The sequence below is a fragment of the Myotis nattereri genome (assembly GCF_964212035.1).
Source record: "Myotis nattereri genome assembly, chromosome: 18".
Classification (NCBI taxonomy): Eukaryota; Metazoa; Chordata; class Mammalia; order Chiroptera; family Vespertilionidae; genus Myotis; species Myotis nattereri.
The window spans coordinates 9368514-9439100 of NC_138093.1; the positions used below are offsets into that span (position 1 = coordinate 9368514).

General features: G+C 52.1%; 1 protein-coding gene across 1 annotated transcript; it reads left to right on the plus strand.

Annotated features, from left to right (window-relative positions):
• The first annotated feature begins 24200 nt into the window (after nucleotides 1–24200).
• ATP1A1 (ATPase Na+/K+ transporting subunit alpha 1) lies at nucleotides 24201–52123 on the plus strand. The gene is made up of 23 exons (XM_081112044.1): nucleotides 24201–24507; nucleotides 33789–33893; nucleotides 34958–35017; nucleotides 36811–37014; nucleotides 38476–38589; nucleotides 38987–39121; nucleotides 39220–39337; nucleotides 39920–40188; nucleotides 40928–41126; nucleotides 41357–41466; nucleotides 42923–43057; nucleotides 43499–43691; nucleotides 44825–45000; nucleotides 45861–45997; nucleotides 46692–46842; nucleotides 47304–47472; nucleotides 47613–47767; nucleotides 48059–48182; nucleotides 49025–49170; nucleotides 49251–49381; nucleotides 49598–49699; nucleotides 51444–51535; nucleotides 51777–52123. The coding sequence occupies exons 1-23, from the start codon at nucleotides 24496–24498 to the stop codon at nucleotides 51803–51805; spliced, it is 3066 nt and encodes a 1021-aa protein (XP_080968170.1). The 5' UTR covers nucleotides 24201–24495; the 3' UTR covers nucleotides 51806–52123.
• Nucleotides 52124–70587: the final 18464 nt, after the last annotated feature.

The following is a 70587-nucleotide window of genomic DNA, read 5'->3' on the forward strand; positions in this document are numbered from 1 at the left end:
TATTTCCCCCACCCTCCACTCCTGCCTCTGGCAACCACCAAGCTATTATCTGTATCTGTGAGCTTGGTTTGGGATTGGTTTGTTTTCCTTTGCACATTCTGCAGACAAGTGAGATCATCCAGCATTTGTCTTTGTCTGTCTGACTTACTGCTCTTAGCATAATGCCCTCAATCTGCATCCATGTTGTCACAGATGGCAAGATTTCCTTCTATTTATGGTTGAATGATATTCCACTGTGTGTGTGTGTGTGTGTGTGTGTGTGTACATACATACGTGCGTGTGTGTGACATTTTCTTTATCCATTCATCTATCGATGGACACTTAGATTGCATCCATATCTTGGTTATTATAAATAATGTTGCAATAAACATAGGAGTGCATATATCTTTTCGAATTCATGTTTTTGTTTTCCTTGGATAAATACCCAGAAGTGGGATTGCTGAATCAAAGGGTAGATCTATTTTTTTTAATATATTTTTATTGGTTTCAGAGAGGAAGGGAGATGGAGAGAGAGATAGAAATGTCAGTGATGAGAGAGAATCACTGATCGGCTGCCTCCTGCACGCCCACTACTGAGATTCAAGCCCCCAAACCGGGCATGTGCCCTGACAGGGATCTAACTGTGACCTCCTACTTCATAAGTTGAAGCTCAACCACTGAGCCACTATTTTTTGATCTGTGGGCTATTTTTTAATCTTTTGAAGAAGCTCTATATGGTTTTTCATAGTGGCTGCACCAATTTATAATCGCACCAACAGTGTACAAGGATTCCCTTTTCTCTACATCCTCGGCAACACTTGTTGTTTCTAGTCTTTTTGATAATAGTCATTCTAGCAGGTGTAAGTTGATACCTCACAGTGGTTTTCATTTGCATTTCCCTGATGATTAGTGATGTTGAGCATCTTTTCATTATCTGTTGGCCATATGTATGTCTTTGGAAAAACATCTATGCAGATCTTCTGTCCATTTTTTTAATCAAATTGTTTGTTTGCTATTGAGTTGTATGCGTTCTCTATATATTTTGTATATTAACCCCTTATCAGATATATGATTAGCAAATATTTTCTCCCATTCAGTAGATTGCTTTTTCATTTTGTCGGTTGTTTCCGTTGCTGTGATGAAGTTTTTTAGTTGGATGTAGTCCCACTTGTTTATTTTTGCTTTTGGTACTAGATCACATCACATATTTGATCCTAACACCACCCCCGGAAGAATATACTATTATCTTCAACTTATATCACAAGAAAGTCAATGGCTTATTCATTGTTACAAGGCAATGATGAGTCCAGACTCAAACGCAGATCTTCTCCTGCCAGATATACCTTTCCCCATATTCCTTTAAACCCCGACTTCTTTCTCGTCATCCTCCTGCTCAAAAAGATTCAACCCATTCCACTGTCTCTAGGAAAAAGCTCAAACTAAGGAGCTAAGGAGTCAGTGTGTTCCATAAACTTGCCTCTACGGCTCACTCCACAATGTGTGGGTCCCCTCCAGGTGGGCCTTCCCTTGGGCTCCCCCCTCTGTAGAAATAGATGATTGTTTCTTCTCCACTCGTTTCAGTCCATTACTTCATAAAGTCCAAGTTTATTCCTGAAATTGTGCAAAATAGCCCTAGTTGTCAACGAGGTCTCTGCCTCTTACCTCTTAGAGCATTTCCTAAGCTCAGGTCACCCGATGTCCTCAGGCTGCAGCCCATGGGGTCCTAATAGGAGCGCCCTAAAAGCACTCACCAGTCTAGTCCCCACCTGCTTATGGAGACCCCATCACCATGTACCTTCTCCTTCCCGTTCATCCTCACTGAGGCCTTCCTCTTGGGGAGCTTCACCCCATTTCTGCGCGCCCCTCACTGTGAGAACTCCAGCGTCTGCCTTCTGATGCCCTGCCTCTCAGCCCTCCCAGTCCCAGAGGGGCCGGGCGTGGTGACCCACACCCAAAAAGGAAGGTCACTCCTGGTCACCTGAAGGCCAAAGCAGCTTTGCTGGTGCCTCCGCTCAACCATCTCACACCCCAAGGACAGAGTCCCAGAAAAACAAAAACAAACCAACGTCTTCGGCCTCCTCCTGCCGCCCTTTCCCTGGTGGGACTCCGTTGGGATGAACACAGACCGCATGGCGCCCCCTCTCTTCTTTGTGTTTCTCGAAATGACATTAGCCCTTAGGTTGTGGCTGCTTACTCTGGGCCAGGCAGCGTGCTAAGCACCTGACAACTTACCTCGTTTAATGAGCACTTGGTAGGGTAGGCATCCTTACGTATTCATTTTTCAAGGTAGCCTCTCATAGCTCCAGGAGCTTAAGAAACTCGCCCAGAGTCACACAGTTCCTCAGAGTCCGGCCTCTCCTCAAGTCCTTGCTTAACCAACAGTATGCTGCCCGAGCTACCCACGGCACAGCCTTCCCTGCCCCCGCCAGGCAAAATCAAAAGCCCTTTCAAATGAACTCATGCAAAGCTGCTCCTCAGGCACCTGCTCGCAGACACGCTCGGACGTGCTGCATCCGCTGTTCTAAATCATTGCTGACACGTCCTGCGTGCTGACTATGTGCCCGGCACTGTTCTAAACACTTTGCAGTATTAATGCATTGAAGCCTCGTGACCACCCTGTAGGGTAAGTATTATTATGATCCCCCATTTCACGGATGAAAGCAAAACAGCAGCACTTGGAAGGACACGGCTCCTAAGCGGCGGAGCTGGGACGAGGACGCAGGCCACCTAGTGCCTGTGCCAGCCTCTCACCACCCTGCCACTGCTCACTGAGCACCTACTGTGCCCCAGGCACTGGACCGGGTCCTCTCTTACATTTTCTCGAATCTTCCCCACATTCCTGCAAAAGGGTTATGTCCTTAGTTTTATAACCAAGGAGCCTGAAAGCCGGAGAGATTACATAAACCTGCCGAAGATCTTGGTTAGTAACGGTAAACATCCAGATATCACCAGCTCGAGAGGCCGGCTTGTCAAATCATTTGCCTTTTCAGACACATGATTTTTCTAGGGCCCCAACCCGATTCTCCCCTCCCTCCTCCCAGGGTCTCTCTGAGCGCTCTCGCTGGGTCTGTGTTCTGGGCACAGATAGGAGGAGGAGAAAGATAAAAGAAGGTGGTGGCTGCCAGCTGCAGCTTCAAACAAAATAGAGCCACATTTACAAAGGCGCCAGGGCTGGTTGCCTAGCAACAACTGTCTGCCTCCCCAACCTGCTCCTTTCCATCCTTACCCACCACGCATGACACACACCCCTTGGCCTGCGGTGCCCTCTGCGACATCTCCCTTCGAGGCCGCCTTTGTTCATTTTAACCTGATTTTTTGAGCAAATGCTTGCAGCTGGCAACTTGCAGGGAGTCCAGGAAATAAATGTGTCGCGCAGATGGCCCTGGGGCAGGCAGAACAGAGCTGTCCGCCCCGCGCGGCCCATACCTTGGCACTCACAGGTTAGCCAATGCTGTGGGAAGGGGAAGGCCTCATTTCAGGCTCTTTGTCATCTCCCTAAAGGTTTTTCGTCTTTTTCTTTTTCAATTTAAAGAGTTTTGTGTTTCACATATGTCAGGTCCTTTAAATAGTTCCTTGAAATAAAAGTTTAACTGGAATAGAACTAAAGTAGACTGTCTGGACTTCTTTTTTCATCTTATCGCCCATGTTTGCAGTTAAGAGGCTCTTAAATTTAAACTTATCTTCAATTCAGCCAGCCCAGAAGGCCTCGGGGCTATTTTTGTCCTAGAATCTTCAAGGGAGGTCGGAGGAGGCAGAATAGACATTCTCTGAGCTCTTCTTTCAAGCCCCAAGGCCAAGGGGGCAGTGGCCGTGCAGCCGTGGCCAAGCCCAGACGTTGTCTCTGACTTCGCAGCCAGCAGATGATGCTGACCGGGAGCCAGGGCTGCACCGTCCCTCCCCAGGGCCCCGTTGTCCATAGCAGGAAAGAAAACACATCAACAGTTACATTTGACAACTAAGCTGGTATGAAGACAAATACAGTCCAGGCTGGGTTCACTAGCAGATGCCTTTATTATTTGTAGTGTTCTGTGTTTATTCTTTTCTGATGTTAAACGGCATTGAAAGGATTGCGGGTCCAGGCCACTGGGCCGAGCGTGCCTAACGGATAAGATGGCCCTGCTGCCAGAGGTCCAGCCCTGTGCTCAGGGCCCTGAGGCTGGGGAAATGGGAGGAGTGGCCTGTATTCAGGCAGCTCCCAGCCCGGCTGGGGAGGAAAATAAAGGCGATGACCGAAGTCACAGGCGCTCAGCTTGGCAGCCACCAAAAAGTCATCTAAGCCCCTTTAATAATGCACTTTGGAAACACAGAAGATTGATAAGAGTCCGGAGAGGTGGGAGGTGGCTCTGGCAAGCACGGGGGTGGATTGGATGTTGGGTTTAGAGAATGTCAAGGGGGATTTCTGGGTTGGGGGCTTAGGTGACCATCTACATAAATAGCACATAGAGAAAGGAGAGGCTTGGAGGAGAGGGCAGTGAGTCTGGTGTCGGGCAGGTTAAGTTTGAGATGCCTTTGGAGGGTGACAGGCAGAGACCAGGGCTGCCTGACTCCCCACCAGTCCCATTTCCCCACAAGTGGATACGGATGGAGAAATCCAAGTGTCTCGTTGCCTTCATGGGCGCGATGCCCAATTGGACACAGGGACGATAGGTAGAGTCTGGGGTGCGGTAGCAGATCCTGGCCTCAGACATCCACTCTCCCCCTGAAGGCAGCTTCCATGAGCACATGCAACTCCCTGCCTTGTTCTGGCCTCAGGAATAGTTTTGAGAAAGTTAATGCCCTAGAAGCAGCCCTGACCAGTCGGGGACAGGAAGTTGGTAGATCCATAACCCAGCTTCTTCGTCCTTCAGTTGGGATAACTCTGAGGCACGTATTACAATTACACAGTCTCCCAGAATTCCCCAGTGAGACTGGGGTCCTAGAGTCCTGGGTGAGGCTGGAACCATCCTGGCCCCACCTTTCTCAGATGAGATGGTTCTTTGGGTCAAGGGCTGTGTGGCCAGAATGAGGACCAGGTGCATCTGCAAAGGAAGGGTTGGCATTCTTTTTCGTTTTATTTTTTTAATATATTTTTATTGGTTTCAGAGAGGAAGTGAGAAGGAGAGAGAGAGAGAGAGAGAGAGAGAGAGAGAGAGAGAGAGAGATCAATGATGAGAGAGAATCATTGATTGGCTGCCCTCTGCACATCCCCCTACTGGGGATCGAGCCCACAACCCAGGCATGTGCCCTTGACCAGAATCGAACCTGGGACCCTTCAGTCCTCGGGCCGATGCTCTATCCACTGTACCAAACCAGCTAGGGCGACGTTCTTGTTTTTTGGGTTTGTTTTTTTTTTTTTTTTTTTTACATTCTTAAGTTCACTCATTTCAAGTGTGTATTTCAGTGCATTTTTGTGTATTGATAGAACTGTACAACCATCAAATTCCCATCACCCTAAAGAGGAAACCAGAGCCCATTAATCGTCACTCCCACTTCCACCTCCGTCCCTAGGCAAACGCTAATCTACTTTCTGTCTTTATATTTTCCTATTTTGGACTTTTTGTGTGAATGGAATTATATAATATGTGGTATTTTGTGTCTGGCTTCTTTCACTGAACATGTTTTGAGGTTCATCTATGTTGTAGCATATACTGGTACTTCGGTCTTTCTTATTCCAAATAGTATTTAATTGTATGGATAATGCTATACTATTTATTCATTCATAAGTTTTTTAAAATTAATTTTCAGCTTTACTGAGGTATAATTGACAAAAAACATAGTACATGTATAAAGTGCACACGACGGATTGACATATGCATACTTTGTGAAATGATGACCACAATCAGGTTAATTAACACATCCACCACCTCACATAGTTATCTTTTTAAAAAAAGAATCCATCAATTGACAGAGAATGTGAAGTTTCTGTTTTTTTGAGTATTGCAAATAATATTGCTACTATGTGTATCTGTAAACACGTTTTTTTGTGCTAAATATATTTTTATTTCTCTTGGATAGATACGTAGGAATGAAATTACTGAGTTGTGTTAGACTTTTTTTTCCTGTTGATTTTTAGATATAGAGGGAGGGAGAGGGAGAGAGGGAGAAACATCGATGTGAGAAACATCAATCAGCTGCCTCCTGCACACCCCCCATCAGGGATCAAGCCCAGAAGCTGAGTATGTGCCCTGACCGGGAATCAAACTAGCAACCTTTCAGTACATGGGACAACACCCAACCAACTGAACCACACTGGCCAGGGCTATTTGACTTTTTAAGAAACTGTCAAAATGTTTTTCCAATGTAGCTTCACCATTTTACATTTTTACCAACAATTTATGAAGGCTTCAATTTCTTTACATTCTCAATAACAGGTATTGTCATCCATCTTTTTTATTATAGCTATTCTAGTAGGTGTGAAGTAGTATTTCACTATGGCTTTGATTTGCATTTTCTAATGACTAATAGTATTAAGTCTTTTCTCATATGCTTTTATTGGTCATTTGTATATATTTTTTCAACATGTGTCATCTTTACAACAGACAAAACTATTTTAAAAAAATAATTTGACAGTTAGCATTGGACATGATCATCTAGATCACATCTGATCAGCATGGTGTGTAAGAAATCTGGTTGCCTGTGACCCATAACCTGCACTTCTACAAATGCAGGCAAAAAGTTGGGCTGACTTTTTTTAGCAGCCACATTATACCATAGCCTCAAATTAAGCCTGTGGTCAACCAGATATCCCAGATCCTGTTCTCATCGATTACTGTGGACTGGGTTTCTCCCGTATTCTATTTGGGCAGTTGATTTTATTGAGCTTCATTGTGGGAGCTAACATTTATCCCTGTTGAATTTTATCTTGTCAGTGTAGACCCAATATTGTCACCTGTGAAAATAGTTTTTTTACTTAAATCTGTCATCTTCCTTTACCTACCTGGAAACACCATTTCTGATGCCAGGGTATTCAAGAAGTGAGGTTATTTTAGGCATTACGTTTTTTTGTCTTTTCAGAATCAAAATGAATTCTTACTTTTCCATAAGCAATTCAAAGACTCAGTTATAACACATGAAATTTTTTTTTAAGAAAAACACACCTCAAAAATAAAAGACCTACAAAACACTGTTTTTTATTGTTCACAATCAATACAGGAACATGTCTCTAGAAAGCTGCTAAACGCAAGCACTGCCATTACACTTGGCTGCATGGTAATGGCCAGTTGTAATGAATTTATGTTTTAAAAATGAGATTGATGCCCTGATTGGTTTGACTCAATGGATAGAGCGTTGGCCTGCGGACTGAAGGGTCCCAGGTTCAATTCTGGTCAAGGGCATGTACCTTGGTTACGGGCACATCCCCAGTAGGGGGTGTGCAGGAGGCAGCTGATTGATTTTTCTCTCCCATCGATGTTTCTAACTCTCTATCCCTCTCCCTTCTTCTCTGTAAAAAATCAATAAAATATATATTTTTTAAAAAATGAGATTGATGAGAAGAGAAAGCATATGCAATGTCATTGAAATGCAAACATTTCATATGTAGGGTATCCTGTTACATTTAGAGTCTTTCTAATTTCACTCTCAGTGGGAATTTTTCTGGAAATACTGGAAGTGACTTACTGTCCCTTTAAGCATGAATTATTTTACCCATAACCCACTCGCATCCCGCCTCTTCCTTGAAGAGTCTTCGGGTCTCCCCAAACCACTCTGACCTCTCCCAGTCCCAAAGCGGAATGGAACCATTCATTCTCCTCAGCTGACAGCGTGTCTTTCTTGGTTTGCATGGGGCCTGCCTTTGTCTTATTTTCTCCTGTTCACGCTCCATCCCCAAGCCCCCTTCCCTCCCTTCCGTTCAACTTGTTGTTTAGATAAATGTGCATTTATATGAACGTGTTTCTATGTCCATGTTTTCGAGTTACATAAATACCGTTGTACTATGCATCTTATCTTGTTTCTTACTTTCGTCTTCCGACATGATGCTTCTGGGAGGTGGCACGTGCTCCCTCGGGCTGCATGCTGCTCCAGCAAATGCCCAGGCCAAGTGTACCTTCCCCTTCCGTGCTCTTCCGCATGGACCCTCGGGCTGCCTCCCAAACACTCCCTGGACATCCATGGAAATTTCCCAGACCCACACCGTTCTTTATGCTGCTCAGAGAAGCCGCCCATAGAGAGAAGTGTCCTTTCTCCTTACGGACAGTGTCTCTGAGGTCTGTCCCAGGAGGCAGCCTGCTGAGTCATAGGACCATGCATACACAACTGCACTAAAAACTGCCAGGCTGTTCCCTGGAAGAGCTGCCGGCGTGAGCCTGTCCACGCCAGGAATGCAAATGTTCTGTGTGAACTCATTCTCGCCAGCCATTGGTATCGTCCGATTTAGGCTGCTGCCAGTGTGAGGAGGTGAAGTACGTTCTCGGTGGTGCCTCACTGGGCTCGTCTCTGGTTGCTGGTCAGATTGAAATCCCATCTCCTCATATGATTAGCCACTGAGGATTCCTGTTCTGTGAAATGCCTGTGCACATCCATTGTTTGTTTGTTTTGTTTTTTCATTGATTTCAGAGAGGAAGGGAGAGGGAGAGACAGAGATAGAAACATCAGTGATGGAGAGAGAATCATTGATCGGCTGCCTCCTGCACGCCCCTCGCCCCCCTGGGGTTTGAGCCTGCAACCTGGGCATGTGCCCTGACCAGGAATCGAACCGTGACCTCCTGGTTCCTAGGTCAACACTCAGCCACTGAGCCATGCTGGCGGGGCTCCATTGTCCTTTATTTCCATCATTTATTTCCATCTTTTTATTGGGGTCTCCAGATAACCAACTGTTTTCATCAGGGTTGTTGTGGTTTTTTTGTGTTGTGAGAGTAGAGACGCCCATGAAGACCACCCCTAGCCCTGGACATCCTAACGGAGCCCAGGAAACACGTGCTCTGAGAATCTGAACTTTGCTGGCACAGGAGGAAGCTGCTGTGGCTGGTGAGATATTCTTCTTGTGCAAAGAGATAATTTGACAAGAATCCCGAATAGTGCCTAGAGCTATCCGTAGTCAAATGCAAACCTTGCACATTTAGAAGTCTAATTGAAACAAATTGGAATCTTCTTGCTTTGTTATTGTTCATCTTTCCCACTAAGCTATAAGTCGCATAGGAACAGGGACCTGGTCTGTCTCTCTTGCTCACGTGCCTACGTGGGTCCCATGCACAGGGTGGATCCTCAATGCGTGTCCTTTGAATGGATGAAGGGAGCACACCTATCAGAAAAGAAGCAAGAGCTCCTTGTTTCTTCATATCGCACATGGGCATCAGCTGACCTTTGTGGCCAGTGATGGAGCTACTGGATGGAAGATGCTATAAAACGCTTTGATGGGGCAAACACTGCTCAGTTAAGTGGCTTCTCAATGAGCACTTTGAATTGATTTGCCCGGAATTAAGCAATAAACAGAATAAACACACATTGTTCCGGACCTGACTTCACCCCTGGTCTCAGTGAATCCACACATGCCTGAGTTTATCTTTCTGATAAATAGTAATCTGAGAGATAGAGCCCGTGGAAATGGTCGCGAAATGAATGAGTAATGCAACCGGTTACAAAGTTCTCAAAGAAAGCTTGAGGATATCTCCTCATTCTCTTGGGCTTTTCCGGCCTCTGTTCACCAGTTGGTAGGATTGGAGGGCAGGATTTATATAAAGTAATAACCGGTTGTTCTGTTTTTTTCTTTGCTTCTACCCCTCTCACTTTATTTTTTTTTGAGGGAGAGAATGAAGAAGATAGGACTGGAAAGGTTACAGATGTCTAATGAAAGCATAATTCTTTTTTTCTCTCTCTCATAATAACACTAAAACTATGAGGCAAACCAGTAGGGGGTGTTAAAGATAAAATTACCACTCAGGAATCAATGGAAATGTAGTTATAAGCAATTATTGCATGTTCTCTGTGTCCCCGGTAAACGGATTGACCTTTAAAGATAAAATTGCTCTTGATTGTTTTTTAAACCTCACTTTCTGTGCTTCTGAGATTGTTTCCAACTGTTATCTGTATATTTTTTTAAAGCTCCAAATGGACCCAAATAATAGTAACCCAAACTTCTTGGATTATAACCTTTCCCTTATGTTTTAAAAATATTCATACCTTACCATGAATAAACAAATCGTGGTATTGCTATACAATGGAATAGTTTGCAGCCATTAAATCGTATTTTAAAGGATATTTTGAGATATGGATATGCTCATTAACCTTATATTAAAAAGCCAGGACACAAAACCACATATAGAGAACATTCTTTGTTTGTGTTTGGTGATGCTTAAAATGATGATTGCAGGATTATGAGTGTGATTATAGATGAGTTTTATTTTCTTCCTTATACTATGTACCTATTTCTCTGTAATTTCCAAATTCTCTTCAATAAATGTCACTCTTATAATCAGAAAAATATTATTAAAATGCTCAGATATCTTTTCAATAGAATTTAATTTGTCTTTAAGGATCTCTTGAGGTAGGTAGGAAACAGACACTTTTTTTTCTCATTTTAAAGTGGATATATACCGAGGCATCATAAAGTGTCCTGCCTCAAGTCACATCATTTATAACATAGAATTGGAGTCTGAAAGAGGAACCCACCTCCCTTACATAAACCCGGGGAGACATGCCCAGGGCTGGTCCCTTCTCAGAGCTTCTTGGTGGCTGGCTCTCAGGACTGCCTCCGTGTCTGCACTGATTGCCCCTGGAGGAGACCCAGAGAGTGAGCCGTGGCTCCCCTCCCCTGGCTCAGCTCTCTCCAGCCTTTTGTCAGAAAGGAAGAATCCTGAAATGTATCTTTGGATTATCATGATTGCTAAATAACCTGCTCGATCTGTGAGGTCATTTCAGATTACCAATGCTGTTGTTTGCTAGATTCCTGGAAGCCTAACTTCAGAATCATAGGACTCTGCTCTCCTTGAACATTTCTTAAGAATAGGAACTATATCTATTCTTTTCCAAAGAGTCCCTGCCAAATTCCCAATACAGAGTTATTCCACTTGTCATGGAGTCGTTCTAAATACTCATTAACTCACTATAACCATCAGCCTTAGGACCTTGTACCTTGAGAGCACCATGCAACATCTTATTACCACGTGAGCTGACTCATTCATCAATGTGGGATCTCTAACTTTCCATTTGGAGAATGAATAAATCTTGTGATTTACTTTTTTTTTACTTTAAATAATTTTTTGTTTTTCAGTTACAGTTAACATATAATGTTATATTAGTTTCAGGTGTATACCCCAGTGATTAGACATTATATAACTTACTAAGTGATCATCCTGGTGATTCTAGTACCCATCAGACACCACACATAGTTATCACAATATTAGCGACTGTATTTCCTGTGCTGTACTATACATCCCCATGACTATTCTGTAACTACCAATTTGTACTTCTTAATCTCTTCACCTGTTTTACCCATCCCCTTAACCCCCCTCTCATCTGTCAGCCATGAAAATGTTCTCTGTATCTATAAATCTGTTTTTGTTCTGCTTGTTCATTTATTTTGTTTTTTAGATTCAATTGTTCATAGATATGTATTTATTGCCATTTTATCATTCATATTTTTTTAAATCTTTTTTCTTCTTAAAGAATGCCTTTTAACACTTCATGTAATACTGGTTTGGTGGTGATGATCTCCTTTATCTTTTTCTTGTCTGGGAAGTTCTTTATATGCCCTTCAATTCTAAAGGATAGCTTTGTTGGGTAGAGTAACCTTGGTTGTAAGTGCTTGCTTTTTATCACTTGAATATTTCTTGTCAATGTCTGCTAGCCTGCAAAGTTATTGTTGCGAAATCAGCTGACAGCCTTATGGGAGCTCCGTTGTAGATAACCAACTGCTTTTCTCTTGCTGCTTTTAAGATTCTTTGCCTTTAACCTTTGGCATTTTAATTATGATGTGTTTTGGTGTGGGCCTCTTTGAGTTTATCTTGTTGGAACTCTCTGTGCTTCCTTCACTAGGTTAGGGAAGTTTTTCATCATATTTCAGGTGGTTCTGAATGATGGTTGTTCTGTAATTTAGTTGTAATTTTTATGTGGTTGTGGGAGGATGTGGTTGTGAAAGCACTGCATTTACCTACCCCATCTTGACCGAAAGCCTCTGTGATTTACTTTCAAGAGGCTCTTTTAATGTTTGGATGTGTCAAATGACAACGCTTTCTTTTTTTTAGTCATGGCTCTTGATAAACAAACAAACCAACAAACAACAACAACAAAAAAAAACTACCTGGGCTCATCTGTAGAGATTTGACTTTAACTGGCCCCCAGGGGGGCCCAGGCATCGGTGTGAGTTTTTTAAATCTCCTTTGATAATTCTAATGCTCCACCAGGGTTGAGAACTACTAAGTTAAAGTTTGAATTTTTGCCCTCTGACATATTTAGTATCTGTGATTATTTGATACCTAGTTTTTGGTTAAGAATGCAGCATCCAATTATAACACAGATCCCATGGGGAAGATCAGGTTTAGGATTTTCCATGTGCGTTCCAGAAATGTACTGCAGTGACAATCAAGTATTGTTGGACATTTTATATTTATCCAATACCCTCAAAAGAAGCACTTAGAAGAGACCCGTTTCTGAAATCGATGCCGTAGTTCAGGAAGGATGACCCAATATTGAGGCTTCTAATCCATGACTGTTGTTTATTCCTGCATTTATTTAGGTCTTGTATCAGTCAGGATCCAGTGAAGAGACAGAAACCAGACCTGTGATTTCAACAGGGAGAATTTAATATAAAAACTTGTGGACTGATACAACTTAGTAAAAAGGTGGATACCTACTTAAAAGGGTAGATGATTCTAAGGTTACAGAAGGGGCGACTGCCCAAATCGGCTGCTACCTCTGGAGCAGAGGGATGGTGAACACGTGAAGACACTCGGGAACTTAGAAGGGCTCCTTCTCCACTGCCAAGGCTGAGATGCAGACCTCTTTGGAGAAGGTGTGGCTGCCATGGAATCATGGGGACCCACCAGTGATGGAAAACAGCAGGGTGTGGGTCTCCACCGACTACAGGAGTGGCCCACCACTGGGTAAAGGAGAATGTTGCTGGAGGACTTGGCTAACCAGCTGGTCCTAGGACCTCTGTTGTGGATAGAAAAGGTGATAAGGGGTATCAGTTGCTCATTCCCAACCTCAAAGAGAAAATTGTCGGTACTTCCCCAGACTTGTTTTCTTTATGTTTTTAGAGGCTATGGTCTGTTGGGGTCCAGCCACAGCAGGTCCAGGGGTTCCCAAAGGTGTGGACAGAGTTGGTGAAGAAGGAATGACACGGACACAGCGTTCAGTTGATCCGCAGCCTAGCCAGGTTCTCTAGCCAGGATCTCCAGCCAGGTTCTGTCTTTTATTGTCTTGTTACATCTGTATTTATACCAGTTGATTTTAATCCTGTCAATTTCTATTCCAAAGGTTAAGGCGTTTCTTATCTCCATTCCAGGGAGTAAAGATTATGTAGCTTAAGGGTGATTGTTCGTAGTTAAAGTGATCAACGACCTACCTGGCATTTAGTTAAGGGGTTTTATTCCCTCCCTAATTCCAGGGAAAAATCCCTACCTGGGGAAACAACCTTTCTCAGAGAGGTGACCTTGGTTAAAACACATAGCGCCAAGAAGGTGAGCAAACATATTAAGAACAATATGCCATATATGCCAGGTCCCTTGAAACATATGCTGTGCAGATGTTTCTTCCTTGCAGCGACTGTGTCAAGCAGCAAGGATGGACCGGCTTCCGGCAATGGACAACACTGGGGGGAAATCCCAGTACCATTCTACAAAACCCAACTTTGATTAGCAGTGGGAGGCGACTTATGGTAAGAAAGGCAGCCTTAAAAAGGAAAAGGAGGGCCCTAGCCAGGTTGGCTCAGTAGACAGAATGTCCGTCTGTGGACCAAAGGGTCCTGAGTTCGATTCCGGTCAAGGGCATGTATCTCGGTTGCAGGCTCCTCCCCAACCTGGGCCCTGGTCAGGGTATGTGCAGGAGGCAATCAATCAACGTGTTCCTCTCACATTGATAGTTTTCTCTCTCTTCCACTCTTTCTAAAAATCGATGAAGAAATATCCTGGGGTGAGGATTAAGTAAATAAATAAGGAAAAGGAGGTTACCTGTGTTGAAAGAGGGGCAGTTTCGCTGCTCAGCCAGCAGTCCTGGCCCCTAGGGCACTGGGGCTCACTGGTCCCTCCAGCCTTCCTCCTGCTGGAACTGGAATCAGTACCCCGACCCCCTCCCCATCACTCTGTTCCAAAGCATGGGGTCTGGTTTCCTGCACAGTAAGCGTGGACCCAGATGTTTGAGAGCAGAGTCTGTTCTGATTGGCGATTTCAGAGGAGCCAAGAGGAGAGGCTGTTCTCTGCAAAGGCAGCGATGCGCGAGCTGTGACAGCAGAGAGGGAAACAAGAGTGGGCGAGGGAACACGGAATGGGAGGCACTGTCCATTTGGCAAGGAAGAGGAGAGTCGGCGGCAATAACGCTTCAGAGGCTGTAAGAGATGAGTGACTTGAGATCAATATCAAAAGGATCCTATTAGGCAGCAGCTAGCTTTGAAGCGGAATTGGTGGGTGAAGTTAACTGCTTCTGGACAGGAGACTGTACATTAAATAATCTTGTGGCACCTTTTCAAATGTAGGCGAGTGCCTTTTGTTGGCTAAGAAAGAGCTCTAAGTGAACCAGCTGGGTTTGGAACAGGCTCCGGAGGTGCTTTGGCGACCTGGGACCCCCAGGCCCTGGCCCCCGAGCCTCTGGCCTCCACATCCTCTCCAGAATGCTCCTTCTCCATCAGCTGGCAGGGGGAGGAGAAATGTCTGAGGAGGGTGGAGCCAAGATGCCATGGTGAGGAGCTGAGCAGTGTCACTCTGGAGTCTGAGCAGACCCCACACAGTGATGGGGCCCAGGGGACCTGCACTGAAGAGGGAAGAGGCTCCTCAGGAAAGAAACGGGGGGTGGGACGCTCTCCCTGAGCCTGCAAGAGATTTTAATTTAATTTGACCTTGACACCATTTTGAGAAAGGAAAGCGTCCTTGAATTCTCTCAAATTCAGAACAGTAGAGAGTGTGTGTGTGTGTGTGTGTTCAAATACCGCTCCCTGGAGAAAAGTGTGAATAGAGGGACTTTAAAGATGAATCTATGTGAGTACCCAGGGCATCATGGAAAATTCTATTTTAAAAGAGCTGCCGCGCCTTTAAACGACATGTTTTGGATAACCCTCATGTTTTTTGTTTGGAAGCAAAACATTTCTGTTCTTAGCTTTGCTTCTTCTCTAGTGATCCCAAAGCGAAGGAAACCACACGATGCCCTAGAAAGAGAGAGGGCTTGGGGCTTCCTTGGCAATTAAGCAGGGGCTCCGTGACTCGGGAAGAGCTCGGCACCTCCCAGCCTCGGTTCAGTCTGCAGAAGAGAAGGTCAGACCCGTGATTTGCGGTGCAGAGTCCTCATGCCATAAGCTCAGTCCTTGGGAAACCCACCCTGCCTGTGCTCCGCTCCCCTCCCAGCTGAGAATCAAATGCTGCTTGCCCCAGGCTCCTGATCCCATTCAGTTCCGTGGCAGGCGTGTCAGAGGCGTGGGAAATGGACTCAATGGAAAGTTCCAGGACTTGCCTACGACCACCCCAGTTCCCAGCAGTTCTGTTCCTTCCAGATCTCCACCTTGCCACCCCCCCCCCCCCCCCAGGTCGCCAGCTCTGTCTGTGCATGTAAATGGAAACGCACTGGTCAGCCAGCCCTGCCTGGCCATTGTGTGCGCAGCCCCTGGCTCGTCTAGGTTCCTTTGCTCTTGGTCTGGGGGGCCTCTGAGGTTGGGAACAAGGACCACAACGTGATGGTGTCTCCCTACGGGGAGCAGGAGTGGCTGGCCCCCCGAGGAAGCTGCAGAGAAGGGGGAGGCGTGACATCCAGCCCGGAGATGGATGGGCCTGTGCTCCTCCTCCCAGGCTGCCCACCCTCTCGCCTCTGTGTGAGGATCTAGAACAGTCCTGAATCCTGTCGGAGAGCAAGGTGACTTCAGTCACACATATTCCATGACATGGGTGTCCAAACAGGAAACCGAAGGGACCTGGCTTTTTACTTCTGGTTTTGTTAACATGCGGCTGAGAACGGACAAGACCGACGTGACTGCTGAAATCCTAAACGCTCTGCACCCCAAGAAATGGACCTGCATCGATCGAGCGTGATACGAGACAGCTTTCGCTACTTGGAAGTCAAGGCTTCTGCAGGCGCGGGAGCTGCGAGCCTGGGTTTAGAAGTCAAGGCCGACCTTAGCTGACATTTCCCTACCTGCCAGGAGCCAGCGACGCGAACCGGGTGGCCAGCTCCAAGCAGAATGCAATTACCCGGATGGCAACTGTTTCTGAATTCAGAACTTTAGCTTCACCCTTTTTTTTCTTTCCCTTATGAAAAATGAGACGGGGAGCGAATGCACCGAGTCCGAGCGCCGCTGGGCTATGAGATGAGCGGCCTGCAGCGCAGTGCCTGGCCTCCTGGGCTGCTCCCCGGAACAGGAGGTCCTGGCACCCCGCACCCCCCACCCCGGCTCTGTTCTTAGGAAGCCATAGAATGGCTCCTCTCTAATTAGCCGTTGCTTTAGCAGATGGTCTTTCTTTCTTTTTTTAAAAAAAAGCATGGATACTCAGACTTCTTATTCTGAAGGTGAAAATCTCTGGGCTGGGCTGGCACTGTCGTTTTTAGTGGCTTTATTTCCCTGGCCCTCAGCTGTGGTTTGGCCATAACCAGATCAGTGTAGACAGGTGGAGGTTTGACCAACGACCTCTGCCCACTCCACTCCTGCCCTCTGGTTACTGCTCACGCTCACGCTGGCTGTGATCCGGAGACACGTCCACGATGGGTGAGGAGGTGGGCTGGGGAAGGAGAGCCAGCCCGAGGCAGACTCTGTTCTGCCTCTTCTCTACACCTGTCTCCATGGCTGCCTTCAGCCTTCCCTGGGCCTGTTTCTTCCAGCTGAGCAGGTATTTGAAATCGAGACAAATCCTTGTACTTTGGGAACAGTAACTATGTGGCAGATAATTGTTAAGTTCTTCGGTGTATCATGTCTGTTGGTCCCCATAGCAGCCGAGGGGTATAGTTCCTGATAAAATAGATTCCAAAGCCCAGCCATGGTGGGTGACTCAGTGGTTGAGCGTCAACCCATGAACCAGGAGGTCACGGTTCAATTCCTGGTCAGGACACACGCCCGGGTTGCAGGCTCGATCCCCAGTGTGGGTGTGCAGGAGGCAGCCGATCAATGATCCTCTCTCATCGATGTTTCTGTCTCTCTCTCTCCCTTCCTCTCTGAAATCAATGAAAATATATATATATATATATATATATATATATATATATATATATATATAATTATCTTTAAAAAATTAGAACCAGCCAGAGAAACCTTTCCAGGTGTGCAGGCAGAGCTGACCACATCTTCTTTCATACCCTCATGATGTGCTTCATAGATGCAGCATCTCTTGCTGGGTTACTCTTTGCATGTCTCTCTCTCTCTCTCTCTCTCTCTCTCTCTCTCTCTCTTTCAAAATATATTTTTATTGATTTCAGAGAGGAAGGGAGAAGGAGAGAGAGATAGAAACATCAATAATGAGAGAGAATCATTGATTGGCTGCCTCCTGAACACCCTACACTGGGGATCGAGCCTGCAACTCGGGCACATGCCCTTGACCGAGTCGAACCTGGGAACCTTCAGTCCACAGGCCGCCGCTCTACTGAGCCAAACCAGCTAGGGCTGCATGTCTCTTTTAAGCCAGATGCTGAAGGATTTAAGGGAAAAGAGTATGTCTTGGTCATCTTTATATGCCAGCATCAAGCGTGGTGCTAGGCTCAGAGGAGATGCCCAATAGTGGCTGTTCTGGGTGTTTGCCTGAACTTGCTCTGACAGTGTGGGGTACCAGAAGTGGGGGGTAGTGGATTCTTGCTGAGAGGGGAAGAAGGAGAAGGAACCTTTCTTATGCGCTTATCTGGAAGGGTCCGCATGCGGAACCAAAACGGCAGCCTCCAGGGTAAAACCTAAGCTGTTAGAGGTGAGCTGTGCTGGGGACTGTTTCTGTGCCTGGCCTTCTTTCCGGTTCCAAAAACTCCCCAACTTTTATGAACCAAACCACTTTTTGATAGTTTCATATCCTCTTTTCTCTCTTTTTAAAAAACATATTTTTATTGATTTCAGAGAGAAAGAGAGAGATATGGAAACATCAATGATGAGAGAGAATCATTGATCCGCTGCCTCTTGCCTGCCCCACATGAGGGGATCGAGCCTGCAACCGGGCACGTGCCCTGACCCAGAATCAAACCATGACCTCCCGGACCTCAACCACTGAGCCACGGCGGCCAGGCTGGATCCTCCCCTCCTAACATGGCTTTTCACCTGCTGACAGGACAATGGGCACAGTCCCTGAAGCCCAGGGTCCCTGCAGAGGCAGCTGTGGACGAGGACTGTGCTCAATAGGACCAGCTTCCACAGCACTTGCTCAGTTGTTTTGCAAAGAAGATTTAAAAGCAAGAATAGCAAATCCATCCCCTCCAATGGTAGCACTCATTTCCTTAGTGCTCACGGCTGTGTCCCCTGGGACCAAGACCAACAGGTCTGATGAGGGACCTCCTGCCCCCTCCTCTGCGTCAGGCTCGTCGCTGGGTGGTGAGTCCACCTGACGCCACGTCTCTGCTGTTTAGATTTTCAGCCTAGATTCCGTCTCTGTTGCCATGTGAGTTTTGTTTGCAATGTCCCCGTGGTTGTTGACTTGAAGAAAACACACGGTGAGTTTTGACATGCCAGGATGCTGTGACATTTGCGTGTGTAGGATTGGGGTTGGGGGCTAGAGGAAGTGTATGAGGGGAGAGTGCGAGAAGACCCAATCCTGGCTCTTAATTTCAGCACCTGATGTCAAACACATGTGAAACAACTATCATTGTTGTATTGACTAAGGCTGCTAGCAATAAAGGCAAATGGTGGAGGTAGCTGTTGGGTTAAGGGAGGCGGAGGAGAAGGCTGAGGGCTTGGCTGTGTGGTGGGTAACAGCCCCCAGGACAGGCTCTAGGCCAGTGATGGCGAACCTATGACACGCGAACTCATTTTTTTGGTTGATTTTTCTTTGTTAAATGGCATTTAAATATATAAAATAAATATCAAAAATATAAATCTTTGTTTTACTATGGTTGCAAAGATCAAAAAATTTCTATATGTGACACGGCACCAGAGTTAAGTTAGGGTTTTTCAAAATGCCGACACGCCGAGCTCAAAAGGTTCACCATCACTGCTCTAGGTCAAGCATGTGAAACTCGCTCCTTTAGGTCAACGAGGCATGCGGCCTTGAGTTTGACATGCTCGCTCTAGGTCAGTGGTTCTCAACCTTGGCTGCACATTAGAATCACCTGAGGATCAAATCCTGATTTCTGGGCTTCATCCTCCAGGAATTCTGTTTCTTTGTTATGGGGTGAGGCCACAACATTAGTAACAAACAGAATTTCCGGAGGATGAGGCCCAGAAATCAGGATTTGATCCTCAGGTGATTCTAATGTGCAGCCAAGGTTGAGAAGCACCGCTCTAGGTGAAGGCTGACTTCTCTCACATTTCCGGAGGCAACACTTGAGGGCTGCAAGTCATTAACAGACAAAGTACAATCAGAAGAGAACTGGCGAGCCTTAAAGGGGGATTAAGAGGCGAGTAGCATACGGAGTCTGAGGGAAATGTTACAGGGGTCAGAATTACTCAGCTGGCAGGTGTCTGATGGTCGGCGCTGTGCCTGGACCTGTGCCCTTGTCTGCTGCTGGGCAGGAGGACAGAGAGGAGCAGTGATGGGATGGACATTGGCAGGGAGAACTCAGGTGAGCAGCACTGGCTTTAATTCAGCGAGAATGGCGGCTGGGTGGCTTTCTGAGGTAGCTAGGAATCGTAGGAGATAAAGATGCGTGCTGAAGTCCGGCCGGTGTGGCTCAGTGGTTGAGCATCAACTCATGAATCAAGAAGTCGCTGGTTCGATTCCTGGTCAGGGCACGTGCCCGGGTTTGGGGCTCGATCCCTAGTAGGGGCGGACAGGAAGCAGCTGATCGATGTTTCTCTCTCATAGGTATTTCTATCTCTATCCTTCTCTCTTCCTTTCTCTCTAAAAAATCAGATTGTTTCCATGCTAGCTCTGGGCCAGAGACTTCCATCCTTCCACATTCCTACCTCATGGATCTCCCAAAGTTTTGCCTCCCACAGAACATGCTACCTGGGTGTGTAGGTACCAACTCTTATTTTCAAGCCCTTAATTGCAATGGTGTGTTTATTCAATTCAGCAAGTACTTATTCAAAGTGCTAGCATTCTTGGCTCAAAACACTGACTTGCATCATATTTTTCATACAACTGCTGACTCTCTTCACAATGACTGGGCCAACCCGCCATGGTTGTGTCACACCCTCCTTGAAGCCATCCGCACTTGGCGGCCTTGGGGTCTCCAGGTGCTGCTAAAGGTCTCTAGGCCAGTCCCTTCATGGTGCCCCAAGCTCGGAGCTTCAGGAGAGCTGATAGGAGGCAGACAGAATAGAGAGGCCGGACTTGCCCCGCCCCCTCTCCTAGAAGCTCTGTTTGTCCCTGGCACTGCTTCTGGGAGGCTGAGAAGGTGCCCCAAAGCTCTGCCACTCTCCTGGTTTTCTCCCGTGCCTGTCACTCCCTGAACTGCAGTTTCTTCATTATAAAAAAGAGGGGCCTGTTTGATCTTGAAGGTTCCATCCAGAAGCCTCCCCCAAGAGGGGGGAAGAAATCCTTTCCAAGAAAAGGACTTCTGCCCCTTTGGTCTTTCGTATTTCATAGTAACTCTCTTGCCTCTGAGACCTCTGCACCTCAGTCCTGTATTGTCTTTTAAAACTATATTTGTTTTATTGATTTCAGAGAGGAAGGGAGAGGGAGCGAGAGAAATATCAATGATAAGAGAGAACCATTGATCGGATGCCCCCCACTGGGGAACCAAGCCCACAACCCCAGCATGTGTCCTGACTGGGAATTGAACCTCGACCTCCTGGTTCATAGGTCGACGCTCAACCACTGAGCCACTCCGGCTGGGCACCATCCCATGTGTCTTAATTCCATAGGCCTGTCCAAAGATCCTCATTATAACCAGGCGGAGTTTCTCTCCATCACTCATTTCCATAAAAAAGTTGGCAACTCCTGATTCTTTATTTTTTCCCTTCACCTCTTAAAATTAGACCTCAACTCCTACCAATAGCCCTCACTCCTGAAAACACCTCTGAAGACTGCCCAGAAGTACCTAGACCAGTGGTCGGCAAACTCCGGCTCGAGAGCCACATGCAGCTCTTTGGCCCCTTGAGTGTGGCTCTTCCACAGAATACCACGTGCAGGCGTGCATGTACAGTGCGATTGAAACTTCGTGGCCCATGTGCAGAAGTCGGTATTTTGTGGAAGAGCCACACTCAAGGGGCCAAAGAGCCGCATGTGGCTCGCGAGCCGCAGTTTGCCGACCACTGGCCTAGACCATAACACGTAGGGGTAGTGTTTAGAGAACACATCAGCTTCCAGGGGGCAATAGCGAGGCCCTGACTGATGTGCTGAAATGTCTTCGTTGAATATGTTTCTTTCCATAGAACTGCTGTGGGAAACGGAAAGTTTATCCAAGACCCCGACAGCGGACCGGGATGCTCCTCTGGAGGTAGGATCAGTTGTGGCGGGAGTGTCTGTTGACCTGCGAAGGGCATTTCGATGAAATGCTGAGTAGACAGATGGACGGAAGTGGGAAGAAAGGGCTCTAGCCGAGGTCGTCTTGGTCGGAGGAGAAAGGCGTGTGGGAAGCTTCTGCATGTGTGAGGACAGCCGTGTGGAAAGCAACCCCTCTCCCCCACACCCAAACTTCACTGGTGCTCCGCTCAGAGACCACTTTCAGAAGTAGGAAGCTGGCTTCCACTCTGCAATGGTGAGGCCAGGCTTCCCCCATCACTCGCTGAGAGGTCTTGTGAGAAGAAAGTCCTCGATCAGAAAAGAAATAGAGCTAAAGCCCTTTACCTTCCAGACGTACGAGAATCCAAGGGGACTTTACATGTAACAGTATCACGCGGCGGCAGAGGCAAAAACTCAGATTTCCGTGACCATTTCTTCACTTCTCCCCACTGTGAAACACAGCGGGTCCTGGGAGGACCTTCAGTGGTCGTCAGCTGCCAGGTAATCAGTTCTAGAGACAAGGGCAATTGATGCCTTGATCTACCAGGGTTGTATTGTCGAATGAAGAGGGATCATTTTACTTATGGAGAAAGCAGAGATCAGCTGGCCGGAGAAATCGACATTGTTCGCTTTTGCTTTCAACTTCTGGTGGTGGTTCTTGCTGCACTTTGTCCATTCAGACCAGGGCCCCAGGCTGACTCACCTTCAACAGGCCAAGAGAGCTTTAGCAAGCAGAAACCTCCAGGTCAGCAGTCGTGGGGGCTGTTCAGACGTGTAAAGAAAGCATTTTCTAATCTAGACCAGTGGTTCTCAACCTTGGCTGCACATTAGAATCACCTGGGGATCTTTTTAAAATCCTGATTTCTGGGCCTCATCCTCTGGAAATTCTGTTTCTTTGTTACTAATGTTGTGGCGCCACCCCATAACAAAGAAACAGAATTTCCGGAGGATGAGGCCCAGAAATCAGGATTTTAAAAAGATTCCCCAGGTGATTCTAATGTGCAGCCAAGGTTGAGAACCACTGTTCTAGATCCTTGGAGGTAGAGCCCTGCTAACACCCTGTCGATGCCTTCTGTGGACTCCGCAGTCCTGGGAACTCTCTGTTCTGGGTTGGGAGGCTCTTTGCCCTGAACTCATGCATTTGAGTTCAGGTTACAGTTCCTTTGCTCTTCGTATAACCAAGCCTGAGGATCTCTGGAGGAGGCACCAGCCCTGGACAGTGCATTCTTGGCCACTAGGAAGAAACAGCTTCTTCTGAAAAGGAATAAGAATTACCCCGTCGTTCTAACCGATCCCAGGATTGCTAGTTCTTCCTCCCCTTCCTCCCCCCTCCCTCCCTCTCCTCCTCCCTCATTTCTTTCAAGCTTCACATCTTTATTTGTTCATGTTACATGAATCCTTAGAGCTGATAAGGCCAGCTCTTACTTGCTTAGGAAGTTAATATTTTCCTTGTATCTTGTAGTATTTCCCAGAGAGGTGGAGCCACTTTCTCCCGGGAGCCGTGTGCTTTCCCAGAGTAGAGCTGACTTCCTGAAAGCATTGTTCACCATCATCACAATACGTTGCTTTCTAAATCTTGGAGACCTTCCGCGTGGCAGCCGCTGCTAAGAAGCAGAAGCTATAATGGGAGGAAGTCCCACCACGCAGCTGGACCAGGGCTCTAGGGGGCTGGGGGGAGGGGGGGGCTGGGGTTCATCATCACACTCCAGGCCCAGGGGCCCCTCAGAGCACCCAAGGCTGCTGGGAGAGGCCCTGCTGTGCCGGGAGGGAGGCATGGAGAGGCGCCAGACGGGTCTTCAAACCTGGAGTCGGCCCCTTTTGCTAAGGATACGCATTCCTGAAGGGTTCAGGTGTTCCTCCCCTGAAAGGAGAATCCCCAACAGGCAAGTGGGTTTCATTCACCCCGTAGCCTGAATGAACTCACTGGGTGCCCTTTGGGTTGTCATTAGGGGAGAGCGCTTGAGGCCTCTGGCTAGACCAGCTCAGACCCCTTCCTCCTGGCAGAGCGGGAGGTGGATAACGGGGACCCCAGACCAGAGGAGGCTTTGGGGAGGGCACCGAGAGGCTAGGGAGGCCATCTGCAGGTGGGCGCAGGGCAGGACTCCGCAGGGAGGCGGCGTCCTTCAGGCGGGCGCTGGATCAGCCACACCCGACCCCCGACCCCACCTCGGCGCACCCCTTAGTCCCAGAGGCGCTCCCGGATGCCCTGGAAAAGGCCTCTCCGCACGAGGTTTCTGTCCCGGTTCCCCGGAGACGCGGGGAGCCCGGTTCCGACCATCCACCCGCACCCACTGCGGATCTTCCGTGCCCTGCAAAGCAGGCCGGTCACGCAGGGCGGCGGGAGGAGGGGCGCGGAGCTCCACGGCCGCTGAGCCCCCGCTGGCCAGCCAGTCGGCGCGCCCCGCAGTGGCGCGGCCAGGCCTCCCGGGTTGTGGGCACGCGCGCCCCGGGCCCGGCGCCCTCCTGCCGGGAGCCCCGACTGGCTGCAGCCAGTGCGGCCCGGGCCTGGGGGCGGGGCCCGGGAGGGGCGGGGCCGGCCGGCGGCGGGTGTCGGGTTGCTCCGGTAACGGTGACGTGCCCGGCGTGGGCGGGGCCAGCACGCAGGTTGCATATTTTAGGAAGTGAGGAGGAGGCGCGGGCCGGAGCTGCGGCGGGGTCTGGGGCGCGGAGCAGTGGCGGGAGGAGCAGACACGTGGCAGCAGCAGCGGTAGCAGCCCCGGCGGCGGCGGCATTGGCCCGACCGCCGGCCGACCTCCCTCCGTCCCGCCCCGCGGCAGCCCGAGCTCCCTCCTCGCCTCTCCCCCGGTCGCGCCTGCTCGGCCGGGAGCTGCTCGCCTCTTCCCTCTGATTCTCCAGCGGCAGGACCCGGTGCCGGGCACCGACCACCGCCACCATGGGGAAGGGGGTGAGTACCGGGCGCGGGGCGCCGGGGGGCTGGGCGGGAGGAGCAGAGGGGAGTCGGGAGGGCGCCCGCAGGCGGCCGGCGGGGGGCGGCGAGGAGGAAGCGGCGCGGGCTGGCGAGCGGCGAGGCTGAAAAGACGACGCACTTGGGAAATGGAGGGAGCGCAGCAGTGGGACGCGGGCGGGGGCGGGGGCGGGAGCGCCGCGGGGCCGGCGGAGCGGGGCGCACGGGCGCGGGGCCGCCGGGAAGGAGCCGGCCGCCGGCGGCATCGCGCGCTGCTCCTCCCCGCGCCGCCCTCACCTCGCGTCTCTCGCCTTCCTCTTTCCCTCGGCCCGGCTCGCCCGGCGCCAGGCGCTCCTCCCCTTCCCCCCGGCGCTCCGCCCGCCCCTCCCGGCCGCCGTTCCCGCCGCGGTGGGCCGCCCGGGGCTTCCGACGCGGGGGCGGCCGGGGTCCGCGGCTCCCTCCCCGGGCGGCGCTGGGGCTGCGCCCGCTCCCCGCCGCGGCGGCCGGCCTCCCCCGGCGGCAGACGCTGCCTTCCTCTTGCTGCGGGGCCTGCCGTGCGGGCCGGTGCCAGCAAGAGCAAGGGTGTGTCTGCACCGCCCTAAGATGGCCTTTAAGGTACACTTTTGAGAGCTCGCCTGGAGACTTTCCACAAACACAGGATGCGCCCCACGCACCCACATCGGGGAGGGGTGTGTAGGGTTTTTTTATTTTTATTTTTTTGAGTATTGAACCTGGAAGGAAGACAGGCTGGCCCACCAGGGCCTCTGGGTGCAATAAACCCGAAAAAGGCTGGAGGCGGCGGGCGGCGTGCAGAGCCGCGGAAGAGCTGTTCCCAAAGGAAGGAGGGCGCACCGGGCGGGGCCGGGGGGGGGGGGCATGTCTGGTTCCTCCCTATCTGTCATTTGGGGCAATGATAAGGCCGGGTCCCCGACCCCCGACCCCAGCGGCGCCAAAGCCTAGTTGAGAGAGTTTACACAAAATAACCCCCCATAGTATCCATTCATGGGGTAAAATGACTAGGTCATGGCGATACCTCTGGGAGAGAACCTGCCCCCTTATCTCGGGCTTGCCCGGTATCTGCGTTTAGTAGGTCTGTGAAGGTCCTTCGGGCTCCTCCGTGTGCAGTGACGGGGGAGGAGGGAGGTGGCATCCTGTCTCCATGGGTTATGAAGGAGGTGATGGGAACAGCTTGGCTGACCTGGTAGGGAGATGTGGGAACGCACAACTTGTATCTTTTAAAAGCACAAAAGGTGGAGGGCTGGCCCAGGGCAAGCAGCTGAAGGCCAAGAGCCTGTTATTCCTCACGGTGGAAACTGGGTTAGTGGCCTGTGTTTGTACCGACCCTAAGTCGTTCTTGAAAGCTCATTCCGCTCTCTCTAAACCGCTCAAATTTAAAAAAAAAAAAAAAGGTTAATTTCCTGAGCCAGATATAACTGATTTGTGAGGGTTAGAGGTCATAGATATGTACCCGAGGCCTAGGAAGGTGAAATGACTTGCTCAAGGTCAAATGGTTCATTAGTGGCACAACAGATGTCCCTAATTCGAGAACAGCCTGCGGACTTCCCAGCCTGAACATACACTCGCTTCTTAACATTGCCTCATATGCAGAACCCTGCAGTCATTCTTCAAACAAAACCGGGGTGTTTGTGATATTGAATGGCCCAGAGAAGATGTGTGATATATCTGTGCCTCTTTCGTATCCACACGCATGCACAGTAGTGGTAGAGACGGCAATACACCTGGATTGTAGAGGGTTGACTGGGATGCCTTATGGATCCTAATAAAATGTCTAGTGGCTAGCAAACACAAAATTCAGTTACAACTGGTTAACACAAGATGACCTGCTTATTTTCTGGGCTGTATTTAGTATTTTAGATAGTCTCATCATTTGAACATTAAAGGGTGTGTGTGTTGGTTCGGATTTTCCTTGGATAAAATTACCCTTTGTTGTCCCCAGTGACTGACTGACTGATAGTCCAAATGTTCAGAAGGATATTTTATGCTGAAATGTTAGGATTTTTCCACATGAGGATTAAAATGTGGGTGGAGTGGTGACTAAAGCCCTGCTGATAATTGGTTAACCAGGAAGCCCGGTGCTGGCAGCTAATTTTTAAGGTCATTGTTAATGTCTTCCCCTCCTCTTCCCACCACCGGTGGGAACCTAGGTTTTGATGGCATTTCAGGTGCTTTTATTTCTCCTTAAAAATCAAATTCCTAAGCTTTTGATAGGAAAGCCAAAGAACAGCTGAATCATTCCTGGGTGAAATAGGATTGTGTCCTTTTTTTCATAGTGGGTGTTTTTGCCAGTGACTTGGCTTAAATCTGCAGCTCGGCCTGCCACCCACAACTGTTTAGCCAAAAGGTACACAGAAACTCTCTTCTCAAGTTTACGAAAGGTTGGTTGGGGGGGGGGGGGCGGGGGGTACGCCACCAGGCCCTTGGTGGCCCTTCACGGCAGCCCTCCGTTGTTTGAATATTAACTTGTTTACCTAGAAAAGGAATCCTAGCCTGGGAGCAGTGATTTAAAGGGGAAAAGGTTCAGGTGAAGGTTGCCCAGGGGATACCCATGTCAGCAGAAATCCTGGTCCTACGGTAGCATTATCAGCTGCCCTTTTGGAGCTCAACTGGCAAGTGTGACTAAATCTCCTCTGGCTGCTATCAAGCTAGTACTTTAGACCGAAAACCGACAGACAAAGCCCTCGACGCGCACAGGTGCCCAGGCCTGGCCAGCCACAAGTGCCGCCCTTGGACAGGAGGGACTAGCGCTGGGGGGCAGAGAAGGGGTCGGGTTGCATCACACCCTTTGCCTGTGAAGTGTTCGGGTGTGTGTGACAGCTCCCTGCTCTGTGCTCTTTCTGTACCCTGTTCTGAGGGTGTATCCTCTTTGGGCAACTTAATGTTTAATTTGTAGTGTTCTCTGCCAGTAAGTTTGTAACAGGCCAGTGACTCACCTTGGGGTGGGAGGGTAGAAAGGGGGAGGTCTGCCTCCTAAATCTGAGAATCTGATTGAGAGTAGGCTAAACCTGACAATCAAAAAAGGGGGAGTGGGGTAAAAAAAAAAATCCAGTAAGCTGTGTATCCAGATGAGGGCTAAAAATTAACATATGCAGACCCCTGGGAGTGTTATTCCTAAATTGCCTTTAAAAATAAAAAGGGGGTTCAGCACTGTAAAAAGCACAGTAGACTTGGTACGTATCCATGCTCCGTCCCAGAACCCCTTCCAAGCCCCTGTTTCTGATGATGGTTGGCAACACAGGGACAGGTAAGTGAGGTTCTGCTCCAGTCCGGCTGTGGTGTTCAGTATGTCCCAACTTAAGAAAGAAAAGAAAAGAAAAAGAGGCTTTGAAATTTTCGAAGGATTGTTGTATGGAAAAGCGAGTAAAATTAGTTTCATTCGTTTAAAAACAAACGGTTTAAGGAAGATGGAACCTGAGCCCCAAGAGAAGCCAGCTCTGCTCTGTTCAGCTGAGTGCAGGCGATTGGGGCTGGGGCTGCTGTTGGGGCTGACAGTGGGCACCGAGATCAGCTTGTTATAAACTGTGGGTTTTCGTGTTAGTCTTCAGCTCTTTCAAAACTATTGGGCTGCTTTGCTTTCACCCGAAAAACCTATGAACGACAAGAATGGGGAGCGCCATTCCTCCCCAAGGGAGAGCTCCGTGGAGGTGTCATTCGACATGGCTGGCCTCCTAGGCAATAGCATCTTAGCACTGTCTCCTACTTTCACTTTAAAGGATTTGACGTTTTTAAAAGTCTTTGTAAAAAGTCTTGCAAAATAAAATGGGCTTCTCAGCACCACCCCCTTCATCTGCTCCCCGCCCCGGCCCGTGATGAGGGAGCGGGAGCGAGAACACGGTGCTGCGGTGCCTCCATCTCGCTGCCCAGGGCTCTGTGCCAGCCAACAGGCCCAGGAGAAACGCGAGTGTCAGATCAGATGGGCGCACAGTAATCAGAGTGGCTGCGTCTGGGCAGCAAAGCACTGGGCAGAATGTGCCCTCGTCCCTGCCAGAGCTGTCCAGGCCTGGGTTATGCTGAGAAGGCACATAATGTGAAGCAAAGAGAATTTTAAAACCCACTGGCTGTTTTTTTTTTTTTTAACTGTCCTTCCTTTCTACATTTTTTGGAAAAGGAGAGTAACCAGGCCAGGTTTGAACTTTCTCACGTTGCCATGAATTGAGTGGATGAGAGGAAATGTGTTCTTTGGCTGGAGTCAGAGAGAGACTGTTCTTTGCATATGACTCACCTCATTAGTTGTGCTGAAATCTGTTGTGCGGAATCCACAAGACGTTCCTCACATTTATGTGGCTGGTGTTGGGAAGAGCAAATTCTGTCAGAGCAGAGCTGCCTGCGCCTGCCCCCCCGCACCCCCCCCCCCTCGTTTATCTCTGGTTTCATTCGGATCCTGAGCCAAGGGAACTCTGGCCAATAGACCTCATTGCTTAGTCCTTTGTGACTTGACAATGAATTATATCTGAACGTTCATTATCTCTGTCTGATTTTATTCAAACCCCGTTTAGTGACAGGTATTAGATGCTTTGTGTTGGGGATCTGAAACGTTGGCCCTTGGTCGCTGTGCTTGGTCTTTGGGACTTGTATTGGGGGCCCAGCTCATCAGAATGTCAGGTCTCGGGCCTGTGAGTCTTGGCATTGGATGTACCTGTCCAGCCTGTGATCTTGGTGAGGGCAGGGGCTTACACTGTGCTTTTCTTTTACCCCCTGATGCTTCCATGGCACCATACTTGTTTCGTTGTTTCAGCTCACATGACATGTCCCCAGGGCCTTGCTGCCTTTTCTCTTCTTGAGCCTGGCAGCTAATTCACTTCCTGCCCCGCCTGCAGGGCACCAGTGAGGAGTGGTCAGGGCTTCTTGGCAGTGGATTCGGGCCACTTGGCGCACTGGTGCCAGCTCTCTCTCAAACCCACACTCCCGTTGAGTAGCCCTGGCCCAGGAGTGGTCTGGCAGAGTGAAAAGGGGTGCGGAGGGAGGGGGAGCAGGCAGGAGGTTTGAACTGCAGCCCAGGTGCCTAAGGTAGAGGTAGAATGCCCCACGGAAAAGAAGGGGTTTGCTTTTTTAAATGGAAACAAAAAACAAACAGAAAGGGAGTAAATCTAAAGTATATTGATACTTCAGCAATTTTAGATTCTTTTTGATCCTGGATGACATGCTATGGCAGGCTGGTTTAGGAAATGTACATGCAGGCAGATTGGGGAGGCAGGCAAAGCCTCTTTGATTTGGGGCTGAGGGAACCCGCAGGCCAGGGCCAGGGCTGTTTCCTTTGTCTGCTGTTGGCTGGTGGGCTGCAGCCCAGGGTTGGAGGTCCTGGGCTGGGCTCACCAGGGACGCACGCACTGTGTGGCCCTGTGACCTGCTCCAGCGGTGAGAGAGGGGCTGTGGAGGCAGGGTGTCCCTCGGGTCTCTTCTGCAGAGAGCAGCATCCCTTCAGTGCAGTGTGTGGCAGTGCGGGTCCTCCCCCACCCGGGCAGTCCTCGGGTACCTGGCTAGAAAATTCCTTATACATAAGCTAACTGCGGATTTAGTCATTTGGTGGGAGCAATTGGAGGTCTAACGAACAGGGAGTGATCATTTCTCATCTGTTCTGTAAGTTCTTTTCTTCTCTTGAATTTATTGGGGTGACATTGGCTAATACAATTATAGGTTTAAGGTGTACAGTTCTATAATACGTCATCTCTATATTGTATTGTGTGTTCACCACCCCAAGTCATGTCTCTTTCTATCACCATGTATCCCCCCCTCCCCACCTTTTTCTGTAAGTTTTAATTGATGAGATGAAATAAGAAAATACTCAATGAGGTGGTTGGGTTATTTTTAAGATTTAAAAGGAATTTACATAGTAAGTGAGGAATAGCAGTAATTTGTTAATTAAAACCAAGTTATAATAATTTTTTGTAGCTCTTTGCAGAGTACGCGCACATAGACAGTTGTGTTTGATGATTAATTAATATCAGATCCCAGGACGATTGGAACCCCCAACCACCACCTGTTACATAAAAGAGGGATGTAGCCCACGCCACTGCCTCTAGGTGCCAGCAGGGCCAAACACCATCCCCCAGCTTCCCTGCTAAGGCGGAATTTGCCAAATTGGACTCAGAGGTGCTGATTCTGTGACCCTCCTGGTCAGCTTTGGAGGGGCTTCGCTTGGGGCCTTTACTCCTCCCGCCCTCTGGCTCATCGGGAATATTTGTGGGTTTTGGAAGCTGCACTTCCCAGGTGTTTTGTTTCAGATTTGATGGCAGCCCCTTGGTTAATCAGCCTTATCAGGATGCCTTCTCCAGATTCTTTAGTGGTTTCACCAAGTGCTGCTCCCATTTTAGGGATGAGGACACTGAGGCTGGCTGTTCAAGGCCCGGTAGCTGGCGTAGGCAGAGTTGGAATGACTTGGGGATGCCTTGTAAGCCATTATCAAAGGGCGTGGACAGCTCAGCTTCCAAGAACCCTTGAGGCTTTCTCAGCTGGTGTTTCGGAAGGCTGAACTCTGAGCTCCTTGCTGCCCCTGGGCACTGTGCTGGCAGGTGGGGGCGGAGGCCAGAGCCTCTGTGATGCACGCAGTTGAGAGCCCCAGAAGCCTTGCCCCGGCGGAGTGAGTGAGCCTTCTTACAACCTGTCTTAACCTTGGCTCCTCTGGCCAAGAATCTCCGCTTCCCATCTCCTGGGCACCCCTTCCCTCTGCCCCGATCAAACGGTAGCAACCTCAGGGTGGTGATGGAATCCCTGGGAAGGAAGCGCAGGACGAAGTAATGACACATTTTAAGCTGTGTCACAGTGGGCCAGCCCCTGCCCTTGTCATGACCTCCCACTTCCTAAATTAGAACGGGGGGGGGGGGGGGGGGGAGAACAGAACAGAACCAACTCCATTTTCACAAGTGGCCCTTTACAGAAGGGTGTGACATTGAGCTTCCACTGTGCCCTTCCGGGATGGCCGGGCCCAGGGGGGCCACATGGGGCCTGGCGGAGGTGCCGCGTTCCTAGTGGAAAAAAAAGTAGGAGCTCTGTGCCCAGAGGGGTGGGAAGGCCATTGCCATCATCGGGGAAGCCCTATTATCCATTCCCCTTGCCATGACCTTCGTTCTTCAAAACGCTTTGAAAGGAGATAATGTTATCTTACCCGTTTGTAAGCACTGTTCCCCAGACCCACCATGTACCCACCCTTCCACCCTGCCCCCCCCCCCCCCCCCCACACACACACACATACACAGAATTTTTTCTGCTTTGTAACTGTAATGATGGAGACTGATAGGGACTTAAGTCATGTGCTTCCCATCAAGATAAGCAATTAACCTATTTTACTTGTTGGGAAGAACCGAATTGTATAAATTGTATACACTGCCTGGTCTTCTGGACACACGTTTCCTAGCGGGGAAAATTAACATCTTCAAGGGGAGGGGGGAACCTCACATGTTAATACTTCCTGTGTCTCACCACTGTCCTGAGTTAAAAGGATGCCTGGAATAGCAGGACCGATGAGGGGGTGGGCTACTAGGGGATCTCCGTTCTCAGCTGACTTGGCATTGATACCTGAGGCTGCAGGCAGGATTTCTATTTTGTAAAAAAAATGGGGATAAAACTTTGGACCATGTCCAAGGCCCAGGTGCTCCAGCATTCTCTCCCCCCTCCTTTGGGGTGGAAAATATTGAAAGTCTGCAAAGAACCCAAGCCTCCCTCGTGAGGAGAGCGATTTTAACTCTCATTTTCATACATTTAAATTAAACGTATTTCAACGGCACCCCGCTTGCTTAAAGAGGCTCTAATGAGCCGTGTTTTAAAGATCGATACAAACTGGCCACACGAGTCCCTGGGCTCCCTGGTCAGTGGCTGTCAGATGCTTTTTCAGGCTTGTGCTTTCCCATTAGGTCCAGGGAGGAGATGCCGCTGTAGACGGGCGGGCCCTCCGATGGGGAGCCCTGTCCTTCGTGTCTGTCAGTCTGTCTGTCTGCTTTCAGCTGGCACCGGGGGCCGTGTGCACAGAGGACTAGCCTGTGTGGCTGCTCCGCAGGCGGGAATGTGCGGAATGCTGGCTATCTTTAGACCGGCTTCATGCTCAACAGATAAGGCGGAAGCTAAAGAGCTGTGCTCTGCTGGACGGAGCTGTGGGTCGAGGGGCACTGCGGTACATGTCCCCGCATGTGGGCACGTCCGGCTCCTTGGGGGCGGGGCTCCCCTGTAGCGAATGAAGGGGGTACTCCCTTCAGGTGAGGATTGTATTTACTTGTGACCATGTCAGCCATGACTGAAACGTACCTGTTCGCTGGCGTTCTTTTGTTTTTGTTCACGATAAAATTTTAATCTGGACTCGGGTTCCTCCTCCTTGTTTTGGTAGCTGGGCATGTGCCTCTGGACGTTCGAAATGATAGTACTGGCACCAGCGAGCGTCCACTTTAAGAACATCGCTGATGCCCCCTTTCTTTGCCCGTCTTAGGTGGGAGGTCGTGGGGGAGGGGGCCTGCCTAGAGCGAGGGGCTGTGGTCCAGGCTGGGTGGAGATCAGCGCAAGTGTTTCACATGGGGGTGGGGGGGGGAGGGAGTGGGAGTGTGCAACAAGCTAAATTTAAACTAGGGGAATCGGCATTTTCTCTAGAAATTGTTCCACTTTTCAAGAGGCGTGGGTGGACCCTGTGAGTTCCCTGATAAGGCACATGCTTTCCCCACATCCTGCTCACGTCAAAACATCTCCAGCAACGTTCGTCGGGGGGTTTCTCCCCAGGCTGCAGGTTGGGGTGGGGACCCCTTGATTTTGCGCTTTAGTTTGACGCGTTTTAACGACTCCGAGGCTGACTTTTTTCCCCCCCGTGAAGATGGGAAGGGCAGCATTCTTAGGGGGGGCCCCAAAATTATTTAAATTTGATACTTAATGACTTCGCAAAGCCAGTAGTTTAACTGAAAGTAACTAAGTGCCCAGATGTATTCTATCATTTAGTCCTCTCCAAAACACTAAATGAGGGAAGCCCTATTGTTATCTCCATGCTACAGAAGAAAAACACTGCGATGTAAGCGTTAGCGACCGGCCCAAGGATACCCAGCTGGCCAGTGGTAGCTCACGCCTCACCTGGAAGTGACTGCAGGGCCACCCTGAGGCCTGTGGCGACCTCCCCGGGGGTCCTCGCGCCCTGAGCTTGTGAGGCGTCGTTAGTAATAGATTGCCTTGCTGAGTGTGCGGCATAAGCGCACCGGTTTCCATGAGGATCAGCCCAGTGACTATTCAAAATGATGGCTCCCTAAAAACGGCTCCAATCTTCATAACTAACCACATCTTTCCGCCTTCTCCTGTAGGTTGGACGTGACAAATATGAGCCTGCGGCCGTTTCAGAGCATGGCAACAAGAAAAAGGCCAAGAAAGAGAGGGATATGGATGAGCTGAAGAAAGAAGTGTCTATGGTAAATGCCAGGAGGGACATGGCTTTGTTCTCCTAAAGCAGTGATGGCGAACCTTTTGAGCTCGGCGTGTCAGCATTTTGAAAAACCCTAACTTAACTCTGGTGCCGTGTCACATATAGAAATTTTTTGATATTTGCAACCATAGTAAAACAAAGACTTATATTTTTGATATTTATTTTATATATTTAAATGCCATTTAACAAAGAAAAATCAACCAAAAAAATGAGTTCGCGTGTCACCTCTGACACGTGTGTCATAGGTTCGCCATCACTGTCCTAAAGAGTCGTTGTATCTTTTGAGTGTATGATTCCCCCCACCTCCAACACACACACACACACACACACACACACACACATACTTGCTTTATTTTATTTTTTTAAATATATTTTTTATTGATTTCAGAGAAGGAGGGAGAGGGAGAGAGAGAGAGAAACATCGATGATGAGAGAGAATCACCGGCCAGCTGCCTCCTGCAGGCCCCACACTGGGGATCAAGCCCACAACCCCGGTATGTGCCCTGACCAGGAATCGAGCCGTGACCTCCTGGTTCGTAGGTCGACCGCTGAGCCACGCCAGCCAGGCGAGAGTTGCTTTATTTTAAAAGCAATGCGGTCATTGCACTTGTGCAGATTTTATCGAATTAGAGGGCAGTAAGAAGACTTTCCATTTTCAAAGCTGTTAGAGGGTCGGAGACGTTATCCCGTCCCTGGGGCAGAGCCAGAGGGGCTGTGCTTTTCTGCACTTTCATTACTGGGAACTCCCAGCCTCTGGGGGCTGTGGGGCTTCCATGATGCAGTCTGTCCAGAGCCTGCCTGTCCTCGGAAGGCAGGGCGGTTCTCCCCGCTCCGGGCGAAGGGGCTCCCCGGAGGTGTGTGGCGGCTGAGCTTCGGCCCTCCTGCAGTGGGGACTCCGTGGGAAGTGGGGGGCTGCGGGGCCGTGGGGACGCAGACCAGCGTCTGCCCTGAAGAGCGCCTTGCTTTCAGAGCCTAATGACGGTGATGCTCTTTGCAAGCCTTTCTGATGGCGCCGTGTTTAATGTGCTTTTCGTTTCTGCTTTTCCTTAGGATGACCATAAACTGAGCCTGGACGAGCTTCATCGCAAATACGGAACAGACTTGAGCCGCGTATGTTCTCGTTTGAAACTTTTTGTGCAAAAATCCTAATTTCCTGTCACGTTTCCCCCCAGGTCACAGGCCTGACCTTGGGGACTCTAGGGGGAACGTGACAGCCACCGTCTGAGTATCTACTTCGTGACATGCACAGAGCTTGGTTTCCTTCATGTGCTTTTTAAAAAGTCTTCTTCCCCCTGAAACTTTGAAAGTGCACGTTATCATTTTTCCCACTTTACAGTGGATGAGACCCAACAAAAGGGAGCACCAGGATTTGAAACTGAATAGCTCCAAAGCCGTGTCACTCCCGGCCTTTTGACTACAAATCTTCCCCTTACTCTTCTACATTTGTTAACTTGAGTCAACTCTTCCAACAATTCCGATTTTTGCACTTTACCCCCTAGCTCACTGCAGTATGCCAGAACCTTGGTCATTTATTTGAAACCTTTTTAAAAAAAAAACCAACAAAAAAAAAACACAATTTCAGAGAAACCTTTAAGTAAAGTAGGTGTTCGACTACTAGAAATTCTGGGCAGTAACTTGCATCCCAGCTGTTAACGTAGCCACTGTCTCAGTAAATTGCCCAGATGTTCTCAGCAGCGTGCTGGCCCCGGTGCCCTGGCCTTGGCCCCGAGGCCCTGGCCTTGGCCCCGAGGCCCAGCTGTCCGTCCCCGTCGGGCAAGCCCTGAGCTCATCACCTGGGTCATAAAACTAAACTTTATTAGGTCCCTAAGAAATCTGTTCTCTGTGACCCTAAGTCATTTTAGTCAAACACTGTGGATCTGTTTTTGTAAAACAGGATTAATAACACCAAACACAGTTATCGTGGGAACCACACGCGTTCATGCGTTTGGAGCGCCAGGCGCAGGGCGTGGCGTCACCGCGCTCAGAGGTCCGCTGGCGGGCTCTGTGCTGCCCGATCACCACGCCATGAACTCGAGGCCGAGGAGGGAGGGTCCTAAATAAAAGGGGACTTTCCATCCCCCTCACTGTTTGACTTTCCTTTCCCCGCACTCCCGGGTTAACTCAGATAGTAAAAGTAACATGAACCCAAACTGCGCATTCGCAGACACTTGGGGAACGTGATGTCTTTTCCCTGGCCTGCTATTTTGATAGTGAGGACGTCACCGAGTTCTCCCTGGAGTCGGAGCCTTGTCACTACTGTCTGCTGTCAGGGATCTTGGCTTGAAGGCCCACGTAGGGAATAGAGTGGCTCCTCCGTTGAATCCTTCCCAGCTCATAGGTGGGAAGGGTGGGAGTGTAGCTAAAACATGCCTGTGTGTGGGCCCTTCCCTGCCAGACGATGGTTTTAATATCCAGAGAATAGAGTTCTATACTTAAAACAGGACTATTGACCTAATAATAGGTGGGATTCCTACAGATTTTTTTTTCTCCTTCGATGTTTATAGAGGGGTTTTTTTTTTCCTCCCTGACAAATTCGATATACAGAAAATTCAAAGTTCTTAATTTGCAAAACTGAATCAGTTCCTTAAATATATTTTTGGTAAAAAAAAAAAACACAAAAAACAGGTTAGCATGAATCCCTTATCTACAACTTAGAAGAAAGCATACTGGACTTGGATTTGTCCATGGGTCAATTTTAAAAACAATTTCCGTCTGGATGTCGTGGGTTCCTCGGGAAACATGGGCTGTTGACGGGGATCCTCACCAGAACTTGCCGGGGTTTGCCTTGGCGTGGGGAATGTTTCCTTCCAGATCCTTCAGTGCAGCTTTCCAGCCCCCGGTGGGTGTAGAGCCTCGTCAGGGGCTGGAGCCGTGTGTCTCACTTCCGTTCCTCTTCTTCTCAGGGCTTAAGCACTGCTCGAGCTGCCGAGATCCTGGCCCGCGACGGTCCCAACGCCCTCACTCCCCCTCCCACCACCCCCGAGTGGGTCAAGTTCTGCCGGCAGCTGTTCGGGGGGTTCTCCATGCTGCTGTGGATTGGAGCCATTCTTTGTTTCTTGGCTTATGGCATCCAAGCTGCCACGGAAGAGGAGCCTCAGAATGACAATGTGAGTTCCGCACTCCTCCTGCGCGTGGGGTGCACATAAGGCAGCCTCTAGGTCAGGGGTGGGCAACCTTTCTGTGAGTGCGTGCCAAAACCAGTAAAATCGCTGACTCAAAATTCTTCTGCGTGCCAACCCTAATTTTTTGAGAACATGTTACGCCTACTTGGTATCTCTTAAGGTGTACGTATGTGAAGAACCTTGGAGAAATAATAAAATTCCTTCGAGCGACAAAAACACAGTATATGATGGTGGAAAATACATTTATTTATTTATTTATTTATTTTTAAATTGGTTGTCTATTATGATTGTTTATTATTTTTTTTATATATATTTTTTATTGATATTTTACAGAGAGGAAGGGAGAGAGATAGAAAGTCAGAAACATCGATGAGAGAGAAACATCGATCAGCCGCCTCCTGCACATCCCCCACTGGGGATGTGCCCGCAACCCAGGCACATGCCCTTGACCGGAATCAAACCTGGGACCTTTCAGTCCGCAGGCCGACGCTCTATCCACTGAGCCAAACCGGTTTTGGCAATACATTTATTTTTTAATGTATACATGTACACTGGTAGTCCGACAGAAAACTTTATGACTCCGTTTGATATTATCAGTGGGACTTTTGCTGCTGCATCACTGATGACAGAGATTTTACGTCAGGTTTATATTTCGTGACCCTCAGAGATATGCACGAGCTACTACTTTCATCCGTCAGGCTACTCCCTATTACGATACTTAACAAAATTCATCACTGAGAACAAAGATTCACAATTGTAAATGGAAGATTATAAGAGAGGGTTTCGCGTGCCAGCAAAAGTTACTGGCGTGCCATATTTGACACGCGTGCCAGGGGTTGCCCACCCCTGCTCTAGGTCTTCACTGACCATTCATGTTCAGCTGCCGCTAGGTTCTGGATGGCTTTTAACGCCCGGGAAAGGAGTGTCAGCTACGGCTGCCTTCAAGGCCCATCCATCGCTCCTGCGATTGAGACTTTTCTTTCCATCTCCTGTCCTGTGGAGGCTCTTGCTAGCTGCACGCTGCCCTGCGTGGTGCTGCTGCTATGACAGGCGGCCTGTGCGGGTCCCGGCCTGGGTCTGGCTGCCATTCACTAGATGACAGACCACACTCTGAACCTTGATTGGCACATTACACGTGTCCTGAAAGGTTGTTAGCTATTTTTCTAAAGTCACAAGTTCCAAGAATATCCTTAGTTTGATAAATCAGGAGAAACTGTATCAGAATATTATTTCCAAAAGTCTGTCCAGTTAGTGACCCAGTGTCTGTGTGACTCCATTTGGGACTCCCCTGGACATGGTCTTTAGAAATATAAACGTGAAGACCCGAGTTCTCGGTTTCTGAAGCCTCGATCCCTGTTAAAAATCGGGGATTTTAACAAAATTGGCTGAATGTTCCCAGTCCTTGACCCGGAGCCGTGCGGCGCTAACGTGCTTGTCCCTTCCCAGCTGTACCTGGGTGTGGTGCTGTCTGCTGTCGTCATCATCACCGGCTGTTTCTCCTACTACCAAGAAGCTAAGAGCTCAAAGATCATGGAATCCTTCAAAAACATGGTTCCGCAGGTACCGGCTGCCTCGTCCTGTCCCCTGGGGTGACTTAGCCCAGGAATGTGAGCTCATGTGAAGGTCAGGTTTTCCTAAGAATTCAGTGACTATGGGGGAGGGGGGTGCTTCACCTCCCACCCGGACAGGCCTGTCTTCCCTCTCAGTGGACAGAGGGGGAGCAGGTACCATGGGAAGGAGAGGACCAGCTCTTAGCTGTTGAGCGAGCTTTTGTCACTTGGACAAATAAAAAGGTTGATGTCTTTGTTAGTGCGAATAAAAATGATACCTGTTATGCATTTGGATGATTAGAATTATAGATCATTGGGTAGCTTGATTTCTTCTTTTTTTTTTGACGCTACCTTCCTGTTGGTGTCATGTTTGTCTGATTTAATGGTGTAAACTTCCCCTCCCAAAGCAAGCCCTGGTGATCCGCAACGGTGAGAAGATGAGCATCAACGCGGAGGAGGTGGTGGTTGGGGACCTGGTCGAAGTGAAAGGCGGGGATCGGATCCCTGCTGACCTCAGGATCATTTCTGCCAACGGCTGCAAGGTAGGCTGGCACAGGCCCCTGCTGTGTGGGCATCGGGAACAGGACAGCCCGCGGCCGGCCTGTGCCCTCACGGCACTGACTCCCGTCCTCGCCGACAGGTGGATAACTCCTCGCTGACCGGGGAGTCGGAGCCCCAGACCAGGTCTCCTGACTTCACACACGAAAACCCCCTGGAGACAAGAAACATCGCCTTCTTTTCCACCAACTGCGTTGAAGGTAGACCACGGGAGGCCCCGTTGGCACAGGGTGGCACTGGTCTCAGTCGTTAGCAACAAAAACCAAAAGAAAGAAAATCACAGACACGGTTTTCTGTTTTCACGTTTTTGGCTCTGTTTCTGGCCACTTCGGTCAAGCGCAGCCGAAGGGGCTCGCCCGCTGGTAGGGAGCCTGCGCCCTCCTCCCCTTCCCGCGCCTCCTGCTCGGCGTTCGGAGCCGCTCGCTGCCCAGGGACGGAGATCCCTTTGCCAAAGTCTCTGGTTTCAAACAAACAGCGTACAGCACCAAAGAGCTGGCCCTTAAAGATGTGTTTCTTCTTTTAAATTTTTTTTAAAAAGTGATTTCAGAGAGGAAAGGGGAGAGAGAAAGAGAGAGATAGAAACATGGGATCGAGCCCGCAACCCGGGCATGTGCCCTGACCAGGAATCGAACCCTGACCTCCTGGTTCATAGGTTGACGCTCAACCACTGAGCCACGCTGGCTGGGCAAAAGTGTGTGTTTCTGCCTTTAACCATGCCAGGTACCTGCAAATGCTGTGGCTTCTTTGATAACCTCTGGTGCAATCCCCTCCCCCCCTTCCAGGCACTGCCCGCGGCATCGTCGTGTACACCGGGGACCGCACCGTCATGGGAAGAATCGCCACGCTGGCCTCTGGGCTGGAAGGCGGCCAGACGCCCATCGCTGCAGAAATCGAACATTTCATCCAGCTCATCACAGGGGTGGCCGTGTTCCTGGGGGTGTCCTTCTTCATCCTCTCCCTGATCCTCGAATATACCTGGCTCGAGGCCGTCATCTTCCTCATCGGAATCATTGTCGCCAATGTGCCCGAAGGTCTGCTGGCCACCGTCACGGTACGAGGCTGTCGCGCAGGGTCGGGTCGGGTCGGCTCAGGTCAGCCCCCATGAGTGTGAGGCTCAGCCACCCCCCTCCTGGGGGCCACCCGCTTAGGTTTTACTGCACACGTTGGTATAGGGATTTTCTCCAGAGCCACATGGTGGGCTTAGGCATTGGGGGCCTCTGGGGTGTTTTCATGTGGATGATAGTAATTCAGAAGCATGAATTTTGTTCTCGTATTGTCACATGTTCCAGAACAGCCTAGCGGAGAAAGGAGAACCTGGGGTTGAGTGGGGGAACCAAATGTGCTAAGTCCTGGCTAGTTTCGCTTTTCTTAATATCTTGCTTATTTGGGGGGAGGGAAAGCCCCCTATACATGGCCCAATTATTATCATTATTATTTTAAATATACTTTTATAATTTCAGAGAGAAAGGGAGAGGGAGAGAGAGACAGAAACATCAGTGTGGAGAAAGAATCATTGATTGGCTGCCTCCTGCATGCCCCACACTGGGGATCAAGCCTGCAACTTGGGCATGTGCCCTTAACCGGAATCCAACCCGGGACCCTTCAGTCCACAGACTGACGCTCTATCCACTGAGCCAAACCGGCTAGGGCTGGAACAAGTATTATTGGTTCCTACTTCAGAGTAAGGTTGGAGAGCTAATCTTAGACTCAGTTCTATGTTAGGGTGCAGCCACCGTTTTAGAATTCAATGCAGTTGAGGCTGAAGTAATTGGGTTCCTAACGCCCTGCAGGTGTGTCTGACCCTGACTGCCAAGCGCATGGCCCGGAAAAACTGCTTAGTGAAGAACCTGGAAGCCGTGGAGACGCTGGGGTCCACGTCCACCATCTGCTCCGATAAGACCGGGACCCTGACGCAGAACCGCATGACAGTGGCCCACATGTGGTTTGACAATCAGATCCACGAAGCCGACACGACGGAGAATCAGAGCGGTAAGGCCCGCCCCATGCAGCAGCCTCAGTGGTCCACGCTGCTTTTTTAAAAAAAAAAAAAAATCATTTTGTAAGGAGTCAAGGGTGTAGATTTCTATTTTTTTTGCATATCAATAGAAAAACTGAATTTGTACGAATATGGTTGGAGAATTCCTAAAACCCGATTTATCCCACTCTTATGGGATTTAACACGACGTTAACGCATCGCTTGCTTGTCTCGGTCCCGTCAGGTGTCTCCTTCGACAAGTCCTCAGCCACCTGGCTCGCCCTGTCGAGAATCGCGGGCCTGTGTAACAGGGCCGTGTTTCAGGCCAACCAGGAAAACCTGCCCATCCTGAAGGTATGCCCCTGAGTGCCCTAGCCCTCAGGCTGGGGGTAGGGGGGCTGTTCTACACAAGGACCACCTGTGAGTGCTCTTCTCAGGTAGCACGTGGCCTCCGTGGCCCGTAAGCACCTGCTCTTGTGGACAGGGATGGTCCAGGCGATGCTTTGCCGTGTGGCACCTCTGCCACCTGTAGATCCTGAAGCACTTACCGTGCCCGAAGCCCATTGGGAAAAGCGGATCTGCACTAAAAACTGACGGGAGGAGGGTGGGCGAGGGGAGAGGCCGTCTTCCGTGCAAACCTCGGTGATAAAATCCAGTTGTGTTATCCTGGTTTCTTAGGCCGTCGCCTCACCTGGTGGGTGGTGGGGGCTGCTCGGGCGGCTCTGTAATCGCGTTTGCATGTTAGGGTGCAGGAGGTTCCAGTAAATCCCTTTAAGCCACTTATTTTCTTAAAATAGCCCTGCTGTGTCTCTTATCTTCTTTGTCCTTAGCTTGGTTACTAATCGTGAGGTGTTGCTGGGATGTCCAGTGAAGACAGTGTCAGGAAGGCAGGAGCTGCACAGGGTCCCCGGGGACATGGCGGCCGGGGCTGGCTCCTCCTGGCCACGCCGCCGCGGCAGCTCTGGGTAGAGACCCGGTGGTCAGAGGTGGCGGCCCAGATGGGACGGAGGTGGCTTCTGCTGGGCCGATAAGGCTCTTCCATTTCTTAAAGGAGGTTGTCTTCTCTGATGGGAGCAGGGATAAAACTTCACACATTGTCCCCTCCTGCTTCAAAGAAGAAATTCTCTAGGCTTCAAGCACAGGGACTCCCCAGCACCCAATCTTGCCTGGTTTAAAAGCCCCAGAAGGGCAGCTGGAGATGTATTTCCCAGCATTTCAGGGGTCAGGGCCACGCCAATGGTGGTATAAGCGTGTTACCTGAGGTGTGGGTTTCAGCTGGAACGCTGGCTGATGGTATTACTGTTGGGGCTGGTAGTGCCGCTCAGTTCGCGTCCATCAGGCCCGGATATCTGCCCGCAGCCGTTTGGAATACACAGTCCTCCGCTTCACCCTTGGCGCGGACCATGTGTTCCCACTGCCGGGACCCAAGGCGTGTGCTTGCAAACGGTTGGGCAGTGGGAGCGCTGAGTGTGTGCTTTCTCACTGGGTCTTTTCAGGCTCGTAACCAGAAATACGAGTCTGGGGCCGGTGGTGGCTTTGAGACTTCAGCAGGGGAAGATGAATAGGCTCAAGTAGGCCGGGAAGGGTGTGTTTTGCTTCTCCCGAGGGCAGGTGACACCTTCAGACAAAGATGTGGGTGTGGGTGTGGGCGTGTGACAGGCCTGGCGACCTGCGTCTGAGCTGCTGCTCCTTCCCCGCCCTCCCCTCCTCCCACCGAGATGGGGACACCTTCCTGGTCGTTTTCCCTCGTCCGAGGTGGCGCCTCGGTGCAGTTTTCGGGGGACCTGACAGGTGCCGTCTGTGTCCACAGCGGGCAGTGGCGGGCGACGCCTCCGAGTCGGCGCTCTTGAAGTGCATCGAGCTGTGCTGCGGGTCCGTGAAGGAGATGAGAGAGCGGTACCCCAAGCTCGTCGAGATACCCTTCAACTCCACCAACAAGTACCAGGTCTGCAGCTCGGGGGCGGGGGAGGATCGAGCGGTGGACGGGGGCAGAGAGGGGACCAAAGAGCCTGTGGAGGAACTCGTCTCCCTCTGGGCGTTTGACGAGCATCAGTGCCCCCTGAAGGAATCGTTCACACTGTTTCTGAAAGCCTTCGCTTTGTATCTTACCGTTGGCTACACATATAAAACCCTAATTTATTTGACTTTCGTAGGATGAGGGACACATTTCCTTCAGGGGAATGTTGTCTGTCGACACGTGTCATCGATGTGTGACTATGTCACCGTGCTGGCCTTTCCTGTAGAATTCAGAGCATGTTACAGGGTGTGAGGCAGGTTCAGACGTTAAGGGGTCTTGGTTTTTTGCCGTAACAAATACTAACTGGTAAGGGAGCTGCGTTCTCCAGGAGCGCCTCAACTTTTCACCTGAACAACCCTTCCTTTCCAGTTGTCCATTCACAAGAACCCCAACACGGCCGAGCCCCGGCACCTGCTGGTGATGAAGGGGGCCCCCGAGAGGATCCTGGACCGTTGCAGCTCCATCCTGCTCCAGGGCAAGGAGCAGCCGCTGGACGAGGAGATGAAGGACGCCTTCCAGAACGCCTACCTGGAGCTGGGCGGCCTGGGCGAGCGCGTGCTGGGTACGTGCGGCACCTGGGGACAAAGCGAGGCACCACCCTGCCCCCCCCCCCCCCCGCCCGCCCCCGCCCCGTTGTGGAGACGGGGAGAGCCAGGGGAAAGCCTGAGGTATTGGGCCTGGGCAGCAAAATCCCGCTGGTTTGCTTCTGACTCGTACTTGGACCCTTGGTCCTGTGCGGGCCAGTTCTGTCTGATGAGAACCTGTCTGACCTTGGCTGCTATGTCCGTGACCTGTGAGCTCAGTGGCATTAAAATCGACTCCCAGGGCCTTTAGATGAGCCAGTTTCTGACTGCCCAGGGGAACATGAGCATCAGCTCAAAACTTGGGCGAACAGCGAGCTGCTGGCCGGGTGCTGCCCGTCCCTCTGCTCCGTCGGCCACTGCAGATTAAGATTAAAAGGGCTTTTGCCCACAGTGGAGTCTTAACTGCAAAAGTAGCATCTGTAAGACGTAGGTTGGCAGAAATTATTATGTCATCTCCCTGTTCCCGTAGCTTAGGGCCCGCAGACCCGATGGCCTGGCTCACACCTGCTCCCTCTCCAGCGGGAGGCCTCCCTGTGTCTCTGTCCAACCACCCCCACCCCCACCCCGAAGTAGGAGCAGTGTCTCCCGGGAACCCACACGGCACCGCAGACCCCTTTCGAGTCCACTGTCACCCTCAGACACATGGGAAGGAAGGGGATGTTGTGACTGGTGTGTGAGTGATGCTGGATAGTCAACCCCTTGGGCAGCCCATCTGCGCTGCATTACCCCCAGCAGCCAGCAGGGCGGCCCGCTCCGCGCTCAGTGTCTGGTGGGTGTAAACGAAGGGTGAGCAGAGATGTGGCCTCTCTCCAGCGAGGGAAGCCGAGACATCATTCCACCATGTGCCAGGTCTGAGGCAGAGTGGGCAGGTCGGAAACCCTGAACCCCGCGCTCAGCCCGCGCCATCAGCGCCCTCTCCACGCTAAACAGTGCCTCTTCCTCGGAGGCCTGCTTTTTCTTTCATTCATGTACGTTCCACGAACCCTTCCTGCTGTTCTAAAACTAGACTTCCACAATAGTCCCAGCTAGACACGCAGGGAAAGGTGGACGTGTGAGCATCGCTGCTGCTGCTCCGTCCCCAGCCCTCACGGCTCCCCGCCCCTCCCTGCAGGTTTCTGCCACCTCCTCCTGCCGGACGAACAGTTCCCCGAAGGGTTCCAGTTCGACACGGATGAGCTGAATTTCCCTGTGGAAAACCTCTGCTTTGTGGGGCTCATCTCCATGATTGACCCTCCCCGGGCTGCCGTCCCCGACGCCGTGGGCAAGTGCCGGAGCGCCGGGATCAAGGTGGGCGGCCCGCCTCTGGGCACCCCCCCCCTCCCCCCGGCGCCTGGGAGCCGCATGGCCAGCTGGTTGCCTCACCTCAGCTATTCCTCCAAAGCTTCCGTTCCCGTCAGAAGAAAACAAATCATTGGTGTAAACAGATGAGGGTGGTTTTTTTTTTTTTAGAAAATATTTTTGGGGAAAGACAATGTAAGCAAATTAAAAAGAGCAGAAGACTTGGTGAGGTTTTAAGCTTTTTAGTATTCGATTCTAAACATGCCTCGTACAGAAAACGGCATGGCTTCTGTGCTTTTCGCCAGCGGGGGAGGGGGGTTTTAATGGACGTGGTGGAGTCTGTACCTCTTTCTCCACAGCCGGGGGGTCACTGCCGGAGTCCTAACGCTGGGGACGCGTTTTCATTCTCGCGAGTCGTGAACATGGCCCTGAACGACTCTGAAGCGGGCTCCCCGGGCGCTGATCCTAGCCGCCTCGGTGCACTCCTCTGAGCACAGCCCTTGGGGCCGAGAGAGTAGTAACAACTTGACATTTTCGTCACGTGTCGCTCTCCCCCCAATCTGGGCCCCTGAAGGTGCCGGTGGCGCCTCCCCCTGCAGCCCCGCCCGCGTCGGAGTTGTGTCCCTTTTCGCTGGTTTGGGTAAATCGGAGAGTTTCTGTCTGACTGTGTCAGCGGGAGAATAGGCTGGATCCTGGTGGTCACGCACCGAGACGAGCCCTGGGGTCGGCCTCTGTGCTTCCTTTCCGTGAACGTCCGGAGATGTGAGCGTGCCTTTTCTCAGGGCGGTCCGAGCTGCCCTGTCCCCCAGAGCGCGTCTTCCTTCCGAGGCCTCGCGCCCGCTGATCGCCCTCCCTGCTCCTTGTCACAGGTCATCATGGTCACCGGAGACCATCCCATCACAGCCAAAGCCATTGCCAAAGGTGTGGGCATCATCTCCGAGGGCAACGAGACCGTGGAGGACATTGCCGCCCGCCTCAACATCCCCGTGAGCCAGGTGAACCCCAGGTGAGCAGGAAGCGCAACGCGGAGCCGGCCTTGAGCGTGCAGACGGTGGGGTGAAAGCTCCCGCCGGGGCCGGCGGGGTTTCCTTCCAGGTCGGCTGAGTAGGGAAATGCCCCCCAGGGCCCAAAAGTGACCTGAGCACGTGATCGTGTAACATGGTCAGGTGGGTGCTAGCCCCACTGGGCAGGGCAGGGACACAGGGCTTAGTCATGCGGTGCACCCGGCATCTGCCTTCTGTCACGCCGCTGACCACTAGGCAGTACTACCTAGCACCTCGCCAATTCCAGTTCCACAAAGAGGGAAGACACAGTTGCCCAGGTAGTTCAGGGCCAAAAGGGAAATTTTGGCAAAAGGTAAAATAGAAATAGATTTGTTTTTCATGTGTTAAGGTTTAGGGCCCCTTCGCCCATCTTTGGGGCTGAGGGGAAGGTTTCATCTTTCCTCGGCTCCTGTCTAAAACTCAGTCATACGATTTGACCGTGTATTTCACGGGGAGAGGGAAGTGCCGGGCAGGCCTGCCCCGAGTGAAGTAATAAAATGAAAGCTCTCTGTAACCTACGAGATACAGTGTGGAGAGCAGCTTCCGCAGGACGGGACCGTTCCCCGCTTGGCGCCGCCCACCGAGTGTCCTGCCACCTCTGGGCTGAGCAGATGCGGGGGACGTGACGGGTGACCCTTCCCCCGGTTCTGATCCCAGGGACGCCAAGGCCTGCGTGGTGCACGGGACTGACCTGAAGGACATGACCTCCGAGCAGCTGGACGACATCCTCAAGTACCACACGGAAATCGTGTTCGCCAGGACCTCCCCGCAGCAGAAGCTCATCATCGTGGAGGGCTGCCAGCGGCAGGTCAGTGCGCGGCCGGGACAGACAGAAGGCAGAGCAGCCGTCGGAGAGACGCAGCCCGGCTCTCCTCAGACTCAGTGCACGCGTGCCAGGGAGAGGCACAGAGAAAAGGGCAGCTTGATAGCGGTTTAGTAGAGACACGCGCTTCACTGGGGGGCAGCCAGGCTCCTGTCCACACCGGCTGGAGGGGCCAGGAGGAATGACCTTGAAAAGGCGCGGGGGGAGGGGGGATTAAAGAGGGCTTCCCGAGTGCCACTCACCGAGTCCTGGCCGGTAGCCCTTGTTAAAGGGGGTGATGGGTGTGCTGTCACTCCTCGCCTTGGTGGCTTGGGAGCAGCTGTGGGTCTGAGACTGCGTGTCTGTGGGGAAGGAGCCGTGTCTGACCAGGAAAGGCAGGTGGAGGCGGGCACCTCCCTCGTGCCCGTCGACACGGCTGTGACCCGCGCCCCTCCTCCTCCTGGTAGGGCGCCATCGTGGCTGTGACTGGCGACGGTGTCAACGACTCTCCAGCTTTGAAGAAGGCGGATATTGGGGTTGCCATGGGGATCGCCGGCTCGGACGTGTCTAAGCAAGCTGCCGACATGATTCTCCTGGATGACAACTTTGCCTCAATTGTGACTGGAGTCGAGGAAGGTGAGGGCTCTGTGTAAACTGTCCGCCACATGCCCGTCCCGGCACTGCCGGTCAGGATCCATGGCCGTGCACGGATGCGTGGGCATGGGCCGTGCGCAGCCTACGCTGTCAGCGAGACGGTAAAAACCTTGCCTTCCTAGGTCGTCTGATCTTCGACAACTTGAAGAAATCCATCGCCTACACCCTGACCAGTAACATTCCAGAGATCACCCCCTTCCTGATATTTATTATTGCGAACATTCCGCTGCCGCTGGGCACCGTCACCATCCTCTGCATCGACCTGGGCACGGACATGGTGAGTGAGCGTCCACATCCACACAGCCCGGTGTTAGGGGCCACATCAGTGCTCCCCGGGCCCACCTGACCACCATTAGCAATTCCCAGCATCAGATACTCAATGTTGTGCTTCAGGGCAACTGTCAACACCTATTTATCAGACAGGAGTCTTGTCTTGTGTATAATTCTGCTGTTTTATTTCTACGGTGGGGGAGTGGGTAGGGGGGACTGTAATATCTCATGATATGAAAAGCAGGGGCAGGGATTTTATTACAAAAGTGGTTGATGACTGGCATCCCTTCCTCCCCAGGTTCCTGCCATCTCCCTGGCCTACGAGCAGGCTGAGAGCGACATCATGAAGAGACAGCCCCGAAACCCCAAGACGGACAAGCTGGTGAATGAGCGGCTGATCAGCATGGCCTACGGGCAGATTGGTGAGCAGCCCAGCGAGCAGGAAGCGGGCGAAGGGACAGAGGCTGGGGTAGCGCCGCCTGCGACTGAGGCTGCCCCTTCTGGTGTTGGACGCGGGGCCCAGTACTGGGCACTGCCATCACTAATCTGGCTAGAGAGGAAGGCTTTGAAGAAATGACCCGGGTCTAAAGGTTGGCTGGTCGGCCACCACCCAGTGGTGGGCTTGGTTTCTGTTCCGCCTGCAGAGCGTGGCCAGTTAACAGGGGCTCTGGGTGGTGGGCAGTGAAAATGCCTTTGATCTAAACACTCCGAGCCCCCTGTTCTGGTTTGGGGGCTGCCTCGCTGTGGGCACTCGGGGAAGTGGGACAGATTAACGACAGCCGCTGACAGCAAAGGAATTGGCTGGTAGCCCACCCGACTCCGCCAGGAAGACTAGGCCCAGGGTGTGGGGTGACATTTTGTGCTGAGGAACTTGGGGGAATGAGTTGGATTGGATGCTGGCAAAAGGTACGGGGTACAGACGTTGAGGGAAGGGGGAAAGTCCATTTATCAGCGATTGAAAAGTAGGGAAGCGATTCTCAAGGGTCACGCCCTGCATGAAGCAGATGCCCAGGTCCTAGAGGGGTGTTGACAAGTAGGGCCCACCTGTCGTACCTTTTAAGTTCTAAACAGGTGGTTCAGAGTAGAGAGGGTGCTGGGTGTGTGCCCCTGTCCTCCTGGTCCTCGCTGGGGAGGAAGCAGGCAGCACTCCTGAGCCTCATCAACCAGAGTCGCCCCGCCCAGTGCCCCCAGGCCTGCTGCCCCATCAGGTGAAGGGGGTGGCGAGCCCAGGCTCTGGCATGAAGGTCGTCTCCCCTCCTCTCAGGTATGATCCAGGCCCTGGGGGGCTTCTTCACTTACTTTGTGATTCTGGCCGAGAACGGCTTCCTCCCGATCAACCTGCTGGGCATCCGCGTGGACTGGGACGACCGCTGGATCAACGACGTGGAGGACAGCTACGGGCAGCAGTGGGTGAGTGCGGCTCGGACCCGCGCCTCGAGCCGCAGGCCGGCGGCCACAGCCGTGCTGAGCCGTCCGCCTGTGCCTTGCAGACCTACGAACAGAGGAAGATCGTGGAGTTCACCTGCCACACGGCCTTCTTCGTCAGCATCGTGGTGGTGCAGTGGGCCGACCTGGTCATCTGCAAGACCCGGAGGAACTCCGTCTTCCAGCAGGGGATGAAGTGAGTGCGGCCCCGGTCGTTTCCAAACCCTGTCTGCACCTGGCCGAGTCCCTGGGATCTGGCCTGGGGAGCAAAGGGGGTTTCCTACATTTTTATCCAGGGACCTCGAGTTCCTAAATGCGACTAATACTGAAGGGCTGATCTGCCTTTTAGCGCTTCACAGGAGAAGATGAACGTGTGTTTGCCTCGCTAAGCATTTACCCCCCTTGATTTCAGGAACAAGATCCTGATATTCGGCCTCTTTGAGGAGACGGCCCTTGCTGCTTTCCTTTCCTACTGCCCCGGGATGGGAGTCGCCCTGAGGATGTATCCCCTCAAGTAAGTCCTCCTCTTCCACCGCTAGCGCGTGGGAAGCAGTGCGAGTGGCTGTCCCCGGGACAGGCAGCAGTCGCTCTTCCTCTGAGTCCGGTGGGTGGTGCGCACAAGGATTCCTCTGGGAGGAGAATTGGGAAAGGCTGGCTCATCAGCAAACCCAGAGACTCGCCTGGTCTCCCGGGTCAGGAGGAACCCACGCTAGGGAGGCGGGCTCTGGCCCCAGCTTCCGGCATCGGGCACCCAGCCAGACCCCTCTCCTCCCAGCCTCCGTGCAGTCAGTAGGGGCCAGCCAGGGGTGTCCTGGTGTTTGGGGACCCAGAGTCAATGACTTGCTTACCTCGTCACTGTGTGTCCCATTATGAGCCCCACCTTTGTGGGCCCCTGAACCCCCTGCTCTCAGGAGAGAGGCTGGAGCTGCAGGGCGGAGGCCCCTTGCTTTAACGCGAGAGTGGGTAGCGGTGAGCAAAGGAGCCACCGTCGCCGAACAGCCTGGCCCTAAACCTGAATGTTCACCTGCGGGGCTGACCACACCCTCCAGTCGCTCTTTGAAACGTTGAGTGTTTGGTGCCTGCAAACTGGTTGAGCTTAAGCAGCTGCACCTTGTTCAGTACACTGAGCCACAGCATGGAGGACACTACAGTACAAACGTGACTGCAGGCATCAGCCACCCCGTGCCAGCCCTCCTCAGGGACACCCTGGTGGGTGTGTGCCGGCTCGCGAGTCGTGAACAGCAGGGGCAGCCAGGGTCTATCTAGCTCGTTATGGGCCCAGCCTGTCTTCCTCCGCCCGTGGCTCCTGCGTGTGCCCGTGCAACTCGTCTGTGGCCTTACTTGTCACTTCTGCTCAGCTAGATTCTCACCTTAAGGCTGGGGCAGGCATGTCCCAGTGGGTTCTAGCAGCCGGGGCCACTGTTTATCAAGAGGAGGTTACAGTGATGGCGAACCTTTGACACGTGTGTCAGAGGTGACACGCGAACTCTTTTTTTTGGTTGATTTTTCTTTGTTAAATGGCATTTAAGTATATAAAATAAATATCAAAAATATAAGCCCTTGTTTATATGTGACACAGCACCAGAGTTAAGTTAGGGTTTTTTAAAATGCTGGCACGCCGAGCTCAAAAGGTTCGCCATCACTGGGCGAGGAGATGGAGCCCTACAGACTGGAAGTCCCACTAAAGGGGGTAGGGCCTCGGGACCCCTTGCTGTGACTAGGAATTTGTTCTTGACGCTCTACCCAGTTTGGAAGGTGAATTAGTTACACTGGTGCCTGAGTCCAGTGAGGACCCCTGTCGCTGGGCAGGACACGGAGGGGAGGCTGGTAGGGAGACAGCGTGGCCTCCGCGCGAGACCGCTCAGGGCACCCGTCTCCAGCCCCTGACCTGTTAGGGCTCAGCTTGTTCCTTCCCCAGGCCTGGCCCTCAGAACACCCAGCTGAGTGTCCCCAGGTTCACTGTCCGACCAAATTCAGGGGCAAATGAGCTGATTGTGACCCTCACTGGCAGTTCTTTGTCTTCAGGGGGCATCGCACAAATGACTGAGCTCCTTAAACTCTGTACAAAGGGAGGAGAATGTCCCGTCGACAAAATAATCCAAACTCGCCTTGTCGCCCGATCCTCGTGAAAGCCATGACGCCGAGGCTGGCTGGCTAGGGGCTCCTCCTGCCTCCCCTAGGCCCGGGCGCAGAGCGGCAGTCTCGTGTTCAAGGCCTCGGTGTGTGTTCTGTGTAAATGGCATCTGACTCTCTTTCAGACCTACCTGGTGGTTCTGTGCCTTCCCGTACTCTCTCCTCATCTTCGTGTACGACGAAGTCCGAAAACTCATCATCAGGCGGAGCCCTGGAGGTAAATCAGAGGCATCGTTAGTTTGGGGGTGGGGGGCGGGGCTGTAGTCTGCGGGCTTTTGTTATGTTTCCTGTGAAGTGTCTGGGCTCGGCCTGATTGGCTGAGGCCCTCGGACCAACTGAGAACCGGCTACAGCGACCGTCCCATCCTCAGAACCGAGCCTCAAGGTGTTGAGCCAGACAGGCCGCAGGGGAAACGCCCTCCGAAACCTAAACCTAAACCCCTCCCCTTCCCGCCGCAGGCTGGGTGGAGAAGGAGAGCTACTATTAGCACCCGTCCTGCACGCCGTGGGCATCGTGCCACTCCGCACCCTCACCCACCCCTGTGTGTACTTCAGTCTCGGAACTCAGAACTCCACCCTGGTAGGAAGCACCGAAGCATGGGGAAAGCGAGCCGTCCTGGAATGAAGCATGTAGCTATATGGGGGGAGGGGGGGGGGGCTGCCTGTCAAACATCCGTCTGTGGGAACGACAGCGGGGAAGGTTTTTACGTGCCTTTTTGTTTTTGTAAAAAGGAAATCATGGAGAGACCGAAAGAATACATTTTATATCTGGATTTTTACAAATAAAGATGGCTATTATAACGGAACTTGTCTCGTGCCCTCCTCCCTTCTGCGGACCGGACGTCTGTGTGCGGGCGGGCTGGTGCTGGGGGCCCGGGGCCGGCAGCTGCATCTGCATCGCCCTGAGCGCAGCAGACGGCTCTGTGGGTGACAGTCACCGACCGAGGAAACGTTTCGGCTGGAGTGCCTGAGTGCCCCCACGCCACCTTGCTGTGGGCTCCCTCGGGTGCGGCTGGAACTCCCCCGGCTGCCCTCACAGCCATGCACGACCCAGGAAGGGTTTCTAGGCGTCCGGTGTGATAAACGGCAGGGGAGGCCCTCTCCCCCCACCTGCCGTCTCACTCGGGGCCCCACCAGTGTCTCTGGACCAACGTTAGTCCGAGGAGCAGAAACCTCTGTCTCCAGCCCCCCTGCTCGTCACACAGCCCGCCCCTTCCACACGGCTGTTCCTGACTTAGCATCGCCGCCCGGAAGGTGGCTGAGCGCCAGATGGCGCTTACGGAGAAGGTGAGGGCGATCTGTCTGCTTCAGGACCGAGGTGAGAACACCTGCTTTCAAAGAGCGAGTGTGACCGGCCCGTCGGCCTCGCCGCTCAGCACGCTGTCCTGGGTGCTGTGGGTGCCCACGCCTCCGGGCGGCCCTGGCTCCTAGCAGGTCCACGTCCTTACCTTGCACCAGGCCACGGCCCTGATCTGCCAGGTGATCCGAGATGGTTCAGGTTTTTGTTTTTGTGGGGTTTTTTTTTTTTTTCCGCTGAAAAGCTTGATCCCTCAAGAGCCATGAGCAAGGAATTACCTGGCAGATCTAGAGTGCTGGTCGCTTCCTGGCTGAGCAGAGGGGAGGGGCACGGCAGTTCCCACATCCTGGCAGGCCGCTGTCCCCCAGCCTGCCCCGCGGGTCCACGGCTTCCTAGCCTGACCCACTCGTTCTCCCTCTTTCCTTGGGCACCTGATTCCAGGGTGATCTCTACACGTGTAGGCAAATCCTCCTTAAAAACAGCCACTTTGTTCAGCCCAACGTGAGGAAACTAGAATGAGGCTGAGGCACCAACTGAGACCTCAGGGTCAGAGGCCGGGAGACGAGGCGTCACGGGTCCTCCCTGGGACGCCATGCAGCTCGCGGATGATGGGGTGAGGCCACCTCTGTGCTCAGACTGCGGGGCCTTGTCAGGTTTGCTGTGTGTGTCCCCTCACCACCACCGCCCACGCCTGCTTCTGGCACCCTGTGAGTTGACCAGTGAGCTCGTGCTACTGGGATGAAGGTCCTCTCTTAAGAGAGCGTGAAGCAGCCTGAGACCGTGGGCTCTGGAGATGGCCCAGCGGGCTCCCCAGACACCCCTCCGCGGCCCCAGACTTCCAGGAACACCCAGAGGGGGGGCAGAGCAGGTCAGAGCAAGGCTCGGAGCTCCCACAAGACCATTCTGCCTTTTTCTGCTTGACAATCCCTTGAATAAAAGCTCTACAGCCAAACATTCCATCTAGAGAGAGCAGATAAGCCTCGGGTAAAACTGGCACCGAAACCAGACCTCCCCATGGGCCGATCTCCCAAGCTTTCTAAAGGCTGCGAGAGCGAGCGCCCTCAGGACCAGGTCCTGAGGACTGGCCCAGCCACTGTCCACCCTGCAGAGGTGCTCCTGAAGCCGCGGACCGCCCTCCTGACGCTGGCCACATGCCCCTCTGCCCGCCTCCATCGCCGAGCTCGCGACGCTTCTTCTCAAGGTCTCACTGGCCCCTGGGCTTGTCCAGCTCCCTGCTCTCACGGACAAGCTCCTGAGAAGAGTCACCATGGCTGCCCCCTGCTTGCTCACCTCCTCCATGTACCCCCGGCCTCCGACACGTCCTGGGCAAGGGCACGCTGACCTGGTGGTAACGCCAGTGGCACTGCCAGCCCTCGAGGGGCCTGTGTGCCTCCTCCGCACGCTTCCTGAAACCAGGCGCCTTATCTCTGTCATCACCCTGCCCCCTCCTCCGCCTTCACCTCCTGCTCCCCAGCTGAGCTGCTAGGTCCCTCAGGGAGGCCTCCACCCCCTTCCTCTGCCCGCTTCCTTGTCTCCCTGGGGCTTCGAAGGCGTTTCCACCTCCAACCCGGTCACCTGAGCCCCAGGCCGTACATCCAGTCTGCTGGGTGCCGGGATTTGTACGGAAAGAGCACAGCACCCAGAGTCTCAACCCGATGACACACCTGAGCTCAAGGTCCCTCAGAGCGAACTTGCTCTAGGCCGGGGGTGGGGAACCCTTCTTCTGCCAAGGGCCATTTGGGTATTTATAACATCATGCATGATCAGCTTACAGAGCAGCCTATGTTTGGTCAAACATTTAACTCACCCCGAAGGCCTTGGCAGGGCCAGACCACATGATTCCGTGGGCCGTCTACGGCCTGAGGACTGGACGTTCCCCACCCCTACTCGAGGCAATGACGCCCGTCACCCTGTCAGAAACCTGGAGGTCAGGTGAGGCTTCTCTTGGCCCTGCCCGGCTGGGGCCCCTCCGCTCGGTTGCTGTTGATTCCAATGTGGTAGCTGAGAACACAGCCTGTGGTTCTCAACCTTCCTAATGCCGCGGCCCTTTAATACAGTTCCTCATGTTGGGGTGACCCCCAATTTCACTGTTACAAATTGAACATAACTAAAGCATAGTGATTAATCACAAAAACAGTATGTAATTATATATGTGTTTTCCGATGGTCTTAGGTGACCCCTGTGAAAGGGTCGTTCGACCCCCAAAGGGGTCGCGACCCACAGGTTGAGAACCGCTGGCCTAGACAGACATGCCCTGGACAGTGGACAGAGTGGAGCCTCTGTACTTCATTTTCTCTGGAATAAGCATGACGGTCAGAGTTGTTAAAGGATTAGGTGAGATTACATGTGAAGGGATGCACAGTGGCTGGTGCTCAATGAATCCTGTGCGGCCACCGCTGCCCTGCACATCTGGATGCGGCCAACTGGACCACTTCCTTCCTGCCCTCTCTAATCCAGCGGTTCTCAAAGCACTTGCTCAAGACCAGCATCGCCCGGGAGCCTGTTAGAAAGGCACATTCTAACTCCGACCGACCGAATCAGAAACGGGTGGGACCCCGCAGCCTGCTGGTAAGGCTTCCAGGTGATTGGCGCGTGTCAAATCTGGGCACCGCTGCTCTCCCCCATCTTCCAAGCTCCACGTGGCCACCGCTTCACCCTCCATGCCTGCACCCCAGACGCAGCCCATGGCTCAGCATTCACACAGCTGGGAGTCCTACCGTGCTGGACACGCTTCCCCGGGCATCAATCGCCCTTCCCCGGGCGTCAATCGCCCTTCCTGCCCAGCACCGTGTCCCAGCGGCTTTCTCCCAACGCCACGGGCCCTCCGGACACCGTGCAGGCTGGCCCTGGGGAAGGGGTCAGGGGGCCTTGCTTTCGCACGCCTGACGGTGGCCCTTGGGCCTCTTGATGGGTGTGTCCCCTGGATTCCTGAGCACACGGACCAGGCCATCCCCTCCCCAACAGCTGGCACAACCAGTGCTTCGGAATCAGTAAAAGCTTATTATCAGACTTCGCTGTTGCCCAAGCAGCCATAGGGTAACATTTTGCCCTCACCTGTGTCTGTTTTCTAAATCAAGGAAATCTATGCCCAGGCTGCTAACAGTCTATAAGTGACAGCCCCTCTCTCTCTCTCTCTCTCTCTCTCTCTCTCTCTCTCTCTCTCTCTCTCTCTCTCCTTTCAAGTTGGAAATGAGCATGTATTGAGAAGGGCTCATTCATGGCATTAGCATGGCAGGTGATAGGTGTTGGGACTATTAGACAGTTATTAGTGCTCTTCTTCCTCGCAGCTCACAATTCCACTTATTACTCAGTGATGTCATTAATGTAACCCCCACTGTGCCTCTAACCTAAGCTCCCTGAGGTCCGGCCGCCTGTCTGTCCTTTGCCATTTCATCCCTGGCGCTCAGCTCACTACTTCAAAGAGGGAAGCCAGCAGTCAGTGGCCACCACTTCCTATTTAAAGAGAAGGGTGGCCGTTCCGGTTAAAGATGGTGACGGGGGAGGATCTGAACTCACAGCCTCCGACGGACCCTGAATCTACAGCTACATATGGAACAGTTTCCTCTGGAAAAAAACCTAAAAGCTAGCTGAGCAACTCCTATACACCTGGCAAATGGGAAAAAAAAAACAAAACAAAAAGTCCTACATCGAAGCAGGTAGGAAAGGCCAAGACGCAATCTTGTCATAAACCCACCAGGCATGGCGACTCGCATCTCTGAGCTGCCTAAGAAGCGAAGGGTTTGACCCCCACATCGGTACCCCAACTTAAGACCTGCTCCAGAGAGACGAGCCCCCAAAACCTCTAGGTTTGAAAACCAACGGGGCTCGGGCCCAGGGGGCTAGAGAAAACCCAGCACCTGCTCCCTGGGCCCCGAGAGCAGCAGAAGTGGCACAGGCTCATTTGCTCATCTTAGGGCCTCGGCCTGAGCACCTGGGCTGCTGGGTGCTCTCCGGGGTGGAGACGGCGGACACTGTCCTTGCAGGACTGTCCCCTCCGCCTCCTGCTGGCGGCATCACCTCTGCACCTGCCCTCCTTGTGACCCCAGGTCGCCAGTACCTCCCGGACTCATCTTCCTCTTAGCCCAGTGCCCTCTAGATCACCTGGCTCTGGTGGCCACGGGGCTAATGCTCCGGGGTCCCACAGACCAGGAAGCCAGGGAGAAAGTTCTCAAATGGGCTGCTACCCCAGGCACAGCAAGAGGCCACAGTGGAGGAGCCCAGTCCTTCTGTAAAAGGGGCCTGTTTCTTAGCTTCTCTGCACGGCTGGGGCCGGGGCAGGCTTCTAATTGAACGCGTCGAAGGGCCTCGAAGGCGGGACGATCCTCGCACCCTCCCTCTGCCAGGCCCCCGAGCACCAGGATCTCGCGAGGGGAACTAGCACACACACCTGTGCCCTGGCTTTTGTCTGGGGCCCCGGGCACACCCCTTGGTCAAGTGCACATGGGACATTGTCCAGAACGGATCACATGTTAGTCCACAAAGCAGGGCTTAATAAATTTAAGAAGAGCTGATATCCTATCAAGCATCGTTTCTGACCACAATGACAGGAAAGTGGAAATCAATCACAAGAAGAAAACTGGGAAATTCACAAATACGTGCGGATTAAACAACATGCTACTGAACAACCCATGGGGCAAAGCAAAAACCAAAAGAGAAATTTTAAAAATACCTTGAGACAGATGAAAATGGAAATACACATACCAAAACTTATGGATGCAGCAAAGGCAGTTCTACAAGGGAAGTTAACAGCCATCACTCCATCCAGAAACAAGAAAAATCTCAAATAAACAATATATTAACTTCACATGTTAAGGAACTGGAAAAGGAATAAATGAAGCCCAAAGTTAGCAGAAGGAAGGGAATAACAAAGATTAGAGCAGAAATAAATAGAGACTAAAAAGAAACAGAAAAGATCAATGACACTAAGAGCTGGCCCTTTGAAAAGATAAACAAAATTGGCAAAAGTTTAGCGAGAATCAAGAAAAACAGGCCTCAAATAAAAGCAGAAACGAAAGGGGAAGCATTACAACGAATACAAGAGGAATGCAAGGGATCCTAAGGGATTAGTATGAACAATTACACACCAACGAATTGGACAACTGAGGAGAAACGGATACATTTCTAAAAACACACCATCCACCAAGACTGAATCCTGAAGAAATAGAAAATCTGAACAAGCCCGATTACCAGAAAAGATACTGAATGCGTCATTCAAAACCTCCCAGCAAAGTCCAGGGCCAGCCGCTTCGCCGGTGAATTCTACCAAACATTTAAAGAAGACTTAATACCAATCCTTCTCAAATTCTTTCAAAAAAAACCGAAGAGGAGGGAACACTTCCAAACTCATTTTATGAGGCCAGGATTCTCAAGATGTCAAAACCAAACAAGGGCAGCACAAGAAAATGAAATTACAGGTCAGTATCCCGGATGAATATAAATGCGAAAATCCTCAACAAAATATTAGCAAACCAAATTCAACAATACATTGAAAATATCATTGACCACGATCAAATGGGATTTATTTCGGGGGGGGGAGGGGGGGCGAGGATGGTGCGACTTCTGCAAATCAATCAATGTGATACACGTTAACCAAATGAGGGATTACAATCACATGATAACCTCCGTGGATGCAGAAAAGGCATCTGGCAAAACTTAACATCCATCTGTGATTAAAAACTCCCAACAAAGTGGGGATAGAGTGACCGTATCTCTACATGATAATGGCCATCGGTGACAAACCCACAGATACATCGTACTCAATGGTGACAAACGAAGAGCTTTTCCTCTAAGATCAAGAACAAGACAAGAATGTCCACTCTTCACACTTTTATTCAACACAGTATTGGGAGTTCTAACCAGAGCAAGCAGGGAAGAAAAAAGAAATAAAAGGCACCCAAACTGAAAAGGAAGAAGTAAACTTTCACGATGACATGATATTACATATAGGAAAAACCCTAGTGACTCCATCAAAAAAACTGTTGGAACTAATACACAAATTCAGTAAAGTCATAAGATACAGAATCAATATGCAAAAAAAAAATCTGTGGTTTCCATAGACTCATAACAAGCTATTAGCAAGAGAAATAAAGAAACAATCCATTTGCAATTGTATCAAGAATAAAATGCCTAGAAATAAATGTAACCACGGAGGTGGAAGGCCTGTCCCTGAAAACTGTAAGACCCTGATGAAAGAAATGGAAGAAGACAAATAATGGAAAGATAGTCCACGCTCATGGATTGGAAAAATTAATACTGTTGAAATACAACAGATTCAATGAGACCCCTATCCAAATTCCAATAGCATCTTCCACAAAACTAGAACAAAAAACAAAACAAAAAAAGATTTGTCTGGGGCACAAACAACCTCGGAATGTCAAAGCATTCTTGAGAAAGAAAAACAAAGCTGGAGGCATCAAGGGTCCTGATTTCAAACTATATGACGGAGCTACAGTCATCAATATGGCATGTATGGTATTGGCATAAACACAGACACAGATCCATGCAACCCCATAGAGAGCCCAGGAATACAGCCGCACACACGTGGTCCCTGGCAGAGGAACCGAGAATATACAAGGTGGGAAGGACAGTCTCTTCAATGAGTGGTGCTGGGGAGACTGGACAGCCACATGCAAAACAATGACGCCGGATCCGTATTACACTATCCGTAAAGTTAACTCAGAGCGGATGAGGGACTGGAACATGGGGCCGGAATCCGTCCAACTCCCAGAAGAAAACATAGGTGACGGTAGGGTGTCTTGGTGATCATTTTTTTTGGTTTTGGCATCAAAAGCAAAGGCAACAAAAGTAAACAGAAACAACTGGAATGACATGAAACGGAAACGCTTTTTGCACAGCACACAAAACAGGCTCAGAGAAGTGGAGTCACTTGCCTGACGTCACACAGCTAATAAGAGACAGAAACAGGCGAGTCTGCCTCAAACCCAGACAGCTGAGCTCAGAATCCAGGCTCCTACAACTCTGAGCCTGGCACTCAGACACAAGCCCGGGGGAGATGCCGGCGTGGTGGCAGAAGCGGGTACTGGGGCCAAGAATTGGGGGAGTGCGGTATTTTCACACACACACACACACACACACACACACACACGGCACGAAGGGTGGGCGTTGGTGTTAAAACATAAGATCAAGGCAAGTTTCTTGGAAATTAAGCACATGCTGCTGAACTGTTACTCAAATGGGTTTGCCCCCAGGAGCTGCTGGGGACCGAGCTCAGCTTGTGTCACTGGGAAGCACACGGGCTCTGCTCTACGAGGCCCTGCCCGCCTGCCCCGGGAAGGCCAGGTCCCTGCCGCCGCAGCTGCTTTGCTCCAGGAAGCCTGCACTGTGTGAAGAGCTGCTCACCAACACGCGTCCTGTGGCGTGAATAACCCTCCATTTAAAACCGGCTGCGAGGTTTGCAATGTTCCCTAGAATGACTGCCATCTGAGGACATGATTGCCCACCCCCTGAGCTTCATCCGCTACTGCCTACCTAGTTTCTCATGCGGGGTTCTCTCCCAGACAACAGAGGGCAAAACTCTCCGAGCCAGCTCTCCCCGACGTGTGAGCCAGGAGAGGAGCCGGGGTCTCTCAGGCCACCCCCCTCCCCTTACTTCTGGTGTCAAAGGGCACACTAAGGGAAGGGCCTCACCCTCACTGAGCATGGATCACGCGCCTACAGCACTGCCTTCAGGGCTTATGCTCCTTTCATCGAGTCCTAAGAAGTGGACAGAGATGGGCACCATCCCTCCTTCACGGCTGGGGAGCTGAGCCTCCAGATGAAGGGACTCGCAAAAGGTGGCTGAGGAAGGGAGCCCTGACCCGTTAGCGTCTTTCCCCCACATTGAGCTGCTGCCCTCTAGGGACATAAAAGCACCCCCCGTTGCCATGGGTGGCTTCAGCCCCACACGCACGCTCACCTCTGTCCCCGATTCTTGTGGGTGCACATGCACGGGCGTCCGTCCGGTATATTGTCCCAAAGGAGCAGGGGTGGGGAGGCTGGGCAGCAGCTCACTAGGTGCTCAGTAAGCAACTTGCCCGCTGAGTACCCGGGAGACCACACTTCCCAAGCTCCCCCTCGAGGTGCGGCCACGCAGGGGGAATGTGCGAGGACCCCATGATCCACCATTGCTTCCAGGCCTGGCTCATCAACCCTGCCCCACACGGGTCTCTCTCTGCACCCCCAGCTGGACGGGGGAAGAGGCAGCAAGGCCCGAAGCCGGGTCCTTGGCTGCACATCCCAATCACCTGGGGAGCTTCGACTCTCCACGCCCAGGCCGCCTCCCAGACCAACGGAAGCGGGGTCTCTGGACGGGGGCCCAGCCGGGGGGTTGGGAGGGCGGTGTTGGAGTTACAGGTGCCCCCTGTCCCGCAGCAGGAACATCACCCGGGAACTCTCCGGAGACACAGAAGAGGCGGCCTCTGCTCCCCACGGTGTCCCTGGGATGTGGCACGGAGCTGCTGCAGCCACCTTACCACCTGCCTGGGGATCAAACCTCCGTGAAGGCCCGGCATCCTTGGTGGCATGGAGTCTGTATCTGTGACCTGGGGGGGCCTGCCCCACCTCTGGACTTCCTTTTAAGTGAGATGATCAGTGTCTCTCTGGTCTCAATGAGATTGGGCAGGGTTTCTGCTGCTTGGAGGGAGAAGGCTTGGAGGGAGAGGTGTTTTGTTTTTATTAAGAATTAATTTCATACTCCCCCCTGAAACAGCATGGACCTTTGTTATGTCTCATGTACGTGCATAGTCTATTCTATTCTATTTATTTTTTTTAATAGCTGGCGTGACCCACTCAATTGATTACACAAGCTACCGTTTAAAAAAAAAACGCTGCTCTGGGTCTCAGCTCTCTGAACCGAGGCCTGAAAGAAAAACAAGCTGCGGTCACGTAAGATCGGGGGCAGGGAGAGTGTTTGTCTGCAAGGCCCTCAACGGGAAGGGACCAATCAGAGATCTCCTTCCCCCAAGGATGACCAGAGCGAGCCCCGATAAGCCGATAAGCCATGGTGATTGGCTGTGTCCCTGCCCACAGCTCTCCTTCCCCCAGCAGCCTGGTTCTGTGCATAGATGAGGCTGGAGCTCTTATCTCACCTCTGCCTGGCCCTGCAGACGCTGCGGGCCCTGCCGCATGCTAATTAGAGATGGCTGGGAGGATTACCGGGCCCTGCCTGGCAGCTGTGCCCAGCTCTCTATTCGATCCCCAGTGCTCCACGGCGTCAGGGCTCACCTTGATAAGCCCCCATGACAAGGCAGGGAGACAGACAGGGCTTGTTCTCAACAGGGCACTCACCCTCTGAATACAGTTTTTGTTTAAGCCCCAAGGCTGAGAACATTCCGTGGCCCGGTGAACTCCCTGTCTCCTCAAGGTCAGTCCTTCCTCAGCATTCCTCCCTGGGAACATCTCCCACGGCTGGCCCTGCTCCTGCCCCCTGGCTGTCGGGGCGGTTATGTAACCCGCGGGAAGCCCTAGAAAGGCAAGCATACGGTGTCCTCGATTCCTGGCAGACGGCGGCTTCGCATTTGTCGCTGGTGCCCAGAGGCCGACTTCACACACAGCCGAGCGCACACGGACACATCCCTGACTCATAACCACATTTCTGATTTTTTTTTTTTTAATCCAACATCTGGAGCCACAGGAAGGTGAAAGCATAGGGCATTTTGTCCCAACAACTTGTGGGGAAGAGGAAGTACAGGCATTAGAACAGGTGGGTGGGAAGGACCCCAAGGCAGGGCACTGCAGAAACCCCAAAGCTTCCTCCTGAGGGTCTGGCTGGGCAGCAGGTGACCAGCAGCTCAAGGCCCTAACCCAGTGGTCGGCGAACTGCGGCTCGCAAGCCACATGCAGCTCTTTGGCCCCTTGAGTGTGGCTCTTCCACAAAATACCAACTTCTGCGCATGGGCCACGAAGTTTCAATCGCACTGTACGTGTGTGCCCGCACGTAGAATTTTGTGGAAGAGCCACACTCAAGGGGCCAAAGAGCCGCATGTGGCTCGCGAGCCGCAGGTTGCCGACCACTGCCCTAACCAAAGCCTGCCGCGGGTGGTGCTGAGCACACAGGTCCAGCATGCATTCATGACAGACTCGCCATGAGTAAAAGGGTCGTGAAGGAAGCCTGGTTCTGGGAGTGGAGGAGAACCCAGAAAATGTGTTCTGCAAAATGCTTTAGTGGAGGCCCCGAAAATTAAGCGACAGAAAGCATTGGATTGACAGCAGAAAAAAAAGTGGGCGCATACTCAGGGTAGCGTAGCTGTTTAGACCAAACCGTGTAGTCGACACCAGCCCCGGTGCACATTCCGGCTCTGCTGCTTTCTCGCTGTGCACATCAACAAGCCTCCCCGTCTCTGAGTCTTAGGGTCCCAACGTGGGAAGTGGCCAGAACGCTGAGGGGTGAAGATTACAGACCGGAGAGCACTTCGCGCGATGACTGTGAAGGGAAAGCGCTCTGCAAACGTCGCTGGGACCACAGTGCGCTGTAAAGTCAAGCACAGCAGCTGTCATTTGGACAACAGCATGCAGACATGCTATTCTTTCCTCTACGATCTGCAAAGTCAGATTGGCCGGCGAGAGGCGGAGGGGCTGACTAGGCAAGCCCTTCAGTTGGCTGTCTCTAAGAAGCTACGCTGGAGAGCCTCACTCCCCTGAGAGTCCAGGACCTTCGCCTGCTGGCCTCCAGGGATCCTGCTTATCCTGTGCTGCCCTGGGTCTGCTCAGTCAGAACAAGCTGTACCTGTGCTCCCTGCTTCTGAGCCCGAGTGTGAGAACTGATGGGTGCAGCACCCGCAAACCCCAGGCAGGGCAGATGCATGAGCAAGGGCTGGTGCCGGCCTGCAGGGCCTGCTGCCTGCCTGGGCGCGGCCGGCTCCCCTCGGGCCCTGGACTCACAGCATCTGCCTCTTCTCTGCCGCCTGCACCCAGGTGCTGAGGGTGTGCGCTTCCCATCGCGCAGCCCCTAGAGCCCACCCTAGGGAAGCAGAACTGCTACCATTTCCCCGTCCCAATTAAATGCATGTTCCCTGTGCATGTCTCGCTTACTTCTCACCACGCACCCACCGACTCCAGCTCAGGAGTGCGGACACCCACCAGGCGGCTGCGGCCGGTGTCCCCTCGTCAAGGGCGGTGGCGGCTGAGAAATGGGCTGATTTTCACATCGGCCTCGGTGCCAACCCTTTAGACAACCTCACGCCATCCTCTCAACCACCCAGAGGCGCCATCCTTAGGCAAAGGGCTGGCGGAGCCCCCACGGTGCCCAGCCCGAGCCGGGGGCAGATGGGGGGTGCCTGCCGGGCTCATCTGGACACGCCCCTCTGGCCGCAGCCCGCCTCGGGCTCCGGCGGCACCGGGAGCAGCCCGTGGGGACTGCGCGTGCGTCACCTCCGGTGCATGCTCAGCGCCAGTCCCCACGCGGCCCGTGAGGCAGGAGCCCATGTCACAGGTGAGGAAGCCGCGGTCCCCGGGCTCGGAGGACGCTCGAATCGCTCGGGCGGGTTCCCCTGCGCAGTCGCGCGGTGTCGGGGACGGCGGGTTCGGCTGCGCTACGGCGGCCGCCGAGGGTCCTGCCGCAGAGCCCGGCGCTTCGCCGCGGGTCCCAGGGCTGTGGCTGCAGAAAACCGAGCTCAGCCTCCAAGCGCACCGTGCCTCGGCCGCAGGGAGAGCAGAGGAGCTGCGGCGAGAGCGCTGTCCCCGCCCCGCGTGCGCCCGCAGCCGCAGCCGCCCCCTGACCGTGGCCGCAGCTCCCGGAGCACCTCCCAGGGCGCCCGGGAACCGGCGGGCCAGAGAGTCTGTGCACTTCCCTGCAGCGTGTTGAACCCCAGGGCATCCCAGAAGCACGACAGGCCCATCACACTTTTAAAATGACATATATATTTCAGAGAGGGAGAGAGAGAGAAACATCAGTGATGAGAATCACCGATGGGCTGCCTCCTGCGCGCCCCCTACTGGGGATGGAGCCTGCAACCTGGGCATGTGCCCTTGACCGGAATGGAACCCGGGACCCTTCAGTCCGCAGGCCAACGCTCAATCCACTGAGCCAAACCGGCCGGGGCCCATCACACATTCTGAAAATACTGAGGACAATAACCCGATTCTAAGAGCTCCTCGAATTCTCCCGCCAGGCAATCCACAGTTGCCACGTGCGTATTGTATGTAGTTCATGGCGATGGCTTTCTTCTCACCTGGCCATTTCTTCTCACCTGAAACGCACACGCCCACGTGAAGCGGGGCTGTTCTCGCTTCTATAGCGCCAGTATTTGTGCCAGGTTATTACAGATGCTTCCCAACTGTCATATTTAACGATGGGATTTTTTCTTTAATTGGGTGGATAAGCTCCTATTTGCCAGTGCATTTTCCAAATGTTTCACATTCAAGTGGTTTCCAAAGTTACACCATCACAGATGATTCCCTGATAAACATTCTTGTGTACAAAGTCCTCTCGGCGATTAGACCAATTGTCTGTCTTCCGTTCTGTGCTCAGGAGGAGGATTGCCGGGTCAAAGGATGGGAGCGTTTGCCAGGGCTCCCGGGGTTCGTGCCAAATGGCTCCCCGGGAAGCCTCAGGCAGGGTTTTCAGACTCGGAACATTACTTCTTATATCCCAGGACTGCCTTTCCGGGAAAATGTCTAAAATGTCCTTTCACGGAGATGTAGTCCCCCTTTCTGAGAGGGTCTACGCTTAAATCGGGGCCAGAGCTTGAAATGGAAAGATCCGAGGCCTCAGGGGGGGCCTTGGGCATCCAGGAGAGAACCTGAGAGAGATCCGTTTGGATGAGGAGGGGTTTCCGGGGACTCTGAGCGGGTGGCCTGCTGTCCTGCTGAAGATTCATCTCGACTCCCAGGCCCCGTGGAGAGTTCTGGGAGAAGCCAAGGTCACAGGGCAGGTGAGGGAGATGAGAAATCATGCAGGAATCACAAATGACCGATAGTCATGTGACAGATGACGAGGTAATCAACAGTAATGCCGTGTGATCATGGGATCATGTCCTCCCAGCAGCCACCGTGTGCACTAGCCCTCAAGGCACCCAGACATCGCTGAGAGAACTGCTGTCCGTGTGTGGGTCTCCGGGGTGAGAGAGGAAGCCGACGTCCTGTGTCCTAGCGGCCTTCCTGTCTTGGTGCTACTACCTCAGGAGACATATTCTCGACAACCTGCCCTTTTGGGGTGAAATAATAAATCCAAGACTTTACCTGTAGAACACAGGATAGGGTTCGTCTTTATCAATGGTTTGCAAGCTTTCTTCTTTGCCTAGGAAATCGCAGACAGCCAATGTCCAAGACAGAGGTCAAGGGGAGCCGTTGTGGTCGACACCCAAGGCCCCTCGCCTCTCCCCTCGCCCGAGAGGCTCTAGCACTGAGGACAAAGACGGGACATCACAGCCCCAGGTCCACAGGCCCCGCGGCTGGAATTCAGCAGAACAGAAGCTAGAACTCCTATCTCCAGCCTCTACCCAGAAGCCTCAGCAGAGACAGGGACTGCGGGCTCTTCCCCGAACACTCCGCATGGGCCGGCTTCGTCTGCCTCCCCCGATCAGTGGGATGTAAGCACGGTTACGGGACGCTGGGCATTTCCCACGCACAGATCTACTCCTGCCTTTGTGTTTATGCTTTATTTTGCTGTTACGTGTGGGGTCTTCCCACCCACAGCCAGTCTGCAGAAGAAACAGGCGCCTCATCACAGACAGGATGTGATGTGTGTGGCAACAAAACACCACCTGACTGCAACCTCTCCCCCCGCCGCCTGCCGAGACGCCTGCCACCCCACCACTGGCCTTGCCTCCAGAAGGCTGCCTTCAAAACTCAACATTCACACAGTGTCATCTTTAAACACCTTTCCAAGCAGGACATAACTTTAAGTCTCTGGGTTTTTGCAATTATTGTTTTTTCTTACCAGCACACAAACTAAGGGAGCATCTTGTGATCGATGACACCTTAGATTTGAAGAAATGTGGTATGTGACTTGGGAGGATGAGAAATAAGTTAATCCATTAGCACTCGAGGCAGAGATCAGAGTCTACCGAGAATGGAAAACCGCAGAGAGGAACTTAGTTGAGAGACAAGAGGGAAAGGATTTGTGAGTACATAGGTGTATGTGTGTGTGTAGGTGTGTGTAGGTGTGTGTGTGTGTGTGTGTGTGTGCGCGCACGCGCGCGCGCAAGGTAGAGGTTCCACAGGATGAGGGGTCTGAGTGACTGAGAGCAAGGGATTGGGGGACACGAGAGAGTTATATCTTGACAAGGAATTAAGTAAATTAAAGTCCTTGTTCTTAGAAGCAAATGAGATTCCAAATGGTTCATAGAGTTTATGTTACAATGACATTTCTCATTTCAGAGTCTGAAAGCAAGTATAAAATATAGTTTCAAGCATAAATGTAACTCCTAATCCAACAAAATGGACATACTTATTTCTGTGTACTGGCTAAAGATTAGATGACAGCTAATGTCAACAATAAAGAATCACAATTAGTCAACCAGGTTTCTATTGGCTCTTCCAGCTCATTAGGTTAAATAAACTGTTAATTAATTAATCAAGGTACAGCCCCTGCCCTGGCCAGGTGGCTCCGTTGATTGGCACGGCGTCCTGTACACCAAAAGGTTGTGGGTTAACCTCTAGTCATGGCCCTTTCCAACTGATGTTTCTCTCTCACATCAATGTCTCTCTCTCTCTCTCATTTCCTCTCTCTCTCAAATCAATAAACATATCCCTGGATGAGTATTTTTTTAAAAAAAGGTAGTGGCCCCAAAGCATTTGCCAATCCCTGAATGACATTTAAGATCTAAAAAACAAAAAATATATTCTTGAAATACAGACATGCTTTCACCAACTAATAATTGTGATGAAGACAGGAGTTTGGAATTTAAACAATTTTGTTTTGGAACAGAAGGGGAAACCAAAATTGCAAGTCAGGGACTTGTCATCCCATCTCCCTTGCTGCAAGGAATTAGCTCTCCCCTGGGTGGCCGGCCTTGGCCGCCCAGTCCCCCTTCGCACGCCTTTCATGTTCAATCTGGAGATGTGCTCCTCCGGAAAACAAACTGGCACCGACACAACATAAAATTCTGGGCCGAAGGACAGCAGACCTTTGAGAATCGCCCAGGAGAAAAACAACCGCTTTCTGCTAAAAGATTCATCATGTTACTCTCCACGGTTCGCCCCTGTGAATGCGAGTGGTTGGAGTCATTTTTTCTGTTTGGCAGAAAAGCGTAAAGGTCTAAAGAAGAAATATCACCCAGGGCTTAACTGAACAGAACAGCATGAACTGAAAATCTCTCAGCGCTGGCAACACCCCCTCCCGTCCTCACCCCTCTCCGTGGTGCGCAAACCCCGTTCCCAGGGAGCTCTGCCGAAGCTGCTGGCACGTACAAGGAGCCGGCTGATCTGAGGGAGGAACCGAGAGACAGGGATGCAGAAGTGACCACTGAACGCAGCCCTCGGTGAGCAAACGGGCCCAGGGGGCTGAAGATTCTGCAGCCGGGCCCACTGTGACACCAGCTCCCTGCACGCAGCTCGCCTGGTTAGAAAAAGGCCAGGCCATCGTTCAGCGGACGTTTCTAGAGGACATTCTAAGTGCAAGGCATTGCATCGGGCACCGGGGAGGGTACACATTGGCATCACAGAAAAGCCCTGCCCTCAAGGAGATACCCATCCAGAAATGCCCACCATAGGCGTTTGGGTGGTGCTGTCACCCAGCCACAAAGGCCCAGGGGGAGGGGGGGGTGGGAGGGAGAGGTGCCTTCTGGCCTTGGACAGAGGAAGGAAAGCACATGACGTAGGAACGCATAGGGAGGGGTGGGGGTGAGGGTGCATTTGGTCCAGATCTTGGAGGAGGAGCGGGATTTTAACAGAGGAATCTGTGAACAAAGGGATGAAGGCCAGGGGCCCAGGGATGTTTGGAGAAAGGGGAGCTGCTTGGGATGATGGTGCTAAACACAGAAAGGCCAGGGGTCCTCCTGCAGGAGTAGCCGTGGAGCAGAGGGCTGTCCTGCCAGGTCACACCGCCGCCTTTGCCGCCGGCCCCACACTTGCAGGCCCTGCAGAGGGAGGAGCAGATGCCTGCCGGAGCCTGGTTTTTGGCGATGACAGGATTCATCGCACGGGGTCTGACCTCATGCATTAGTGCTCCGGGCAGAGACCAGGCTGTGTTGTCGTCTCGCGGCCACGGCTACCAGCTTAGAGCCTGGCCACACCCGGGGCCATGGAGGAGAAGAGTGGGCAGCCAACAAGATCAGGTGTGGCACCTACTTTGCAGACAGGCAAGGGCCGGCCTCATGGCTGAGACCGGACACGCGAAGGAAGAAGCGACGTTGTACTGAGTGGAAGGCATACCTTCCCTGCAGGTGCCAGAGCGACAGAAGGCGGCTGCGTCCCTCCTGCCCCCACAGCCTCCCAGGACACGGGAGCCCCGCCTCTGTCCGCTCTTTCCACACGGAGGACGCCGCCTAAGGCTCATGTCCGTGGGCGACAGGAAGAGAAGGGAAAGGCCTTTTCCCGTGTCAGGTCCAGCCCGCGAGGTTTTGCTGTAGACGTGGCCAACTCGAGGCTTTTCCTGGTCCTTCCCGTCCTGGGATTTCACTGCTCCACATTCGCGGGAAGCTTAATTGGCTCTGTTGCCAGAGGACTCGCGCCTGCCGCCTCCCTCTGCATCTGTGGCAGGCCTCGGAGGAGAGGCTGCAGATAATAATGTCCCGAGGTGAAGCGAGGGGACGGGCTGGAGGCAGCGAGGAAGAGCGTGGAGTGCAGAGCGGAGCGGGGAGGGCTCAGACTGCAGCCACGTGTCTCACCACGCAGGTTGAGTGAACGATGGAGGGGAGAAGCCGGCGTGAATGAATGGATGGATGGGTGGGCCTGTATTGGGGGCCATCTCTAGGCCAAGAACTATGGGAGGCACTGTCACCGAAACCTCCATCAGCTTCCCCACAACGACTCGGAGTTGGAATGACCACTCTTATTCAAGGGGTGGAAATGGAGGCGGTTTGCCAAGGAACCAACCCAGTACTCACATCATGCTTTGGAGTTGATAGAGGGCTGATAAAAATGCAACTTGTGGCTTCATATAGGAGGCGTTTATGAGTAACTAGAGGCCCGGTGCATGACATTCGTGCACTGGGGGGGGGGGGGTGTCCCTCAGCCTGGCCTGCGCCCTCTCGCAGTCTGGGACCCCTGAGGGTCCTTAGCTCTGCCGGAGGCGGGAGAGGCTCCCACCATCCCTGCTGCGCTCGCCAGCCATGAGCCCGGCTTCTGACTGAGTGGTGCACCCCCTGTGGGAGTGCAGTGACCACCAGGGGGCAGCTCCTGCGTTGAGCGTCTGTCCCCTGGTGGTCAGTGTGCATCATAGCGACCGGTCGTTCCACAGTTTGGTCGATTTGCATATTAGGGTTTTATTATATAGGACTTTAAGGTGGTAGTGGATGAGTGTTGGCAGGATTACCCTAACCTGGGGAGAGGTCCTGCTTGGCCCTGAGCGACCCAGCATCTGGGATGAAGACGGCGTGTGTGGTGAGATGCATAGTAGAAGACATACTTGAGAGCTACCGTCCTAAATGAATGAAACCGGGACGCAGAAGATCCTGAAGCTTAAATGAGTTCCATCTAAAATGATGTGGCCCTCCCCCAACTTACTCCATTAAAAAATTAAGCCAATTCATTTAAAGTCCTATCAGACTCATAACCGCAACTTGACGAGGAGGGAGGGGGAGAGCTTGCTTGGTGGTGATTCATATAATTGAGCGGCCAGGCTGCGGCACTTACCCTTTCGTACTCTCCTCACCGAAGCGGGGAGGGGCAGGAAATGGTCACATTCCCAGTGAAGGGGGTGAACCTCGCTGCAGGGCAGCCCCCAGGCCCGCAGCCCACACTACGGGGCTTTCCTCCCACTTACTAGGTGCCTGCAGGAGGTCGCCTACGTTATATGGGGGCCATGATGGTCCTCACCAGGGAGCAGCTGCTTCTAGCGTATAGAACGTGGGGAGGATTCGATAAAAAAACAAC

Bases quoted from the DNA above. Each gene is read 5' to 3' on its own strand.
- ATP1A1 (XM_081112044.1), top strand. The intron at 43,692-44,824 runs GTACGTGCGGCA...CCCTCCCTGCAG, and splicing joins CCTGGGCGAGCGCGTGCTGG to GTTTCTGCCACCTCCTCCTG. The intron at 45,998-46,691 runs GTGAGCAGGAAG...TTCTGATCCCAG, and splicing joins GTGAGCCAGGTGAACCCCAG to GGACGCCAAGGCCTGCGTGG.